Genomic DNA, 72,089 nt, shown 5'->3' with positions numbered 1-72,089 from the left:
TGTGAAACACGAGATAGTTCTTATCCCTCACTTATTTTTTATGAGCCTTTTTTTCTTTTTTGCTAGGAAAGGCAGAGCCTTTCTAATATTATTAAGAAGGTCTGATACAAAATTGAGCTAACATCAATTCTACAATGGTCGTGATTGAAAAAATTAGATGCTGATTACCTTAGATAACGAGGTAAAGGACTCTTTAGAGAGCCAATCAGCTGACCGATTGGCCTTTCTGCTATCATGTTTAACCTATATTGGACTCACTTCCCATGTTCCTGTGCCATATTAGTTGCTTGTTAAGATAAAGCTCAAGTTCAGAGAAACAGAACCAACCTTGTTAGCCATTATACTGACTATGAACCTATGCAACTATTCAAGCATAAAAAGAGGCTGATCTTTCGTTTAATCCTAAAGAGAGTAAAATAGATAAAAACCTTTCTTATACTGTTTGCTCTTTTTGTTTTACACACATGTTTCAAGTCAATCATTTATCCCATGTAAAGATTTGTGTGTGTGTGTGTGTGTGTGTGTGTGTGTGTGGTGACAGTGTGTGTGGGGGAGCAAAAGACACCAAGTAGGAACATCATCTAGTAAACAAGCAAATAATTAATTTCAAAGCTAACAAATATTGGATACTTATTAGAATGATATATAAAATGTTACAAGACAACGTATCAAATCGAAAATCCTTCCCCAGTTTTACATACATAATAAGAACTATATACTATACGAATCCGAAACTTCAGGCAACAAAAGATATCCTCCGAATCGCGAGAGAATATAAGGTAATATAGCTATAATCTTGTACAATGCCAACCAGAATCTTGTACAAGTTGAACGAGGAGGTGAGAAGCCCACCACCACATTGCCATCTTCTCAGGCTCGCTCACCCTGTAATAAGCCTTCTAACAGGCAAGGCGAATAAATAAAAAAACCAAGCAGGTGTTCATGAGGCAAGCTGAAAATTTCTTCTGATCCACCACTGTTCAAGTGGTAACAAAGAATCTTCTTAGCTTGCACTTGAAAGAAAACAGCATCAACGTCCGGGTGAAATCCCAAGATATTAAGATAGCTAACAAGTCGAGAGGATCGAGGTAGATACTCAACGTTATGCCTCTCCAGCATGGTTTTGATATGAATGCAATGCTTCAAGAACCATTCATGCGTGCTATGATCTTTGAGAATCCAAACTTTTATAATATCATCCTCATCTTCTAGTGCATAATGCAAATTACCCTCAGAGTACCCAATGGACTCTTGCTTAAGAGTCTCTAGAGGAAGACAAATCCACCGAGTGCGAATGCTTTCAATTCTTGCTGATCTTGGCAGCTTGATTCTACGACAAACATTCCCTCCCTCAAGATCGACTCCAAGAATAATTGCACCGTTGGGATCTAGAACATGTAAAATTCCATCAAAGACCACGCCATGCTGGATCCAGTAGTGGTTGCAGGGAATGTTATTGAGGGGAGGAATCGGTCTCTTGACCCACTCGCCTGTCTTGGATGAGAAGATCTCAAAACCATCTTTTAAAGTGTAATCTAGATCATTTCGAAGGATGTAGTAGTGGCGGGAGAGACGGGGATCGAAAGCCAAGGCTAGAGGCTGTGGTCCTCTACTTGATGAAGGGATGGCAGCCCATTCCCTAGTGGCGGGGTTGCAAACATGGTAGTAGTAGCAGGGATTCAAATACATGGCTTTCGGGGATTCGATATCCCACGAGCATCTGAGAAGCAGGCCATTGCAGCAATGAGTGATCTTTCGAGCTTTATGGGAAGGCAAGAAATCCAGAGCAGTGTCCATGGTATTTTCATCCGCTGAAGATAGGCTGATGTAGAAGGTCTGCACTTCTGATCTGTTAAACTTGTAATGCTCGGCCTCATGCAAGAAGATACCAGACGTGGTGGGTGGCAGCTTGGTCCGGTAGTAGGAATCGGAGGTGAGGGCAAGCCATGATTTCGAGATGCACTTGAAGCGAAGGATCGATTTGGCCGGCAACCGAGATAGGATCTCGACGAGGAGATCATTGGGCAATTTGGCTGCAACGCGACCCTCACTGCGACAGTCCATCTTCGGCGCTGGAGGGGAAATTGTTTAGCTTAAGACAGATACTAGAAAAAGAGTAGATATGCGACAGTTTTTTGGTAGGTTACAGTCTGGTTGGCAGACCAGGAGATGCATGGGTTGGAAGCTTACTGATCATTGAATAAGCTCACTTCAATAGCTATGTGCTATAGAGATGCATGCTTGAGAGGAACAATGTTTCACAGAAGATGTGCTAAAATATAATCTAGTTCTTGGTCCTTCAGTCTGCACACTGATTTATGATGGTTGTAATTCGAAACAATGGGACCAACTGATTTGTCCAGAACTGATTTATGGGCGCTGTAGTTCAAAAACATGGGGTGGTTTTTGGATTGCTTAATGAACAAGGATGTCTTGTCTGGGTGTGGGTGACTCGAACTTTGGCTAGAAATCAACTTGAGCATGCCATGTCATGCATGCTCGATCGAACTTTAGTAGTGCGTTTTCTTGATTACATATGCTGGATGCAGGTTTTTTTATATGGTTCGGTTGGATTTATGTGTTCTTGTGATGCGAGGCGCTGATGGTTTAGTCGCTATAAAGATTGGCCATCTAATTAAGGACCTGGCTTTGGTGGTTAGTGTCTATTAAAACACTAGCTCTGTTAGATGTGGATTTCACACTTCTATAGCCAATCAAATTGTATGTCAATTAAACTTCTAGATGTGCTATCTGAAAGAGCAAAGGCTGGAAAGCTGTTCTAAAAATCAGGTCGGATTAAAGCCGGGTAGTCATGATGCCCTTGTATTCGAAGCCTCTAATAACCTTGTGGGTATGAGAGCTTTTAATTAATTGGAATTTCTTGATTCAATTAGCGTTACCATATCCAAATAGGACATCATGATGTGAAACATATATGCAGTATAACCTGAACTAGACTGCTCATGAAGTCCGCTGTATTGTGATTGCTGGTTAGGATAAAGAGATCAAGTTTATAGAAACACAGCCAATTTTATTTTCTGCCTCATAGACCATGAGCATTCTTATGTCACCAAAGAGAGGCTGGTCTTTCATCTAATACCAAGAGAATAAAATACACAAAAATCTTTCTGTAAGCATATTTTGAATTAATCACCTATCCCACGTAGAGTTCTCAGTTTAGGAGAAAAAAAATGAAAAAGAAGAAGACACCAAATAGAAAGATCATCTAGCAGAAGACACCAAATAGAAAGATCATCTAGTAAACAAGCATACAATTAAATTCAAAGCTAACCAAAAGAATATTATATAAGACATCGAAAAAATGTCCTTCCCAAATTTTTTGAATACATAATAAGAAATATGCTACATGAATCCTAAACTTCAAGACACAATGGAAACCCTTGGAATTAATCACATGTGAACATAAGATAACATAGTTATAATCATAAGCCTTTTAACAGGCATGGCAAATAAACAAAAGATCCACTCATGTGTTCATGAGGCAAGCTGCAAATTTCTTCTGATCTATAATCATTAAGTGGTTCCAAAACAATCTTCTTGACATGCACTGGAGAGAAAATTACATCCATATAAGGATGAAGTGCCAAGATGCATGTCTGCATGACTAACATAACAAAAAGAACAAGGTACATACTGAATGCAATGTCTCTCCTTCATGGCTTCGATTTAAATGGCATTCTTCAAGAACCATTCGTCGTGTCCATCATAGTCCATCAAAATCCAAACTTGATGGCATCCTCGTCGATCATCGAGTATGACAATTAACCCACAGAGTTCCCAATGCACTCTGCCAGTGAAATCTCTGAAGGAGGAAAATCTTGCATATCATATTGATCCTGGACAAATATTGAAAGGATAAATATCAGTATTCTTGACCCAATTGCCTGTCAAAATGTTGTGTAGACGCCCAGATGCTGTACTTGGTGGAGGGACTGCTGCCCATTCTCTAGTGGTAAGATTGCAGATTTAGTTGTGGCTGTAGAGGATCGAAAACATGGCTTATGACTGATTCAATATCTCAAGAGCAGCAGATAAGAAAATCTTTGCAAGATTCAGTGATCTTCAAACTTCATGAGGTGGCAAAAAATCAAGGGCACGAGTCGGGCACGTTCCAAATGGCCGCACCTGCTGGAAAACTTTTCAGTCCAAGAATAGATAACAAGCAGTGGTACGATTTAGAGCCTCTCTACATGCAATTATAAACGGGTGCTGCGAGTAGTAAACTCGTCCTTGTTTTTGGGATTTCTGCTTTCATTTAGAAAGAGGAAGTTTCTGCTATTATGTAGAAAGTGATCTTATTAAACTTGTGAAAGCTCTTCAAATTCCTAGTTTTTTATGTTGAATGATGGATTGAGCTGTAATAATTTATGGTTCAGGAGCATGACAACTCTTGCGAGCGAAAGGTTAAACTGGTTGAATGCTTGATCTAAACTCATCGTAATCTGATGAATGGTTTACCGACTTTTGTGGGCTTCACTCTGCTTCCTTGTGTTGCAAAGTCTGTTTTCTGATTGTTAAAGGAGCAGATAAAATCAGTCTAGTATTTTGGTATTATAAGACTTTTAGTTTGGGAGACATGACTCGCCTTTTCTTACCAAATGGATTATGTCTCCTTATTTTGGTATTGCTATTGCTGAAATTTTCAGTTGATTAATCTTACATGCATGTGAATTGAATACTTTTCTTTGTCTCGTCCTGCTTTTGGATGATGTTATTTTTCTGCATTGGGGGTGGCAATAATATGCTCTACTCGGTCGCTCCTATGATAGGCAACATGTACATATTAGTCTTATCTGAAGGAGTTTATTGGATGGTTATTCTTTTAGTACTACTAGTAGATGGCTTGTTACCATGATCGAATTTTCATCACTGTTTCATCTTTTCCTGCCTCGTTGATGCATCGAAACTCAAAGCGACCGTCTTGTTTTCTTGTTGGACTTTCAATAAGCTTGTGTCTGAATTACATTTCCTATTCACATTACAATTGGACCTTTATTGCATTTTAAGGGATGTGCTAGAATTAGTAAGTTTTATATACCATGCTACCAGTAGCCCAAAGCAGATGCTATCAATTGAGAATGATATAGACTTTATACTGTTCTTCCAACACTTAATTTTCTTATAGTGGAATTTCGCCATACGAGTTTCTTTAATGCGAACAATTGTAACCAATAAGAGCTCCTACATTGTCTGCACCACAGGTGTGAGTCCTCCTCCGTTACACAAAGAACTCGAGGTTCAGGTCAGGTTGATCAAAGACAGCAAAGAAAATAGTGAAAACAGGCATCATCCAATGCATGAACCTGACCCATGAAGCTGATTCGATAGTCTTAGCGAATCAGGTTGCACATTAATTGAAAGTTTCTCTGTTCACTATGGTTGTTGGATCTGCTCCATGATCAATTTGCAAGCTTCCTCATGACCATTGCCCTTGTGAATAGTGTCCTCGCCCGAGCTAGGTGGCAAGATGCTAGTTGCTTGCCCAAGACCTTTTTTCATGAGCACTCCCCACATACCCTGTTATGCAGTGAATCACAGTCAGATATATATAGAGGAACAGATTATTCAAAAATGCAGTACTAGCTAGCTAGAGAGGGTGAGTCTTCGTGCAACAATAAAGTTGCTCCATTGTAATCTGAAGCACACTTGAAACATATAAATAGCCTCTTTGCAAATAAGGGTAAGGCTGCATATATTTGATGCTCCCCAAACCCTGTGATAGCAGGAAGTTGGTGCACTGTGCAGTCTTTTTTATGCAGTATGGAGTGGCATGTTCAAATAAATGGTCCTTAAGAGAGAGAGAGAGAGAGAGAGTAGAGCTCATGGATGCTGATTGGGGGCAACAACTGGTCTAGGACATACTCTAGAATAAATCTGTGTTCCAGATTGCTAAATGTAATTCACAAGCTGAACTTAATAAATAAAATATTATCCAAAAATTGGAACAAGCCTATGAATAGGAGAACAACATTATATCAGGTTCCAGCTGAACTGCCATGGATGTTGTCCCTCAGATCAAGGCACCCAACAGCTTATTCACTTTTCAAGGAATTTGAACATCCTAAAAGAGATAAAAGTTTACCTGCCTGGTGAACCAATTTGCGTATAAACATCTATCCGTCCAATTATGCAAACACCAGTTATTGCAGAATTAAATTGAATTAGAATTTGAACATCTAGAAGTGTGAAGTTGTTCAACTCACATTTTCAAAGAAATGCTATGGTTTAGAAGTGTTTACTATTGGAAGCTTATCAGTTTCGCATATACCTCACTCGCATGAAACTGGCCACTTAGGATCTTCGAATGAGCTTTTCATGTTGCTTTATATTTTTTTGATCAGCCAATAGGCTCTAGAAACTTGGATTAGCACACCGGATCTTTGAAGCAGAACTCTATCACGAACTATTACTCATGGTATTGTATATTACTAGAATGTTATACATAAATCCACGGTTTAAAAGCTTTATAGCACAAAGAGAGAAGGGGGGGGGAGCTTTTCTCTAAATATTTTTTTGACTCTTGGCTAATGTGCATCAAGATTGGATGGAGACCTATATATAGGAACTCCTCCATAAAACTCACAATAAATGAGTCATCCAATTAACTCAACCTGTTCAGCCAATTCATGGCTTTCAATTGCCAAATCTTGGGCTTTTCAATTACCAAGCGATGTGCCCCTCCACTTGCTCACCTATTGAGCTTTAAAACATGCAATACACAAGCTGAAATATGAAAAGTCAGACAGCCAAAAAGACATGGATGTGCCCACTTTGGGCGCCCTTATATTGGGCATTAAATCCCAGCGTCTAACAGGAATGATCATCCAAAGCATGCATCTTAGCTTGCCTGCTAGCATGTTGTAATTCTCTGATCATCTCCCACCTTTCAGCGTTTCACTCTATGCATAATTTTTCTATAATTGAGCAGAAGATTTTAAACTCAGCAGGAACAAGAAAGTGGATTATTCAAACCAATCAAACTTTGGACTTTTAGATTCTGAAAAGGGAGGGCTGGAGTTTAAAATGCTTAGCTTTTTCCTTCCTTAAAAGACTTCAGCAAGCTGAATCCTAATTGCAACAAGCATAACCTGCTATAATATACATGATTCCAACTCCATATCAATTCAGTTTCCATATTGTTCGCTGGACACACCAGCAATTATAAAACAGTAAAGGCAGAATTAAACTCGTTTAAATTAGCACAATAAAGGATCAAGTAGTTGCTGAAAAATCTGGAGTATATTCAGCAAAACAGGGGAAAAAACAGAGGAAGAGAGGCTGCCACACTATTCAGCTGTTTCTTTTCTCTATTTTTTTTCTACAGCACATTCATGCCTCTTCAAGTTTTTTTCATTTCCAAAACACAACTTGCTCTCCAAGTCTTGCAATCTTAGCCACTCATTCTAATCATACTTTGACTCTAGTTTAGTAACTATGGTAAACATTAAATAGAATTTAATTTGACAGCACATTAACCATAACATTCTCCCCTTAATGTGCTGGGCTTGAACTCCTAGTGCTTCTCTTAACTGCTGGAACTTCTCCTTTGGCAATGCTTTGGTGAAAATATCTGCCAATTGTTCCTCTGACCTGTAGAACTCCAGCTTCACTTTTTCTTCTTCAATGACATCTTCGATGAAATAATGCTTAATTGCAATATGCCTGGTTCTGCTGGGAAAGACATGATTCTTTGCCATTGCTAGGGCTGATTTGTGGTCACAGAATATTTCAGTAGCTTCCTCTCGCTTCTCACCAATGTCTTCTAAAATTCTTCTCAGCCAAATTGCTTGAGAAGTGGCGAGTGCAGCTGAAACATATTCAACTTCTGCTGATGATTGAGCAACTGATTGTTGCTTCTTTGAGGACTAAGAAAACACACCTGATCCAAGAGAAAATGCATAACTGGAGGTGCTCTTCATATCATCTACACAATCTCCCCAGTCACTATCACAAAAACCAATCAACTTCACTTCAGAACTAGAGTATTGAATTCCATAGCTCATGGTGCCTTGAATGTATCTAAGTACTCTTTTTGCTGCTGCATAGTGGATGTCACTTGGAGAATGCATGAATCTTGAAAGTATACTTGTTACAAACATAATGTCAAGCCTTGTAGGTGTAAGATAAAGCAAGTTTATAACAAGACTTCTATACAGAGTTGCATCCACCTTTTTCCTTCCATCTTCTTTCATCAGTTTTTCATTGACAACAAAGGGTGTAGCTGTTGGTTTATAGCCAAACATTCTGAACTTCTTCAGAATTTTTTTAGCATACATCTTCTATAAAATAAATACCCCTTCTTCATCTTGATAAACTTCAATACCCAAAAATGATGCAGCAGCCCCAAATCACTCATTTCATACTTCTTCATCATTTCTTTCTTAAACTTTTCAACCATTTCAGCATTGCTTCTAGTTAGCACCAAATCATCAACATAAAGAGCAAAAATAAGAATATTAGCCGTACCTTGATTTTTGACATACAAAGTAGGCTCACTTTTTCTTTTCTCAAAGCCTTGTTGATTGAAGTAGCTGTCAATTTCATTATACCATGCTCTAGGTACTTGTTTCAGCCCATAGAGTGCTTTCTTCAGCTTGTACACTTTTTCTTCCTGGCCTTCAATAACAAATCCTTGAGGTTGCTCAACATAAACGTTTTCTTTCAACTCCCCATTAAGAAAAGCTGATTTCACATCAAGTTGGTATAACAACCAACTTTTTTGTGTTGCCAAAGAAATAAGGCACTCATAGTGTCAAGACGAGCTACCGGAGCAAATGTTTCTTGAAGGTCAATATCGGGTTGCTGTGAATAGCCCTTTGCAAACAGCCTTGCTTTGTTTTTCTGGACATATCCATTTGTATTGAATTTCACCTTGTAAACCCACTTCACATCGATAACTTCTTTGTCTTCAGGGCAATCAGTAAGCTCCCATGTATTGTTTTACTCAATCACTTCAATTTCTTCTTCCATAGCTTTCTTCTAATTTTCTTCTTTAACTACCTCTTCAAAATTTTCTAGTTCCACAACACAAAAATTGCATCTTGCATATACATCACTCAAATTTCTCAATTTTACCGGAATTGAGCTTGGTGATGATAAACTTGAGCTTGGGACTGATGGTAAGCTTGGTGATGATGGTGGTGAAGATGAACTTGAAGGTTGAGAGTTTCCATCATTACTTTGATCTTCTTGAACTGCACTTTGCTGTGGAATAGTCACCGGAACAAGTTGCTCTTCAACTTTGCCTTGCTCCCAAATCCATTTAGCTTTCTCATCAAATATTACATCCCTGCTAATGACTATGTTATTGGTCTTCAAACTATACAGCCTATAGCCTTTTGACATTGAGCTGTAGCCAATAAGGATGCACTTCTCACTAGCCTCATCCAACTTGTATCTTTTCTCTTTTGGAATTTGAGCATAACAGAACAACCAAACACTTTAAAGTGTTTTACTAATGGTTTTCTGCCACTTTAAGCTTCAAATGGCGTTTGATCCCACACTGCCTTCGTAGGACACCTGTTTATTAAATAAACTATTGTACACACAGCTTCAGCCTAAAAATTCTTTGGTAAACTAGTTTCATGAATCATAGACTTGGCCATTTTCATTATAGTTTAGTTCTTCCTCCCGAATACTCCATTTTGCTGCAGAGTGTCGCCAAGTGTAAGCTGTCTTTCCATGCCTTCATCTTCACAGAATTTTTGAAATTCATTCGAAGTGCACTCCTTCCCTCTGTCACTTCGCAGAATTTTTATAGGACGGCCACTTTGCTTCTCAACAAGGCATTTAAACTTCTTAAAGATGTCAAATACTTCAGATTTTTTTCTCATGACGTAAACCCAAGTAATACGACTATAATCATCGATAAAGAGTATGAAATACCTGTTTTTAGAGTGAGAAGGAGTGTGCATAGGCCCACACACATTTGTATGCACCAGTTCTAGCACCTTTTTTGCTCTCCATGCCACTCCTTTTAGAAAAGATTGGCGATGATGCTCCCCCATGGCACAACCTTCACAAACTTCACTTTTCTCTTCAATCATAGGCAGTCTTTGCACCATATTTTTCTTGTACAACAGCTTGAGGTTTTGGAAATTCAAGTGGCCAAATCTTCTATGCCACAACCATGATTCATCAAGCATATTAGCTTTCAAAGCAACACCTCTAGTATAATTGAAAGTGAGTGGAAAACTTCTGTAAGACCCATTTTAACTTCAGCCACAACCAATTTTTCTCTTTCTTGGTCAAAAATTCTGCAACCATTGCCTTCAAAGTGCAGACTATAACCATGCTTCAAAAGCTTTCTAACACTCGGCAGATTTTGGTTTAACTCTGGAATAAATAGCACATCATGAATAACCTTTCTATCCTTCTTTGTTTGGACTCCAATGCTGCCTTTTCCCTTCACTTCTACTACTGTACCATTTCCTATCTTCACCTGGGAATTACATGAAACATCCATATTCAGAAAAATTCGTTTTTCTGGTGCCATATGATTGTTGTAGGCACTATCAAGAAACCACGCAGCATTCTTTTGTTCAGGTAGACTAAATTTTCTTCACTCTTTCCTTCTTCTTTTTCTTCTGTAAACTTTGCTTGCTGCTCATTTTTGAATCGACAATCGTTTTGCAAATGGCCAAACTTCTTGCGATTATAACATTGAGGCTTTCCTTTAAACCAGCAATCCTTCTCAAGATGGCTAGTTTTGTTGCACACATTACATCTTTGTGAAGAACCTTCTCCACCAAATCTTTTGTCAAAATTACTTCTGCCTCTATCTCTTCCTCTATAATTTCTGCCTCCTTTTCCTTGTCTACATCCTCTAAATGAGTCTCCCCTACTTTGATCATGAGCCGTTGATCTTTTTTTTTAAAAAAAAATTGATCTAATATTCAACTTAGATTAGAAAGCACTCTCTATTGACTTCTCGAAATGTCGTTCCATCCTTTGCTCATGAGATTTTAAAGAACCTAACAGCTCTTGAACACTCAATTTAGAGAAGTCTTTAGTTTCTTCAATAACAGCAACCATGGAGTCAAATTTTTCTGGTAGACTAATTAGTATCTTCTCCACAAGTTTACAATCAGACATTTCTTCATTATAAACTTTTATTTGGTTTACTAACTCCAACAATCTGGTTGAGTAATCTTTCACACTTTCATTTTCTTTCATTCTCATATTTTCAAAATCTCTTCTAAGAGATTGGAGTTTGATGGCTCTTACCTTTTTATCTCCTTGGAACTCTTCTTGCAGTGTCTCCCATGCTTCTTTTGCTGTCTTTGCTCCCATGATTCTTGGGCAAATAGCTTTTGAAACTCTCCTTTCTATTATTCCAAGATCTCTTGCATCTTTACTCTTGTTTTTCTTCAACTCCTTTTTTTGGGCTTCGGTTAGAGTTGAGAAAGATTCTGATATTTCATAACCAGATTCTACTATCACCCACAAATCTATGAAGACAAATAAGATTCTCATCTTTATACTCCAGAAATCATTGTTCTCACCTGAAAAAATAGGAACCTGTACACTGCTCCAATTTACGCTACTTATGCTGGCCATTTTTCTCCTTCAAAATTTTCTTTTTCTTCTTCAAATTTCTGCCTTAAACACCTCTTTCAACCAAGCTCTAATACCAAATATATTGGCTGGACACACCAGCACTTATAAAACAGTAAAGGCAGAATTAAACTCAAACAAACTAGCACAATAAAGGATCAAGTAGTTGCTGAAAAATCTGGGATATATTCAGCAAAATAGGGGAAAAAATAGGGGAAGAGAGGCAACCACTCTATTCAACTATTTTTTTTCTACAGCACTCTCATGCCTCTTTAAGTTCTTTTCATTTCCAAAATACAACTTGCTCTCCAGGTCTTTCAATCTTAGCCACTCATTCTAATCATACTTTGACTCTAGTTAACAAAAGTAACTATGGTAAACATTAAATACAATTTAATTTGACAGCACATTAACCATAACACATATTATTAGGGATATACCGCAAACAAATAAGATTCTTTAGCAGAGAAGCAGCCCATAGAATTTTATTAAAATTGTAGTCAATAACATAACTGCAAGAAAGTGCTACTATTCTATTGGATGAGTTAAAATCTTAAGTACTTAACCTTGTTTTTTTCACTTTAACTTATTTTCTGTAGTAGAAAATAAAAGGGATAAAGAAGAAAAATAGGAGAAGGAGGATGGTTCCTAAGTAATAAAAGAAAGAAGAACTCATCTTTTTTCTTGTTTGATTACCTTCCTTACGTAGACTCAAAATAGCTAGTCAGAAGGTCTTATTCGAGTTTCTTGATCTTATACACACTCCCCGTTAAACCTTAGCGTCCTCGTCAGGCTAATGGTTCAAATCAATTACAAGCACCACGATCGGCCCACAGTTAGCCCTAATAAATATATGCTATAATATCTTCTAGTTCACATAGATTATGGGCTAGGTTCACTCTTATACGATTTTGAAATAATTCAGGACTTCACCCAAAATGGCTAGTTAAAAAGGTTATATTTGAGTTTTTTGATCCTATATAAGTACTCAAGATCTACCGAGCAATAATCGATGCAGGACTAAACACACTCCAACATGAGTCTTCACAGATATAAAGTCAATACAATAGGCAAGCATTTTCTTGAAATAAAAAAGAAAAAAATGAATTAAGCTGAACGCAATCACTTCATCACTTCATTTAGAAAATGAAAGGAGGATATAAAGCACAAAGACAACTGCAGCCCACAAAGAATCTTTTTACAGTTCTTGTCAAAATCCTCTTCTCGTGTCCATCCCAACAATAAATAGACCCTCACGTTCCTAATAAACCATTCAGCAGGCACGGCGAGTAAACAAAGCATCCTTGAATGTACTTATGAGCCATGCTGCAAACCTCCTCCGATCTGCCACTGTTCAAGTGGTAAGAAATGATCTTCTCACGTTGCACCCGAAGAAAGACAACATCCACATCCGGATGAATTGCCAATATATCAAGATAGTCGAGACGGCGATAAGGAAAAGGTACGTACTCAATGCCATGTTTCTCCAGCAAAGGTTTGATGCTGATGCAATGCTTCAACGTCCATTCATCACGACCTTCATGGTCCTCAAGAATCCATACTTTTATGTCGTCATGATCTTCGAGTGCATAATGCAAGGAACCCCCGGAGTGTCCAATGCGATCCGATCCAAGTTTTCGACAAAACTTTCTAATACAACATGCCGGCATTTCGATTGTCCGCCCAACCTTTCCTTGCTCGAGATCGATTCCCACAATGGCGTGGGTCTCGAGGCTTATCACGTAGAAAATTCCATGGAAGAAAACGCCACGCTGGACTTGGCAGTCGGCAACACCAGGCCAGCGAGACTGGCTCCTGGTCCACTCACCATTCTTGGACGAAAAGATCTCGAACTCGAAACTATCGGTGTTGTAGCGGAGGATATGGTAGCGACGAGAGACGCGAGGATCGAAGGCCAAAGCTAGAGGACGGGATCCTCTCTTCGGCGTCGGGATGGCGGCCCACTCCCTGGTGGCAGGGTTGCAGACGTAGTAGTAGAAGCCATCATCCTCGGGGAAAGGAATCGCGGCGTCCCAGGAGCAGCAGAGAAGCAGGCCATTGCAGCAGTAGATCAGTTTCTGGGATTTGTGGGGGGGCAGGAAACTTAGGGTGGCATCGACGGCATTAGCATCGTGGGATGGTGAGAGGCTGATGTGATGGATTTTGACACCCTGGGTGAGATAGGGGGTGTCGTGGAAGAAGAGGCTGGAGACGGTGGCAGGGAGCTTCTTGGCGTTGGAGGGGTCGGAAGCGAGAGCGAGCCATGATTTGGAGATGCATTTGAATCGGAGGAAGGACTTGGCGGGCAGCATGGACAGGATCTCAATGACAAGATCGTTAGGCAGTCTGGTCGCAGGGCATTGCTTCTTGGGATGATCCATCTTATCTTTTAGTTTAACTCTCTCCCTCTCCCTTTTCCTCTCCTTGGCAAAGAAGAATGCGAGAAACCGGGGCATCGTAGGGAAAGGGAGGGGCCAGGGGTCACTCTTATATTTGGAGCGAAATTAAGGGGGATTTATGGTCCAACTAGGATGCATCCAATTCGCACATTGATTCACGGTACGGATAGCTGTAAAGTGGAAGGTGTGAATGGATCATGTCTTGCTTCGGTGCTAAGCATTTGGGCCACAACGTCTGAACTCTTAATGGATTCCCTTCTTAAGTCGCACCTGCACTCCGATAGCATGAAAAAATTTGGGTTGCTAAGAAGAAAATTCTGCTAAGGCTGTACCTAATTCTTCTTGAAACTTTGGGGTCGGTATAGCCTTTGGAAAGCATCCTTACTTACTAAAAGAAAAAGCAAATCAACTACCAAGGTATCAGTTTTGCTTTAATCCGTGATTGAAGGGTGTATAAGGTACTTTCTTTGCATATATCAAAACTAAAGATCGTTTTGTTGTTTAAATCTAGTACATGTACTTAGTAACTATATGTAATGAATGCACTGATGTTATTCTGGCTTTAGTAGACATCTCAGGTTGCTCGGCATAGAAGGCAATTATCTCAGCCTAAAGACTTGAGCTCACCAAAATTGCCTTAGGACATCTTTTGGTATATGGTGTGTCAGAAAGTGTAGCTTTTGATTCTCATCTATCTCTATTATAAGCTCGCAAAAGTTGTCTGACATGGATCTTCCATATATGGAGGCAGGAAAGCTTACCTTTTTTGATTCTCATCTATCTCAAGTTCTCTGCTACGGTGGCCTAACAAAAGAGTCAATTTCATTGCTTGGCAAAAGAAAATGTGCCTCTTTACTGGATATCACATTTGTTAATGAAAAGACTTTCACAAGGACTAAAAAAAAAGGATTGTTCATCTACTAGTGGCTTGCACGTTACATGCCATCTGGAGAATTTTCTTTTTTCTTCTTTCCGACATTGATCCCCTGCAGATGCACCCAACTGAATGACACAGCAGATGGGGAAGAGATAACAACACTCACAAGATTTATCACCCTAGGATTCTTGATATATGGGATATGATTGCTACTTGCAGAGTTCCTTTCACAGCTGCTAAATTTTCAGAGAAGCTAACCACCCAGCTGATGGTTAGCAGGTGAAGGGTTGAGGACTTGTAGATTGTGATTTGATTCTAGTTACACTCCCCCTCTACAGGCTGTAGGTTTCCTCATGGTTACTCTTGAGGTTCTCAGAGCCTCCACTTGTATTGAGAAAATGAAAGCAGCAGCTTAAATCACTGCAGGCTATCCAGATAAACCATTGGTTTTTAAAACATGGCAACGCTGCAATGTCCAGTTCAAGGAAGATACAGATTTAGCTCAGCATGAAGAAATTGATTAGGCTCAAGTAGAGATTTGATAGCTATGATTCCAGAAATACAAAAGCAGAATAAAAAGAAATCTACCAGTCAATGTACCACCCGCAACACATCATATGCGTACATATCAAATCTGGCATTTTTGTGAAAGATCGAATCTCACGACTCCCTCTTCCTCAGTTCCAGATTTCTAGGCTTCTACATTGCTTAGAAGCTCATAAGTACAGCTCAAGAACTTCTCTCAACGGATTGTAACATGAATTTCGAGGTTAGATGCATTTCGAAAATAATGGCACACTCCACGGTGAAGCTCCATTCTAGAAGTCAAAGACTAGCTATGCTTATCATTTAAAGGTGGCAGCAAACCAAACTGGTACAACAATATCTGAATTTGAATCAGACCCATCGACTAAGGTTCTTGCATATACGATCAAAAACAAAACTTCCATATAGCAAGAAATGTTTACCCAACAACTCTAATCTTAATAGACGACTTAAAACACTCCAAAGAAAGTTCAAACTGCAAAACTAAGCAGAGACAGAGAGAAGAGACGACTTTTTTTTTGAAGGAAAATGGAGGAAACGAAGTGCTTCCCCCAGTTAGATTAATATAAACAGAGGATACAAAGGTGCAGTAATGTTGAATTACAATACCTCAAAAACAACCAAGGAACAAAAAGCTACAGACCAACCAGGATATTACCTCCTCAACAGGAAACCAAGAAGATTCAGAATTGCTTGGCGTCTGTCTTTTAGCTTTCTTGAGCATAGGCTTTCCCATTGAATAAAACAGTGAAGCGCTTTCTGCAAGGTTGCATTGATGGAAGTTCTTTTATGAAGAAAGACTAGAATTTCTTTCCAACCAAATGTGCCAACAAATGGCCATGCCAAGCTGATCCCAACCCTTTCTAATGTTGCCTTTGATTCTTCTTCTCCTCCATGCTGCCCATAAATCTCTAATGTCCTTTGGTTAACCATAGAAGACTTAATAATAGAAGAAAGAGCTCGAGCAGTTCGAGCCAAGTATGGTTAAGCAAGCATCAGATTTTGCATGTCTTTTCTTAGAATACGCGATAAGGTTTGGCCATGGTGATCTTCAGGTGCAAGCATCTCGCCTGTTTTTGTATGCAACAAAGGTGGAAGTGGATTAATAGTCATGGCAAATATGAAGATAGCATTACAAGAAACAGTGAGCAAAATACTTCAAAACTAGCAACTGCTCGCATGTTCCAAAGCAATAATACATGAAATAGTCAGGGATATGTGTCCCGGTTTATGGAGGAGTTCTTGGCAGAGAGTAGATTAGAACATGCGGCTACCATACGCAAATTAGACAGTCAAAGAACTATAATGGCCACAAATACATAAAACATGGAAGACAAAAAAAATTACTGATAACGAATGAGTTTCAGCAAGATTCCTCCTGCAAAAACGTGGTCGATTCAAACAATTTAATACATACTGGTGACAAACATGGTAAAGCAAGCATCAAAAGACTCATTGTAGTGAGAACAAAAAAGCAAAAGAAACGGAGGTGTTCTAGACTGAACAGTCAGATACAGGGAAAATGTTGTAGTGTATTTAACTCCCTATTCTGATGCTGCAAGAACACCAGCCTTTTCCAAATATTTTCTTCTTCCTTTTTTTGGCCCCATTAAAAGAACAATCTAAACAATAGTACATCATAATAATAATGTACTGAAGCAATGCATGACTTAACATTTTTCACTACTCTGCATATTACAGAAAATTTTGGTTATCCATTTATGATGGGCGTAAGAATACTTACACCTTTAAAATGGGAAGGGTTGAGATCGTTCTTTTACCATGTAAAGAGGAAAAAGCTCCCAAATCTTTACAAGAGAAGGGTAGTAATTTTCTCACTATGTCAAAATTTGTAAAAGAAAGTGAAGAAAATGGGATTGTCTATTTGTTGGTTGCAAAAGAAAAAGAGAAGACAATAGGTGTTCCTAGTAAGCTAGAACCACTCTTGAAAGAATTTGGTGATGTTATGCCCGATGAGTTACCTAATGGGCTTCCTCCTCTACGGGACATTCAACATCAAATTGACTTGGTTCTCGGGTCAACTCTTCCTAACAAAGCCTATTACTGAATGAGTCCTAAAGAACATAAAGAGTTGAATTGTCAAGTTATGGATTTGTTGAAGAAAGGACATATTAGAGAAAGTGTGAGTCCTTGTGCGGTTCCGGCCTTGCTAACTCTAAAGAAGAACGGGTTCTGGAGGATGTATATTGATAGTCGCGCTATTAGTCGCATTACTATCAAATACTGATTTTCTATTCCTCAAATTGATGATATGTTTGATATGCTTGCGGGTGCTAAAGTGTTTTCAAAGATTGATCTTAGGAGCGGCTATGATCAAATTCGAATCAATCCGACTGATCAATGGAAGACTGCTTTCAAGACAAAAGAGGGCTTGTATGAATGACTGGTTATGCCATATGGTCTCACAAATGCACCAAGCACTTTCATGAGGGTAATGAATCAAGTCATTCGGCCTTTCATTGGTAAAACTGTTGTTATTTACTTTGATGATATTCTTGTGCATAGTCACAACAAAGGTGAGCACATAGAGCATTTGAAGGCTGTTCTAAACACTTTAAGAGGTAAAAAGCTTTATGTAAACCTCAAAAAGTGTTCTTTTATGACCTATAGCCTAGCCTCTCTAAGCTTTGTGTTGACTTCTAATGGTATTCAAGTAGATGGGGAGAAGATTAAGGCTGTGCAAGAATGGTCTACACCAAGAAGCCTGCAAGAGCTAAGAAGTTTCTATGGATTGGCTTCATTCTATCGTCGATTCATTAGGAATTTCAACATTATATCAGCCCCTATGACAGATTTCATGGAGAAAGGTGATTTCAAGTGGACAAGGAAAGCCGAAAAGAGCTTTCAACAAGTAAAAGAAAAGTTGTCCAGTGCTCCTATTCTTACTTTACTAAACTTTGAGAAGATTTTTGAAGTGGATTGTGATGCCTCTCATGTAGGCATTGGCGGGGTACTTAGCCATGAAAATCATCCCGTTGCTTTCTTTAGCGAGAAGCTTAATGAAGCCAAGAAAAAATATTCAACCTATTATGCAAATTCTATGCAATTGTTCAGGCTCTTCGAACTTGGCGTTCTTATTTGATTCAAAGGGAGTTCATTTTGAATTCTGATCATGAAGCACTCAAACATATCAATAGCCAAGGAACCTTGAATTGAAGACATGCAAAATGAGTTTCTTTCATACAAGAGTATACTTTTGTTTTGAAACACAAAGGTGGATAATAAGGTGGCGGATGCTCTTAGCAGATAGATGGCTCTTCTCAACTCTATGAGTGCGCAACTTAAGGGTTTTAATTCAATCAAAAATATGTATGGTGAAGATGAAGATTTTGGTGGCATTTGGAAGCTTTGCAAAGAAAGAGGCTATGAGGATTATTTCATCCAAAGTAATTATCTCTTTAAAGGACATTGTTTGTGCATTCCTATGTGTTCTCTAAGAGAATATTTTTGGCCTACAATCTATCAAGATGTGGTGCACTTTATGAAGAGGTGTCAAATATGCCAAACTTGCAAGGGCCAAGCTCAAAATACCAGTTGTTACACTGCACTTCCTATTCCTAAAGCTCCATGGGAAGATGTGAGCATGGATTTTGTTGTTGCTGATCGCTTCTCTAAGATGGCTCATTTTATCGCATATAAGAGACTATGGATGCTTCATATATTGCCAATCTCTATTTCAATGAAGCTATGAAGCATCATGGTGTTCCTAAGTCCATTGTTTCAAATAGGGATACCAAATTTCTCAGTCATTTTTGGAAGTGTTTATGGAAAAGAACTAGCAATAATTTGCTTTATAATAGTGCTTATCATCCTCAAACGGATGGATCAACCGAAGTGGTGAATAGGACTTTGAAAAATTTGCTTAGAGCTTTGTCGGCAAAAAGGCCTAGGCAATGGGACTTGGCTCTTCCACAAGCTGAATTTTCTTATAATTATGTGGTGAACTGTTCTATCAGAATGAGTTCTTTTGAAGTATTGTATGGAAGACTTTTCCAACATTATCTTGATCTTGCACCTACACCTAATCCATCTTTGCCTAATAAGAAGGTTGAAGATTTTGCTACTTCAATGGCAAGAGTTCGTGAAGAAGTAAGAAAATAGCTTGAAGAAAGCAATAAGAAGTATGAAAAAGTTACTAATCTTCATTGATAAGACAAAATTTTTAATGAGGGAGATCTTGTGCGGGTTTTCTTGAAAAAAGAGCGGTTTTCCTCGGATTCCTACAACAAGCTCAAAGAAAGGAAGATTGGCCTTTGTCGAATTCTCAAGAAGATCAATAATAATGCTTACAAGATTGAGCTCTCTCCCAACATCAACATCATTCCACTTTCAATGTTCGAGATTTGACACTTTACTATGGAGAGTCGAATGACAACTCAGGGTCGAGTTCTTTCTCACCTAGGGAGGATGATGTAGTGTAGAAGAAGCTACTTTTGGTCAAAAAGTCAAAGTCTTATCTCTTTAATTTTTATTAAGTTGTGTTTTAGCAAGTTGTGCTTAGTAAGTTGTGTTTACATTTATTTTGGGTTTGAAAATTGTAATGGCATTTAATTGGGTAATTGAGAGTTGGAGCATGATTAATGCTTAGACAAGTATAAATAGACTATGTGGTAGATAGTAAATAGCAGATTGTGATTACTAAATTATTTGATATATAAAATAACTTGAGCTTGTAGCTCGCTTTATCCATCCCCTTCTTTTGTTGTGAATGATAGTTCATCTATTTATACTTTTCGTTTAGCCTTTCTCTCTCCCCCTTTATCACAACTTCTTTCTTTTGACACTATTGGTTGTACTCATGCAAGAGCCGTATGAGCAGCCATTGTACCAAAAAAGAAAAAAAACCATTGTGATGTTTCAAAGCACTAAAAACTAACGCTTTCCTCTAGCGTTATAAGTTATGATCGCAAATGATTTTTTTTCATTGCATGTAGGTGAAACATGCCTCTTCATGGAGGCTTAGAACAATTAACTAACTCCAGAAAATTTATATTAGAATAGAGAATTAGAATGTGATTTCTAGCTTCTAAAGATATGATAGTGATGGTGCTATTACCACCAAAGATGGTGGGATTAGTACTCGTTGTGGAGGTGATACTTATGGTGGCGCCATCTTATTTTGAAGCGATGGCTATCGTTTTATTTGTGGCAGCAGCACCCTCTTATCTTGAGATAGTAGAAGTTGTCTCATCTTCATTTGGCAATTCTCAGTAAAAGTGGTGTTGTCTCATCTTAAGTTGGTGGTGTTGTCTTATCTTGATGTGGAGGTTGACCTTTTGATGGTGATGGATTATTATCACATCTTGAGGTGGAGGTGTTTTCTCATCTTTACATGGCGACTCTTTTTGGGATAATGGAGATGGTGCTATCTCATCTTGAGGTGTTGGTTCCGTCTTCTCAAGATGATGGTTGTCCTTCTAATGGTAGGGGTATTTCCGACTCATCCTAAAATCATAGTGGTACTGTATCACATCACGACCCATCAATTCAAGCCAGAATGGCAAATGGCCGCGCAGGCTTAGCCCATCTAATGTGCATGGCCTAGCTAGAAAATTTTTACTTTCAAGAACAAATTCTCTGCGCAATAACGAATAGGTAGCGGTAAGTTTAGAGCATCTATAAAATTCTATCATAAGGATTCCAACATTACTAATTCCATAATCAAAAGGTCAACATTACTAATTCTCTCTTTTGATTTAAGAGAGAAGGGTCAAATCATGCATTTACAAATAGAGAGATCTGAGAGAATGGACCAAAGAGAAGAGAGATGTACTTTTGCCGAACCAGATTCGGAAAGGACAACTGCGGTGGTGATGATGTACTTTTGGTGAGATGAAAGAGGAAATGAAGACGGAGAAGAGAAGGAGGAAGAAGAAGAGAAGAAGGAGAAGGGAGGAGGAAGAAAGGAGAGGAAAACGTAGGGAAAAGAAAAGGCTTAATTCTTCATTAGCCCTAATTACCATCAAAGTTTCCTTTAAATAGGGCCTCATAAGAACAATTGAAATAAACCCCTTACACAAGAATAATTCCCAATAAACCCCAAATACACAAATGAACCCTAAAATGCAAACAAGCCAATAAACAAAATAAAATAAATATGTACTAAGATGGTGGACTAGGCTCCGATGTCCCCATCAACTCCTTCCGGATGGGAAGAACTCGACCCCGTCGAGTACAGGTCTGGCCGGCTGTCGTACTGCTCCAGAAGGTCAGGGTCAATGTGCTGCAACTCGGCTCTTGAAATCCACGTCACATCCGATTCGGGTCGACCTTTCCACCGAATAAGGTAACGTTGGTAACTTCCTCTCCTGGTAGATATAACCTGCTCATCTAATATATGTTCTATGTGTTCTATGCATGCATGAAACTTTGGAGGTAGAGGCTCAATAGCTGGTGCTGGGTCAAGGTGATCAACAACAATGGGTGTATCAACAAAAGGATCAGAAAGAATGAATGTTGTTTTCTTGTATGGGACTAAATCTTCAATATTAAATGTCGCACTAATCCCATAGTCTTTAGGAAGATCTACAACATAAGCATTTGAGCTAATTTTCTTTAGGACTTTAAACGGTCTAGCACTACGAGATTGCAACTTTTTGAACGTCTCCGAAGGAAGTCGTTCAGGTCTAATTCTTACCATGACAGAATCGCCTACATTCAATTCTTTATAACGTCTGTGTAAATCAGCAAGAGATTTATATTTTAAGTTATTAAAGTGACTACAATTGTTGATTTCTTGATGCAATGAATGTGGATGTGATGCAATTGATTGTGCAGACTCAAAGACTCTATACTGATGAGACATGAAAAATAGGTCTATGGGTTGCCTAGGTTTGTAATCATGCACCACTTCGAATGGACTCATACCTGTGGACTTGTTAACCGAACTATTACATGCAAACTCAACTGTCGGTAACATTAAATTTCAGGTCCTAGCATATGCATTCGGTCTGAGCCTATGATGTGGAAGGTTGGGCAGAGATGCTCCGAGAACTAGATCAATTACACGTTGGATATCACGCATTGGAGAAAGTGCATCCAGAAGATCATCAGGGACTACAAAATGAAACTTCTCTAGAAGAAAAACTACTATAGGGGAATATTCAAGATTGGACTCCACATGGGTATCTTTAGCTACAAGTGCCAATTCAGGTGACTGGCTCTCAATATCTGTCACTACCTCTTCCACAGTAGTGATGTGAAGTGGCTTGGTTGTACTTAGATCAATAGTCTCCTTTTGAGAATTATTTTGGACAAAATCTAATTCTATAGGTTCGTCTTCAAAGTCTTCTTCATAGTCTTCTATATTTGGTTCATAGACTTCTTTGACATATTCGACCTCTTGGCTCCTAACTTCTAGTTCAGTAATCAGGTAGGTTCTAATGGAACATTGGGATGCTATGTGGTCGAATTGTTGACACCTTGAGCATTGGGTTTGGTGCCCAAGAAAATGGGCAAGGATTACAGGTGGTGCAATAGGGGTTGGCAGCGTAGGGGTCCTAGAATTTTGAATGAGCTCACGAATCTCTTGTTTGAATTTCTTGTATCCAGCCTGCATGGCAACGATCTATTCTAGAAGAGACCTCAAAATGTCGGAATTCATGGTAGCTACGGGGGTTTTAGGTTGATTGAGATAGTGCTCCATATCACTACAGGTTGGCTTGCAATGATGACACTGGGTGATGATGTGAAATGCAGTGTCACTAATGAAATCCTTATACCAGATTTGATACAGGACAACCTACTAATGCAATCTATTATGATTTTATATATCAGCAAGCTTTCACAAGAATAACTTAAAATTTAAATGTTGCTGATTTTTACTTCGATTATTCAGAATTAAGGATTAAGACTATTCAATTTAAGAAATTAGATTGCAATCAAGTAGTGCAGTTGTTCTGATCCTAAAGTAATCTGATCGAATAATGTTGAGAAACGTCCTGTTACTAGAGTGTGCTAATTTAATGTTAAGATTTAAAGGGTAATAGGACGGGTTCGGAAATGAAAGGTTTAATGTTCTGAATTTTGACAACAATATAAATTTTCAAGAATATGGCTATCATGCAAGAGAACTAGAACATAATTAAATGAACAAGCCCAAGAAAGTGAAAACCTATCACCTGTCGTGAAGCAGACGACCAGAGTATGACACAGCAAGTAGGCTCGGCAAATGACTTCAATCGGACCTGATTACAGCAACTTGGTGGGGAGACAATCAATGGCACGGGACCTGACTGACCGGTGGGCCTGCAGCTATGGGCCTGTAAAACAATGGGCTGATGGACCTTGAAGGCTTGGGGGAATTGGGCCCGAAGGCCTTGGTGGACTGCGGCTGAGACGGGGGGCTGATGGGACTCGGGTGAGGTTTTTTTTTATTTTTTTTGGTGGGATGTTGGGCCGAGGGAGTTGCAGTGGCCGAAGAAAAGAAAAAAAAAGGATGAGGGGAAAGAGGGGAGGCGGAAGATGATGGGGGTTCGGGATGGGGATGGCCGGCGGTGGAGCAGAGGCAGGGGGATGGATCTCGGCGCCGAGAAAGAAGCACAGAGGTGGAGCGGCTCGGTGGTTCGGTGGCGACGTGCTTGGAGGACACGAAGAAGCGCTGCGGGCGGTCTGCTTGGGGAAGGCAGCGTTCTGAGGGAAAGCTCGGCGGAGGGCCCGGCGGAGGCGGCGCTAAAGCGGTGGAGCGGCACTGTGGTCGGCCACAGAGAAGGAGGCGCACGGCTTGGCGGCGCTGCGGCGATGGAGGGGCAGCGGGGACGACTGGCCGGTGCAGCGGCGCTGCTCGTCGGGTGGACAGCGATTGGGCAGCTGCGGCTCGGTGATGACGCGACTCGGCAACGACGGCGGCGCGGTTCACGGCGTGGGTGGAGGTTAAAGATGAACAGTTACAGAGGTAAGTTTTTTTTTCCTTTTTTTTCTTTTTTTTTCTTTTTCTTTCTTTCTTTTTTTTAGACACGTGAGATCACGTGCGTTTTTGAAACCTTGGATCCGGTCGGATTCGGGTTGTCGGGCGTGAACCGCTCCGATAACCCGTTAGTTCCTCACGTGCAAGGCACGTGTGTTTTTTTTTTCCTTTTTTTTTGAACGGATCCGGTCTAACGGATGGCGGGTTAACAGGTTTAGATCTTACCCGCTAAGCTGGCCGTCTTCAATCTCCGACGGATTCGTTGGGGATGCGCAGGATTTCGTGGCGGTGGCTGCGAGGCGGAGCGGAGATCGCGGTGGCGACTCCGGGGCTCGCGGCGACGGGCGGCAGGGAACCCGCGGGGCAGTGATCTCCTCTGAATATCGGGCACGGTGGAGCTTTCGGGGGTTGCGGCGACGGCTCGGGTGCAGTCGACGGCTGTGCGGCGTGCGGCGGAGGGAGTCGTCAAATGGGAGCCGATTAGCCGAACCTTTCTGGGTTCGTGAGAGAGAGGGGAAGTGGCGGCAGGATGCGGTGGAGGAGGTCCTCGGAGATCGAGGGCGCACGGCGACGGTGCTCATTGCAGAGCGCGGTGGAAAGGGGGCGGCCGACGAGGGATGACGGGGCGCTCGGGAGTGGATGGAGACACGGGACGGCGGGATAGGGGTTCTTCCCTTCTTCCCTTCTCGTGCGGCCTCAGACAGGCGTTCGCTGTGGGAAGGCTCTGCCGAGTGATAGAGAGAGAGATGGCCCCATTTTTTTTTCCGATGAGCTGAACTGACGGAGAGAGGATGGGGGCCTGGATCGTGGCTTTGGCAGCAGGGGCAAAACCGAAGCTCTGATACCAAGTTGATGCCGAACCAGATCCGAGAAGGACAATTGCGGTGGTGATGATGTACTTTTGGTGAGATGAAAGAGGAAATGAAGACGGAGAAGAGAAGGAGGAAGAAGAAGAGAAGAAGGAGAAGGGAGGAGGAAGAAAGAAGAGGAAAACGTGGGGGAAAAAAAAGGCTTAATTCTTCATTAGCCCTAATTACCATCAAAGTTCCCTTTAAATAGGGCCTCATAAGAACAATTAAAATAAACCCCTTATACAAGAATAATTCCCAATAAACCCCAAATACACAAATGAACCCTAAAATGCAAACAAGCTAATAAACAAAATAAAATAAATATGTACTAAGATGGAGGACTAGGCTCCGATGTCCCCATCGGAGAGAAGGGGAGGAAGAAAAGAGAACAGAAGGTTTTTGAGTGGAAGAGGGAATAAGAAGGAGGGAAGTCAGGGGACGCATGGGGAGAGAATAAAAAAAAAAGAAAGAGATGGGGGAGGCTAGGGGATAAGATGAAAGAGGAGAGAAATTTGGCCGGGCATGAGAGGAAAGAGACAGAGATTTAAGTCCACATGGAGAGAGATCACACGGGGTGCGGAGAAATCATGCACGATCTCAACTTGGTTAGTATGTGCGGAACAAGAAGTAATGAGGAGAGGGGGAAAAAAAAAAGAGAGAGAGAGGAGCATGTGGCTGGCTGATTTATTGACCCGATAGGTAGGGGGAGAGAAAGGAAAGGGGAAACAAGGAAGAAGAAGGTTTCTGATAGGGGAAGGAAAGAAAGAAGGAAGGAAGGAAGGAAGAAATTCAAGGAATAGAGAGGCACACTTTCTTTGGTTTAGATGATTTTCGAGATAAGCAAGGAAAGAAAGAATGATAAGATTAGAAAGAGAAGGGCTCATGCTACAACCCAGGACCTCATTCAAAAGAATAGCTGAACATATATTATTTGAATATCTTGATCTTGTATATTTATCAAAATTCTATTTAATGCATAACCAAAGTGAAATTAAGTAGTTGTCCGGTCTACTCCGATACTATTTATAATTACTTAGGATCTTATCAAAAAAAAAAAAACTAGCAAAATATACTATTTAGGTTCCATAACCCTACGTAAACAAGATCTCTTTATTATATTACTAATGTGTTCAAAAAATTATGTACCACGAGAATCTACCAAGATTATTATAATTTAGCATTGAACTATTTTGCCTCGTATCTTCATTGTTTGCAAAGCTCGCGCACCATAAATAGCATGGATGGAGATCTCTAGCATCTCCAACCCTCCTATCTTCATTGTTTGTCAAGCTCGTGCACCATAAATGGCATGGATGGAGATCTCTGGCGTCTCCAACTCCTACGTCGCCACAACATCCTCCACCTCCGTATCTACATCACTGTGACCAACATCATTCGATGAGAAATAATTTTTTGCATCGATGTCTCGGTCCAAACTTCTCAATACAATTAAAATATAATTCTGTCTCTCTCCTCTCCTTTGAGTTTAGCTGGACGTAACTTCTTAATAGAAATAGGATTTGGACTAGGAGTGATGAATAATTTGCTTTCGTGCTTCAGGCTATAACTTCATTAGATCACCAAACAAGAATTCTTGAAAGACTATTTAAAGTCTTCCCGCACAATGATAGGAGTCGCCTCTTTCATCAGCTGGTGCCATGATTGTGCACAACTTCTAGACTGAAAGAAGCCCAAATGGCACCTTCTCATCCTCTGGTGATTGGCGGAAATCAGAGAACTGCTTGGCTGTGCAAATCTACCCTGTGGGGTCCTCGTTCCACTGCAGCATGGAAAGTCAAGCTTCAGGTGTTGGTGGAGCCTTCACAGTTGGTTCCTCCAATACCATGGGTTTGACCTCCGCTACTTCGGCCATAGTCATGAGAACTTCCTGCAGCTTCTTGTATTAGATTTTGTTGGATGTCGAATCTAGAATTCATGGCTGCAGACATTTCTTGCAACTCCTTAGGGATTCTTTCCTCCCCAGCAGACTGACTCCAAACGACCCAACCGTTGTTCTTCCATTCCTCGCTCTGATACCAAGTTGTTAACTTTGCAACAGACTTGACGGTAGTGGCTCTTTGCCTCTGCTCTTCCCTAGTTTGGATGAGAAAATAGACACGTTAAAGATGAGAATAAATGGGAAGTGTGGTACGTGGAATAGGTTTGCTTCGAGGGCCGGGAACCTTAACCTCCAAGTGGGAACACCAAAAAGTGGCGGTTGATGCGGGGGTTACATTTAAATAAAGATAAAAACCATCAACTTTCCGTAGAAATCAGCAACTGCTTGCTAAAAAATCTCCTAAAACTTGGAACAACTTCGAAGATTTCAAAGTGCTAACAAATCTGAACCACCCCTAACGTCTCTTAAGGGGACTTATTCAAAGACACCATCAATTTAGCATATGACATACCCTCTAGAGGCATGGTAAAACAGTTGTTACAAGGTGTTTTTGGTTGTTTTCAGAATTATAGTTGCTGGTAATCAAAGAAGACCAGATTTTTGTGGCCAAACAGCTATTCCATTTCCACATGATGCAGCAAACCCCTGAGGATGCTGCTTCTTTCATATATTGCAGTATGTTAAGCCTGTCCGATGGTGACATGTGGCGCTGCAAATCCATCCTAGTTGTGGGAGGATGACAATCGGTGTATTGGAGTACATAGAATGTTGTAAATATATGTGATGTATGCACAAGTCTTGAGCTATAGAGATCTTATAAGAACTTTGATTGTAAAAATGCGCATCTAAACAGGTGTTCTGAGGAGGCTATTAGAGCGACTTGCACAGCGCACCAGATTTGGCTGGCAAGAAATGCTCGTACTCTCGGCGATCGCAGGGTGTCACCGAAGTTTGCTGCGGAGTTTGCTCGTGTTCAGGCCTTTGAGTTTGTACCCACCACCTCTTCAGATAGACCTTTGACAGCTCGGGACACCTGGGCCCCCCCCTCTGCTTCGGCAGCCCACCAAATGGTGTTTTTCACCTGGGAGCCCCCACCTCCGAGTTTCCTCAAGGTCAATTTTGACGGGTCGGTGTTGGACGGCGGTGCGCGGGGTGGTGCGGGCTTTGTTATACGAGGCCCGCACTCCAGGGTAGTTGCAGCAGGTGGCTGCCAGCTGTTCGACACGTCGGTTCCGGAGGCAGAGCTTCGAGCAGCCTGGGCGGGCGTGCGCCATGCGAGGATGATCCTGCGAGCCAGGTCGATCATTTTGGAGGGCGACTCCACCACGGTCATCGGATGGATTCGGAGGGGGGCGACGGGTGATGGTACAGACCACCCTTTGATCCGCGACATAGGGAGCATGACGGGAGATGAGAGAGCCTTCCAAGCTCAACATGTATTTAGAGAAGCTAATGGGGCAGCCGACTGGGTGGCGGCCCATGCGGCTCATCACTCAGGGTATACCCTTTGGTCGGGGGAGGAGGAGCTGCCACATGCGCTCCGCGAGTTGCTTTATTTTGATTTTCTTGGATGTATTCGTACACGTATTGTATGAAATACCCGTTTTCAGCACAAAAAAAAAAAAAAAAAAAAAAAAAAAAAAAAAAAAAAACAGGTGTTCTGAGTAGTAAACTCGTGCATGTTATTGGGATTTCTGCTTTAACTTAGGAAGAGGTTGTTTCTGCTATTATTTAGGAAGCGATCTTAGTAAAGTTGTGAAAGCTTTTCAGATTCCTTCTTTACTATGTTGAATGATGGATGATCGAGCAGTAGCAAATTGTGGTTCAGGAGCATGACAGCTTTTGGGAGCCAACGGTTAAAATGGTTGAATGGTTGAGCTGAACTCATTGTGATCTGATTTGATGGATGGTTTACGGACATTTGTGTTGCAAAGTCTGCTTTCTGATTGTTTAATGGAGCTGATAAAAATCATAAAATTAGGAAATAGAATACTTAAGTAGCTCATAAGTAAATAATTAGTTCGATCTGGATGCAGCGGCACAGATAGGATCCCAATGACAAGATCATTAGTTATTAATTCCTTTTCTCTCCCTTCCCCTCTCCCTTCCCTCTCTCCTAACAAAAGAAGAACGGGAGAAGCGGAAGGGTGGCAATAAAAGGATCACTGTAAAGTTTAAAGATATGGATGGAGCATGTCTTGCTTCGGTGCTAAGCATTTGTGCCATGAACAGGCTTGATGATGTGCAGCCACACTTGACTGCCTTTCTTTTTTTCTTTTTTTTTTTTTTGGTACTACGGTAACTCACGTCAATCTGGCGTGAGTTCTACCATCAGAGTCCAAAGAAATAAGAGTACATAAAGATGGGGGAGCTAAGTGTGAGTTCTACGCTTGACCACTTGAATGATCGGTGCACTTGTTAGGTCACACCGAAATTCTGATAGCATTGAAACATTTGGTTGTTAAGAAGACAAATTTGCTAGGGAAGCACCTAATTTCCATGAAACTATGTTGGGGTCTGGATCATGGTCAATCTAGCCTTTTCAAAAGCATCCCTACTGATCAACTACCGGAAAAATAAAAAAAAAAAAAAAAAAAAAAAAAACGGAAGAAAGAATCTTGCCAATGTCGCCTAAAGACATCTTTTGATAGATGGTGTGTCAGAAAGCATACAATTCGATTCTCATCTAGCTCTACTTCACACTCAAAAATGTTGCCTGGCATGTATCTTCCAAGTATGAAGACAGGAAAGCTACCTTTTTTTGATTCTCATCTATCTCTAGTTCTCTGCTACAATGCCTATCAAAAGAGTCAATTTCATTGCTCATATACTACATTTGTTACCGAGGAGGCTTTCACAAGGGTTGCAACAAAATATTTATAAGATCAGGCGGAGGAGAGAAAAAAAAGGGGGATAATAACCGGTCAATATACCCCGCCCACAACACATCATACGCATACATATCAAACCTCGCATTTTTATGTGAAAGAGCAAGTCCCACATGACTCCCTCTACCTCACTTCCAGATATCTAGGCTTCTACATGGCTTAGAAGCTCATGAGCATAGCATAAAAAGCTTCTCTCAACAGATCGTAACTTCAAATTCCGAGGTTAGATGCATTTTAGAAAATAATGGCACACTCTAAGGTGAATCTCCATTCTGGAAGTCAGACTAGCTTAGCTTATCATTTAAAGATGGCAGCAAACCAAACTGGTACAACAATATCTGAATTTGAATCATACCCATCGACAAAGGTTCTCGCATATATGGTCAAAAACAAAACTTCCAGATAATAAGAAACGTTTATCCAACAACTCTCATCTTGATAGACGACTTAAACACTTCAAAGAAAGTTCAAACTGCAAAACTAAGCAGAGACACAGAGAAGAGAAGGCTTCATAATAAAAAGAAAAAGCTCGGGCAGTTCGACCCAAGTATTGTTAAGCAAGCACCAGATTTTGCATGTGTTTTCTTAGAACACGCGATAAGGTTTGCCCATGCTGCTCTTCAGGTACAAGCATCTCACCTGTTTTGTATGCAACAAAGGTAGAACTGGATTAATAGTCATGGTAAATACGAAGATAGCATTACAAGAAACAGCGAGCAAAATACTTCAAAATATAGCAACTGTTCACATGTTCCAAAGCAACAATACATGAAATAGTATAAAGGGATATGTGTCCCGGTTTATGGAGGAGTTCATTGGCAGGTAGTAGATTAGAACATGCGCCTCGTACGCAAATTAGACATTCAAAGAACTAAAATCGCCACAAATACATAAAACATGGAAGACAAAAGAAAGTACTGATATAAACAATAGTTGCAGCAAGACTCCTCATGGAAACGTTCGTTCCATTCACACAATTTAGTACATTCTGGTGACAAACATGGTAAAGTAAGCATCAAAAGACTCATTGCAGCAAAAACAAAAAAGCAAAAATGGAGGTGTTCTAGGCTGAACAGTCTGATACAGGGAAAACATTACAGTGTATTTAACTCACTATTCTGCATGCAGCAAGAACACAGTCTTTCCCAAATATTTTCTTTTCCTTTTTGCCCCATTAAAAGAACAATTTAAACAATAGTAAATCATTATAATGTACTGAATAATGCATAACTTATCATTTTTTACTACTCTGCATATTGCAGAAAATTTTGGTTATTGCTTCTCACGCACAATCAAGACATGTAGGTTGAATGCATATTTTGCTAAATTAGCAGAAAGAATAATTAAAAGATAGCTATTTTTGAGAGAAATTTACATACATTTTGCCAATTCTTCTTCAACAAAGACACCAGGAAGTTGACGCTAAGTTGCACATTTTGAAAAATCTGCTTCTCCTCCATTGCGCAATTCCCAACAGCAACTCCCATGCAAAGAACTTTCTTAAGTTGAAACTTCACCATTGCTTTGGTCTCATTGACTTTGGCCTCTAAAGATTCCTGATGTGTGACCAATGTAGGAAATTTACCTGCACTGCAAATCAATACATCAAGAATTGGTTGCAAGAAGTGGAAAAGAAGGCTAATAAATGCATTAACAGTAAAAGCTGATAATCAAGTAAACATCTCACAAGAGTCAACATGGCTAAGGGTAATGATAATAAAATATCCAAGCATATATAACAGCACTAATATTTGGTGCTTACTGTAAAAGATTAAGAACTAAACATTTTCTTCTAATTATCTTCTATTATTTAAAACTAGCAATTGATTGATAGGCAATTATAACACCTTGAAAATATTCAGGGGTATAATAACAGCTTGTAACATAGATAGCCAGCATATATACATATAAAGTAGACACAGTCGAAGGAAAAAAACAATTAAAACATGTTACATTCTTATGCTAATTAAGGCACTAAGAAATACTAGCAATTAGGTGGCAAACAGAACAACGAAGAGAATTTATGGGCTCCACATACTAACAGGAGCTGAAGCTCCTGGTGCAATTTTCGTACACGTTGCCAACTAAAGAATAAATAAGACTCGTTCATCGCTCTTCAAGTAATACAATACCATCTCCCCCATTTTTTTCTGTTTTTGCATCAGGAGACAAGTAATTTAAGCATAACAATCTTAGACCCTAGATCTTGCTGCCAGAGGAGAGAGGGAGCTCACAACACCCTGAAATTTGCCATCTCCAAGGAAGAGATATTAATTCAGATGCAGGAATGTACATTTCTAAAGTGTGCATCCATGCCAGTGGACATCCCAATGTTTTCTTCACCCATGTAGGAGAAAGAATTCAAACAGGTTATATTTTCCAATGCTAGTAATTTCATTCTAACAGAAACAGCTGGTATAGCGTGAGCAAGAGCTGAACATACCAGATATATTAAGAACGACATCAATTAAAAAAATAAAAAAAAAGGGAAGCATGAATGCACAGATTCATGATCAATAGGATGTGCACACTTTTTTACTATAAGGCCCTCCATATTACTACAAGCAAGGTCAGCGGAACCGGTAGCAGGCACCGTACCGGTTCTCCGCCAGCACGAGTCGGTAGGGACCGTGTCGGGCCTCTACCGATGGAGGAGAGGCATGCAGAGAGGAAGAGAGAGAAAGAGAGAGGGAGGCAGGCCAGAGGAGGGTTGCAGATGCCAGCGGAGGCTACGGGAAGCGAAGTCGCAGTCACTTCTTCTGTTTCAAACGAAATAAGGGTCAGGTCATAGCTTTAAAAAATTTTGGATTTTTAAGCGATTTGCCGACTTCACTTAAAAATCTGAATTTTTTTAAGGCCGCGGCCGAACCCCTGTTTAGTTCGAAATAGAAAAAACGGCTGCGGCCTCACTTCCCACAGCCTCGGCCGGCCTCCATCGACCTCCGACAGCCTCCGTCAGCCCTCCGCCGGCATCCCTCCCTCTCCCTCTCCCTCCCTCCCCCGCTCGCTCTCTCTTTCCTTCTCCTGCTCCGACAACGGATTTTGTTTTCCTTACCGATACCGTACCAGTGAGCCACCAATACGACTCGGGACGGCCGGAATCGTCAGGTTTGGGACGGTTCCGCCGACCCTGAATGCAAGGTTCTCAAGGAAAGTGGTGTATGCTTTTCTACTACAAGTATGTAGACACTTTAAGCTAATAGACATCAACATTTGAAACAATCAAAATTAGAGTGCCATAAATTAGACATCAGTTAGCATAACAACCAAAAAGCTAAGCCAACTACCAAAACCTCCACTAATGTAAGCAAGACACACCACTTTTGGGTTTCCAAGTGCTATTGCATCATGTCAAGTCCAACTATCCAAATGTTTCAGGAGTTCAAAAAATCTTAAAACTTGAAAAGTCAGTGTAGTATTAGCTTCCATATTGTCTATAGAGGACTATATTCAAATCAAACTTTAATCAATTTGAATTTTCGTTATATGCTAAGACCCTGTTTGGTATTGCTTTTAAAGGGCCAAAAGCACTTCTTGGAGGGTCAAAACCTCTTTTGGATGATTTTTAGGTGTTTGGTAAAATTGTTGAAATAACTTTCTAGCTCCTCCATAAGCAAAAAAAAACCTACTATGTAAAGTTTCAATTTGGAGCTTTTGGGTAAAAGCTCTACTTAAGATGCATCCAGAAGCAAATTTTTTAGGCAAAAACATGCCCAAGAGACCCTAGTTCAAGTCCCATGAAGAAAATTTTAAATAGTTAATTTAAAATATTTTTACTGATATATTCATTTATGTTAGTTTCCTTTTATTGCAATAATCACACAATTAAGGATTTTGAATTTATGATTATATGTAGGATCTACTCCCTCAATTGTTTAGAGATTGGTGAACTACAAAACAAAGATTGAATAACTATAAGATAGATGTTTTGTGTGGTTGTATTGTGACTCTTCTTATAAGTTGTTGACTTGTATATTAAGGATATTATACTTGTAAAATGGATACTAAGAAATGTTGGTGAATATTTATACTCTATTATTATTCTAGATATTACTGAGTAATCATGCATAAAAAATAATATTATTATTTATGGTATTATTCAGATCAAAATACTGAAAATAATTTATAAATTAACAATACTTTATAATAATGATTTTTATAGCACAGTATAATGACAATATAATATGCTATAATACAATAATACTATTGTATTATATTATTATCATTATTATTATACTAGAGTAATCAAAATATAATAATATTAAATTATAACAATATTATAATATAATATTGTTATTAAATTAAAATAATAATGTCATATGATAATAATATTATTATAACATAATAGTGTTATAAAAAATATTATTATATTATAACAAATATAAAAAATTATGTATTCTATTATTTAGATCAAAATATAAATAAATAATTTATAAATTAAAAGTTTTTGATAGTGCAAACAGATAAACAACTGAAAGCGCAATGCAATATCCTTTATTGTCATGTCCTAATACTCAAAGTATGTCCTCAATTTGGTTACCAAATAAAAGTTGAAATTCTACATCACTTCAAAAATGTAGTTAAGATACTGCAAATAACTTTTTATTAAAAGCTCTACTAACAAAAGCTCTAATATCGAAAGCTGTACAGACAAAATCTTACTACCTACAACAATGCAAAATGGGGACTAAATTCGGTTTACATAATGTCTATCGGTACTTTTACTAGCCTTGGTTGACAATGCACACAAAGGCAGTGAATGCCTGGAATGAATTGGGAAGACGACTGAACCAATATGAGCAGATCCTAAAGCGACTGACCAAAGCATGATGGCCTAAGCAACAATGAAATTCAATAGGAATATAATGCCAAGCTAAACATGACAGAACAAAGTGTGGTAGTCCAGCAGATTGAGCTAAAAGATTATATGCATGACAACAACACAACATAAAATCATCAGCTACACATAAATCTCTATCAAAAACACAAGCAGAAAGGACTGACATCTAAAATCGCTCTAATCAAAGGCAATGATATATAAAGCAGGAAACTCCACAAACAGCTTCTCAGAATTCATTAGATAAGATTTTGTAAGCTATGCTAGATCAGATACCTCAGCAACAACTATGGAAGGGTTTTTTTCTAAAAAAAATATATATATACAAATTTTACTAATTCACCTGCCATTACTTCATCAAGACCATACATTATCCTTGGTAAGACCATCCAGCATTATCACTTAAGAAAATAGCAACGAGGAACCACTTAATATTCAATGCAAGAAAGAGCAAGAAAAGTGCTTGCCTGCCTTGTTAAGACCAGGGCCTAAAAGTCGAGGAATCTGCTTAATAATAGCTTCAGATGCCAAAAATGCATGATATTTTTTTGCAAGCTTTTTGACCAACTTCTTATTCTTGTTCATCTTCTTTAGCCCTTCAACATCCATATAGTCCAGTCCAATTTTCTCAGCCTGCATATATTTACTTCCGATATGTAAATAATAATTAATGGATGTTTCAAGAAATTCCATTGTCCTGTTACTAGTAGAATTCAGGACAGGATCAGACTCATCTAAAAGCTTTCTCAGAGTCCAAATAGAGCAGTGCTAGATGAATTATCTAGGCTAGATAGCTAGAAAATAAGAGCTGTCCAATCCTTCCTGAACTAAATGGAGTACTACATGTTCAGTGACTGTGCAGACACTCACATAAAGATAATGTTAACTGAATCGAGCAACAAAACAGAGCCAGAGCTTATAAGTAATGCTCAAGAATAAAGTTCCATTATGTTAAAAAGAACATGTCTTCACAAGAAGAAATAAAGGTTCTCCCTTTACAAGGACAGATCAATGTACCTCTTCCACATGCTGAGCATCACCAAGCATGCAGACCTTCATCTTTGGACGTGGAATATGTGGCAACTTCACAGAACCGCTAAACCGCTTATCCTTTTGCGGATCATAATTTTTTAGCCCAATCTGCAGCTCAATGGTCTCAGTGAAGTTGCGCTTTTTCTCCCTAGCATCATTAACAATCTGAGAGATAGCCTCCCTCAACACGTCGCTCTGCAGCTTGCTACAGAAGAATAAAGATGATGCAACCAAAAACCATTACACATAGGTCATCTAGTTATCTCTTCTAACCTAAAATCAGAAAAGTAATACAAATTCAGAGCATACTTCTTTGTTAGTGATGATGATTTCAAATCCATACAAAAGCATAAATTAACACAAATTTTAAAGAGCATTTTAATAGTTATAGTCATTCAAATTATCATAGATAGGAATTCAAATGTAATAATGTTTCCTATTATGATGTCGATTGTGCAGCTTGTAATACGACCTAAAAGAAACCAAACTAGGCCACTAATGTTGTCAAAATACAAAGTCATCTATATAAACTAAATAGTCAAGTCACTCTTCCTTACAGCTATCCATACAATACTGGGAACATACAGTATCTGCTAAAAGTGATTTATATAAATGATAGTCACTAATTCAATAATAACATATGCTCCGCCTAGGACATGTCAGGAATAGAAATGACAAAGTCATTGTATTGTTATATCTACTCATAGCAAGAGAAATCCACCTCAGCCCCAACTAAAAAATTCCAATGCAGCAAGAGATCCATAGTACGCCCAGATAAACTGAACAAATCAAAAAAGTTCAATGAATCAGGAAACTAGTACAGCCCCATGACAAGTGAAGACCAAAAGAAAAGAAAAAAATGCTGCCAAAAAAGATGCCTTTTGACCATGTGTTTGATCAATAACCAAAATCAGAGATGCCAGAAGAGGGGTTCCAATAAAACTAGGAGGCCAACTCTTAATGAAGCAAGAGCGAATTGTTCTCGCAACAAAATTAATTTTCAAATAAAATGTAAGCGAACAAATATTATGACAAGAATTTTAATCCAAATGCGGACATACAAACACCAAAGCAACAGTATAAGATTATCGAACAAATTCCATTTTAAAAAAAAAACGACAAAAATAGTGAACGGCCCGTATCACAACACTGATAAGATCATAGGCAAGTTAGGTGGTCACAGATAAAATCAAATACCTCATAGTTCTTCTTTGTTGAACTCCTCCTCAAAGGGATAGTCCTATTAGCTTCTCCCCTTCCTTCGAAACAAAAGCAAATCGAATGATAACAAGCACCCATCAGATAAAAGCCCAGAAGAAGAGTTCCAAGAACTAATAACTAGGCAAAAGTAATCAAATTAGGGCCAGGAAAATGACAACTTTGATATCGAATTGACGCATAGATCTGGTACAGATCCATTAAAAATTAAGAAAAAATGCAGGATAGGAAAAGTGAAGCACGAATTAGGTTTCCAAACGCTTTTAGGAAAGGAACAAAAAGGGATTAAAAGCAGGAGAGGCGGAGGAGAAGAAATATACCTGGAAGCGAAGAAACCCTTGATCACAGAGAGCGCCTCGGTGGGGGGTGGTTCTATATACACCCCCCCTATTGCTAAGGACACCCCCCAAAAACCAAAAAAAAATACCCAAACTAACCTTTAGTGTAATTACCATATTGCCCTTGAAATTTTCTCAGTACACCCTCCCTTCCTCCTCCTCCGTTTCGTTTTGAAAAGAAAAAAAAAAAAACCCCTCAAACCCCCCTTAAACCCCTCGATCCATTTACATCGTTTAGGCGATCTTTGAAGGAGATTTAAGCCCCATTCGAAGCATGGACAAGCAACTAGTGATTTGGGACGAAGAATCGGCCGCAAAGGTACGTGTTCCACCTTGTTTCGAATTTTTTTTTTTCACGGTTCGTGCTCCGTTCGGCACTGGATCGCCGAACAAAAGGCTTCTGTTCGGCTGAACAGTGCCGAACAGAAGCCTTCTGTTCGGCAACCCTCAACCGAACAGAAGCCTTCTGTTCGGCTGCACAGTGCCGAACAGAAGGCTTCTGTCCGGCACTGTGCAGCCGAACAGAAGGGTTCTGTCCGGCACTGTGCAGCCGAACAGAAGCCTTCTGTTCGGCACTGTGCAGCCGAACAGAAGGCTTCTGGTGCCAAATCGCGTGCCGTGCTGAATTTTGTGCCGAACAGATCCTCTGATTCATTAATTCTTGGTGATAAATTATTTTATATGTAGAGCTATGCTACAACCGAATCGAGTATAATTGGATCAGAATTTGTACTGGATTACACAAGCGAATTTATAACTTACGAGGTATTATAATGTATTGTGCAATTTTGTATTAGTTTAGCGAGCTATTTTTACAACTGTGTACTTACATAAATTGTTTAATGTATAGATCTTCAAGAGTAGAGAGGACTTGTGTAATTGGTGTCGTGAAGCTGGGAGGCGAAATGGTTTTGTTGTTGTAATCAAATCATCCGATGCAGGTACCATTTCTAAGAAACCCAGAATTACGTTAGGTTGTGAGAGGGGTGGGACGTACCGAACCAAGCCAGCAAAGCGAATAAAGACTGCCTATGGGACAAAGAAGTGTGGATGCCCTTTTGCATTAAGAGGAAAGAAATTGGATACTGCGGATGATTGGATATTACTGGTCGTATGTGGAGTGCACAATCATCCCGCTGCAGAGAATCTGGAGGGGCACTCATATGCAGGGAGATTATCTGAGCAGGAGACGGAATTGTTAGTGGATATGTCGAAGAGTTTGGTTCGTCCAAAGGACATATTATCCACATTGAAGGAAAGAGATGCCCTCAATGTTACGACTATCAAGACTATCTACAATGTACGTCAACGGTTTAAGGTTGTAGAGAAAGCCGGGAGGTCTGAAATGCAACATCTATTAGGTAAATTATCAGAGGCTAAATATATTGAGTGGCATAGGAATTGTACTAATACGGATGTTGTGCATGACTTATTTTGGGCACACCCTGGCAGCATTGATTTGTTCCGTGCATTTCCCCGTGTGTTGATAATGGATTGCACGTACAAGACGAATAGGTATCGTCTTCCGCTCTTAGAGATTGTGGGGGTGACATCTACTGACATGACATTTTCAATTGCTTTTGTATACTTAAATTCTGAGCGGGAAGAAAGCTATACTTGGGCATTAGAGAGATTGCGCAGTGTCATAGCTGATGATGTTTTGCCTGAGTTGATTGTTACAGATAGAGACTTGGCTTTGATGAATGCAATTCATAGAGTATTTCCTACTGCTAGACATTTATTATGTAGATGGCATATTAGTAGGAATGTTTTGGCCAAGTGCAAAAAATTTTTCGAATTGAAGGAGAAATGGGATAAATTTATTATGAGTTGGAATGTACTAGTGCTGTCCTCCACGGAAGACGAGTATAATGATCGCTGGAGTGCACTGCAGAGAGAGTTCGGTACCTATCCAGATGCACTACAGTATGTGTCAGATACTTGGCTGAGCAAATACAAGGAAAGATTTATTGCGGCGTGGACGGATACATGCAGGCACTACGGAAATGTGACGATAAATAGGTATCACAAATAAAGACTCATTTAGTTTTAATTTGCCTCAATTGTTATATCTAACTTTCATTTGTTTACTAGGGTCGAGAGTGCACATGCAAAGCTCAAAAAGCAGCTTGGATCAAGCCAAGGAAGTTTCGAGTCATCTTGGACTAGAATACATGGATTGATTGAGTTGCAGCACAGCTCCGTTAAAGCCTCATTGGAGAAGAGTTTATTGGTAGTGCAGCACAACTTCAAGCCAGCTGAATTCAAAGAGTTGCGAGGTTTCATATCTATAAGTGCGTTAAATCATGTCCTCGCCCAATCGAAACGAGCCAATTCAGTTGGGTTTGATGATTCAAATTGTGGGTGCGCTATTCGACGCACACATGGTATACCATGTGCTCACCAGATTGCGCGGTACAGGGTGGAAGGTCGGCCCATTCCTCTCGACTGCATAGATCCTCATTGGAGGAAACTTGATATTGTGCCTACCCCCCCCCCCCCCCGTGCAGCCAATTCAGTTGAGTTGTGATGCAGAGTTAGATTTGATTGCGCTACGATTCAAGAAGTTAGATGGGGCTTCTCAATTGCAGATGATCAAGAAGTTACGAGAGATTGCAAGTCCAGATAGTACACCTCTTTTAGAGTCTGCAAAACGGAAGACCGGTTCACGTGGGCGCGCTTCAATGAAGGTTGATACGTCTACTCGACGTGACCCGTCTGCGTTTGAGTTGGTTCTATCTGGACAGGATAGTTATTCACCTGGTGTTGAGAAAGTTACCATCCGCAATCCATCTACTCAGATTCAAAAGAGGCGGCCCAAGCAAAAGGTAAGTACCAAATATTTATTTCCTTACAATAGGTATCACAACGTCTACGGGACGGTCCGTGCCGTGCCGGTATGTGATGTGCCGATACGGGACATGTCGGGACGTGCCGTGCCGAGATGTGCCGATACGGGACATGTCGGGACGTGCCGTGCCGAGATGTGCCAATACGGGATGTGCCGTGCCGAGATGTGCCGATACGGGATGTGCCGTGCCGAGATGTGCCGATACGGGACATGTCGGTACGTGCCGTGCCGAGATGTGCCGATACGGGACATGTCGGGACGTGCCGTGCCGTGCCGGTACGGGATGTGCTGAGACGGATAACTATTTGGATATTTCTGCCATTGTTACATATTTTCTATCATTTGATATTATTTGCAGGTTTTTCGTACTAGAGCCCAGTCACATACGCCCATTATCTATATTGATGCTATTCCTTCTGCCTTGAGACCATACATCCAGCATATCAAGGATGTAAAAGCTGATGGGAATTGCGGATTTAGGGCAATAGCTGACTTACTGGGATTTGGAGAAGATGACTGGGTGCGTGTTAGGAAGGATTTATTGCAAGAGTTGCAATGTCATTCGGACCACTATCGCACATTATATGGTGTGGAAGGGACGATTGCTGAGATCACTCATGCATTATCATATTATGATGATTGTCCACCATATGACAGATGGATGACTATGCCGGACATGGGTCATCTTATAGCATCCTGCTATAATGTTGTCCTATACCATCTCTCGTTGCAACAATGTCTGACCTTCCTACCTCTCCGTTCTGTGCCAGTACCTCTTCTATCCCGCAAAGATATCGCTATCGGATTCGTAAATGGAAATCATTTTGTTGAGGTACTACGTTCACAACACTTGCGAATATTTAATTTTGCCTATTTAATTTCGCTTATTTATAATTTTGTAGCTATTAATATTTTCTTATTTCTAATTTTGAAGGTGTTCTTATTGCCGGGACATCCCGTTCCGCCAGTAGCGACCAACTGGCGAAAATATCATCTTCCTTGTGCTACCGGATGGGAAAATTCATATGAAGCCCGGATTCAACAGTTTCAAAGAGAGCATCTCACCTAATGTTATAATTAGCGAGACAGTAGAGTTAGATTGATTGTTTATATATGTACAATTTTTGAAAGTTGTAAATTTTTTTGGGCTCTTAGAGTCATGTACTGTGAAACTCCATCATCAATATAAATCAAAAAATATCTGTCTTCGCATTGTTAGATTGATTGTTATGTGCACTGTTATATTTGTGTAAAATAGAACGGGCCAGGCTTTACAAAGATTACACGTAAATGTACCAAAAATATATATTTTTCATTAATATCAACAGTTTCAAATTACACAAAAAAAAAAAGTCGAAGCTACATAATCAAAATAAAGGCTCCATCATCAATCCCTATGACGCCGTCGTCGACGCGTGTACTGCTGTACGTCCGAATGAGAGGGTGCTGGATCCGAATGAGAGGGTGTTGTACTCGGGCCAGGCTCATCACCCAGAAGTAACTGATGCATCTGACAAATAGCATGAAATAGGTGCCCGGCACCTAGTGACGTAGCCTCTGAGGGACCCATCCGTACAATGTCGGTACTGATACCGAGTGCATCTGCAATACGCCGCCGGTGCATGTCAGCATCATCATGACCTCCCCTAGCTCCAGAATGAGTACTCGAGCGCAGATGAGGAGGCTGAACTGCAACGTGCGTGATACGGAGATACCACTCCATGTATCCCGGTACGCTGTCTGATGGCCGGGTAACTGGGTGGCTCCTGCTCGCCTGGCTCAGCACGTGGTCCTCCCACCGCTCCCAAAGCTGATCCATATAGGAGTAATGTATCCGGTACGAGCCTGCTGTGGAACCTCTGTTGGCTCGCGTAGGGGCTAGTGGCGCTCGAGGGATGGTCTGAATACGACCAAACTGTCTAAGAACCCTTTCTGGATGATAGGGTTCTACGATATCAAGGCACTTGATGGAGCCACTAAAAAATGCGATATCAACATATGGGCGATCTCCCCGAAGCCGATGATGGGGATCCCAAATAACCTGCAAAACAAAAGGTCCATTTCAGTTTTATACTATATCGCATATTAAAAGTACTGACAAACACAAGCAAATGGTAATATGATACGTACCTCATCGATGCTCAAAAGGTCCAATGACTCACGTAGAACCACTAAATGGTCCATCGTGGTACGGGATGGAGTACCGGGCATCCAGCGGTGCACGCGGGGACTGGCATCAGTATACTCAAGCGACGGGTGAGGACTGAGTGCTGGAAAATGCTCATAAATCCATGCCTGCAGAAGCGTCATATAACCACTGATCTGTCTCACTGATGACCTCGACGCAATCCCCAACTGCCGATACAAATATGCTAAGGCAGCTGTACCCCAGGCATATGTGCTCACCCTATCCAGATCCCGCAGTAAACACAGATACGCTATAGGCACCCTGGTCCCACTCTTATCAGCAAAGAGTGTGCAGCCTAACAAAAATAACAAATAGGCTCGTGCTGCACACTCTATCCTCTGCTGGCTGTCTCTATCAGATACAGAGTGAAACTGAGTCCTCAGCCACTCCATCCTCACAGACTGACCGCGCGATGACAGTACCTCCTGACGCGCGTCTCCAGCTGACACCCCCAACAACTCCACAAGTAGCTCCTCAGCATCCCGATCACTCATCCTCTCAGGAGAAACTGCTACTGAGGCACCTGCGACAGGAATCCCTAAAATGGCGGATACATCATCCAACGTGATAGTGATCTCGCCAAATGGTATATGGAAGGTGTTCGTCTCGGGCTGCCATCTCTCTACGAAGCCCGAAATCAGAATCTTATCGGTGAATCGATAAGAGCACTGTACTAACTCTATGAGGCCCGACTGCCTCAATAGTGCTTTGAACCTGGTATTTGGTTGGTTTGAAGACCACCACTTCCATTCACCAACCTTGGCAGTATGGTTCATGCACTTTAGTGGAGCCCGTTCCTGTAATATAAATGTATAATTACTACTACTTTATAAAACATCAATAAACAAAATATAATGCTATAACAAATAAACAATACCTGTTGCCTCCAGATGGAAGCTGCTATATGCGTCCTGAAACTGATCAAGACGGACTCATCCTCTGGACCTCCTGGACATGGTCCAATGGACTCATCGTCTTCGCCCCTAGCGGGCATATCATCATGCTCTGACTCAGGAGAGGGCGATGGCATATGAGCAGGCTCGGGAGAAGCAATCCTAGCACGACGTCTCCTAGCTGACGCCGTAGATCTAACTCTGGAGGGACCGGGATCCATGTCTGAAAATATAGAAATTCAATGTTAGGCTATATCAAAGAAAATAATTCAATTGCATACATAAATGATAAATGATAAAACAAGCCAAAAAAGAAACAAGTTACTTCTTGGAATCTACATAATTGGGTTTTGTGATAAATAATTCAATGTTACTTCAATTGCATACATAAATGATAATTCAAAAGTATACGACTCGTAAACTCAAGACATAACTCAATAATAGACTTTACCTAAAACTATGCCGCAGTTCTTAGTTTTTGTTTTTAGTTTTTGTTCGTTAACTAATGTTGTGGTTTTATTATTTGATAGAGCATTTGATATGAGATAATCATTCCAAGATCAAGAATGACATCGATGAAGGTAACAAGATCATCATATTTGGATGCACCATGTTAATGCTATATGATAATGATTCTAAATTATCCCTACTTCTCAAATTACTATCTAATCTAGTAATGAAAAACTTGTCCTTGATGTTGGGTATCCAATTCACCCTAAGGACGTGATCTAGGCTAAAATTTGGGAATAAAAATAATCCTTAGTCTAGCAACAGAAAAAAAAAAAAAAAAATTTGGATTCGGCCCCATGGGGACCAAGATACATTGGGTCGGCCCCATGGGGCCGAACCAATGTATTTTGGTCGGCCCCATGGGGCCGAACTGAAGGCACTGGTTCAAAGAACCAGTGCCGAACGATTTGGGGAGGCGGGGGGGGGGAGCTACCTCGAGGTGGTCGTGGAGGCGCCGGCGAGGTGCTCGTTGCTCGGAAGATGGCCAGGGAAGTGGTTCCAGGAGAAGCCGGCGAGGTGGTCGGAGATCGGGAGAATGCCGGCGACGAGAGGGAGAAGGGGGAACGGGGGGGTTTTGGGCGTTGGCGAGGTGCTTTGGGCGGAACAGTTCAAAGGGAGACGGAGGGGATTTGGCCGCCGGTGAGGTGCTTGAGGCGAGGTTTTTTGGGCGGAAGGGAGAAGCCGGCGGGTGTTTTGGAGGGGAAGAGCGGGGTGGGGGGGGTTTGGGGGGTGTAGAGAGCAATTTAGGTGAGGGGGTGGGGAGGGTGGGGGGTAATTTAGGAATTTTTAATTTTTTAGGGGTGTCCTTAGCAAATGGGGGGGTGTAGAGAGTATTTAATTTTTTTTTAATTTTTGGGGGGTGTCCTGAGCAATAGGGGGGGTGTATATAGAACCACCCCTCGGTGGGGGTTCTGGCGATATGCACCAAACCCTAGCTCTCCTTGCGGAATTACCTTATTGCTCACATATTTTTCCCTGAATACCCGATATATCCTAATCGGTCTTTTAAGTAATTCCCGCGCAAAAACTCCACGACTTTCGTATTTTTGGCCACATCTTCTACAGGATGCCTCTTTACGTGGAAACTGAAAGCCATTGGTTTGGAACTCCTTTTACTACCTCGTTTCATTTTTTCAAAAAAAATATACAATAGAAAAAAAAAATTGCAAAACACACTTGAAGAGTTGAGGTCATTCATCTGCCTGCATCTTCTCTCTTCGTCCGTCATGAAGCTTTCCTCCTTCTTATCGAGGTGTATATTAAGTTACCAAATAACTAATTTGCTAGATGTGTATTACTTGACCGTACTATATATTAATGAATATCATATCGATTGTCTAAAAATGTATATTGAATCGTTTCCAAATATATATCCAAAATGCTTATAATATATATCCAAAAGCTAATAAGCGTGTTTCACCTAGCCATGTACTATGAACACTGTATTCTAAAAGTTATATATCGATTTGCATGGAAGTATATATTGGATCATTGGATGACTAACATGCAAAATATGTATTGTCTAACCATGTACCCAAGAATATTATGTTATATAAACTGTGCATCAATTCACCTGAATATATATATTAGACCGTTGCTAGATATATATTAAAAAAACTTAAAATATATATTAGCAAGCTATCAAGTGTGCGTTAGCCTCACACTCTATATTACATAAATTCCAAGTTCTGCATCTAAAAAGAAATACAGAACTTTTATAATCCTTGAAATAACCTGCTAATTTCATTTGAATCAAAAATCCCATGAAAGGATAGAGAAAAATCTCATAGACAAACAAAGAAAAGCTTGATAAAAACAGAAGACAGGATGCGGCCAAGCAGACAACCTCAGCTCATCACGCACATATCATGATTTTCTTTTTCTTTTGTTTTTTTAAGTTACAAAATAGATAGACTCCATTAGTAAGAAAATTTCTCTCAATATAACTCTTTCATTTCCACATTAAGATTTTCGCTATAGAAGATATAGCAAAAAAAAAAAAAAAAAACCACTTCATATGATTTTGTCTTGTGCCCGCATGGGAAGATTTTTTAATTGATTAGAAATGCAATTTAGGGGGGGAGGGGGGATTGGGAAAATTACTTAAGCATCAGCCAATAGATTGGACATTTAATCATTTCTGACGTTCTTATCTTTAGAAAAGTTCAGTAAGAATATATTTAGCAAGCGTGTGCAGGCATGTGTCTGAGTTTCAGGGGTGGGTGCACCATCCTAAATTGAAGATTCCTACCACTAGAATAAGAAAAATAAACCGTATAGAAAGCCTAGGGCTTAGAATTACATAAATTTTCAGCACACAATCAATACAGAAACACTGTAAACAGACCAACATTGGACAAAATCTTGTTTATTTCTTAGTCTGAGGGAAATGACATCAGATTACAAAATGGTCTGCAACACATGTTAAACATATTCCATAATGAGCCTGTTTGATTCTTTCCAACTCAAATTGCAGCATATTTTTCATATGCTTCGAGCAACCTTTTCATACAAATCATGCGGCCAATTTCTGGTCATGTTGTTTGCTACGAAGTTTGCAATCTGCAAGGCCGAAGTAACAAGCATCAGGAATCATAGCAAGAAAAATGAAGGCATGCAAGCATGTGAATGCATGCACCAACATACACATATAACGCCCCAATTTTAATTCAATATATAAAATGAAAGCTCCAAAGTGCCCCACAGAAACCCCTGGACGCCATTGCACCTACTCCTATCTTAACTAAATGTGCACCAAACATTCAATTCTTACCTTGAGGGAGCGAAACAAAAGATATGCCCCTCCCTAAACTTTAAGTGTTAACATAAATGATCGAAATTTTTCTAACCAGATGGAAGATCCCAGCCTCCATGCCTTCTATCACGTGCATTGCACATGCCAGAACTAGCAAGTAGAAAGCAAAGGAGCAGCTTTTGACCTACCAATATTTCCAAAAAATATGGTTTCTGGTAAAACAAATATAGTCCAAGTTGCCTAAACTTTTTTGTAGTGATACATCTCAAAACCATTTCCATCCATGGTAGTGGGTATCCCTTCTCTCTAATCAACGTATCAGCTTTCAAACACTGCAATCAGCACTATAACTGCAGCATACAATTAAGAACAGCTATATGGCCCGACAGAAGAACATGCAAGAAGAAAATTTTAAATTAGAACAATAAATATAACTGCACAAAGGGTTACAGTTTTTATTTAATTTCAGGTCAAATCCTTCAACTGGAGGATTATATGGGTTTCAAGTATAAAGCCAAGTAGAACACTAATGAAGGGCCACAGTAGTTAGTACTTTCTTACGAGAGAGAGCAAAATCAGCCAACCAATAAAGAACCAAGGATAGCCAGACAATAAAGAACCAGGCCACTGTGATTTTCAGAAAACACAATTGTTTAATTAGAGAAAAAAAAACATAATCAAAATCCATCATTCTATGAGGTTTGGTTTTTGGAATCATATTTTCTCATCATCAAAAATTTACTATTTTAATTTGGCTGCTCTACTTCCCTTGTAATTAACAGTCTCTTGGGTCATACAAGAAATACATTTATGTTATGCAAACCTTGGTACAGGTAGGTAAAATGTTTTTTCTTGGAATCAATCATTTGTGTCCTTATCCTTGTTCACTCTAAACTTTTATTATTCAATATATGCTATCATTTAGAAAAACTAATATAAAAAATATAGATAGATGGCACACCTTAGACCTCAATGCACGGAGTGCTCCATCAGTGTCTGTAACATTGTCCAGACAACTTAGAGCAACTTTGAGGAGATCTGGTACACATGCTTGTACATGAAGAGATAAATTCCGGAAGACATCAAATGTAACATCTGGTGCGCGAGGATTTAATGGAAGAAAAGTGAGTTTAGTGATCTCTCTCAAAGCATCCACATGCTGGCCTGCTCTGGCTAACTTATGGACAAATAAAATAGCTTCAAGCTGCCTTAATACTGTTTGCTGTTCAGAAATAAGTTCCTTTTCATGAAGGCTGCAAAAACGAAAAAAATTAAGCAATCCAAAGTTAGACAATAGGTCTATTGAAATAAAGGCGAAGCCAGCATGGCACGAAATTTTAAGAATACAGATATTTGTATTGTCCTGAATTATATGGATCATATAAAGAAGAATATTTTAAGATTTTGCATAAAATATGGATCCTATAAAGAAGAATATCTTAAGATGATGGTTTCAATGGATCCAATCCAATCCTTATCTCACAGGCTCAAACATTGAGACCCTAAGCCAGCCATTTAGCATCCCCATGGTTACTAACTAGTGGAAATGAATTTTGCAGAAGTTATAAAGAAGAATATCTTAAGATGATGATTTTGATGGATCCAATTCAATCCTTATATCTCACAGGCTTAAACTTTAAGACCCTAAGCCAGCCATTTAGCATCCCCATGGTTACTAACTAGGGGAAATGAATTTTGCAGAAATTAATTACCAGAGACTTTTCAGAAGCACTCAATCAAGGGTGAGGCATATTGGATATCTAGAGAGAGAGATTCAGAGTTCAGTGATCAGCAAATATCCCATCTACTCAATGCCAGAATTACAAACCTCTCACCTTATAATTTGAAAGTTGAAGGTTGATGCAAAAGAGAGGGGCTAAGAGAATTAACTGCAACCAAAAAAGAATTAGGTTGAAGATCTTGATATTCGAGAAGGCTTATCATATGAAAATTTCAATTAGAATTAGCACAATTTATATAGATGCCATTGGAGTTACTCTCAATCTCCAGGCAGCATTTTTAGCCATGAGGAATTTTAAATTGCTTATCTATGGCCCGAACCTAGGTCAGTGATTTATGCCTTTGGATGAACCTCCATTGCCAAAAGGCTAATTTTTTTCCTCCAGCTACTGCAGAGGTTAATATATTTTATGTGGTCATATAGGGATCTTTGATCTAGTGAATGTTTCAATTCCTTTGCTTTACTTAATTTTTTGCATAACAGGTAACCAACCTTGGCATTTCATTTGGCTTATCCCCTCTGAAAATCAGGGCTTTATCCAGTTTAAACAGAGGATATCTTTCCAAGTTAAAGGTAGGGTGGGGCATGTCCCCCAGACACAGCTCAATCAAATTCGTAGGTACAAGATGAATAGGTATAGGAAGCGTGCTTGTGATTTTCTAAGGAGAAAACCTAAGAGAAAAATTGCAAATGTGACTTTGAGAAAATATCATACAACTCGCATTTTCATCTCTCAATCTCACAAATTATCTCTTTGGATTTCTAGGGCTACACTTCCAAGCAAGGTTCGTTGTACCAGCCCAAACCGAGCAGTACGGGGCATGCCGCATCGTAGCCATTCGGTACCGATACCTAGTACAGGTGACATACCGACGCTCGGTATGCCAAAAAAAAATCCATATCGTACCGTACCAACATTATGCTAGTGTGACACCGATACGAGGTCCGGTACCGAGACGGCGAACCTTACTTCCAAGTTTCAAATAGTAATAATAGCAGTTCTTAGAAGAATTAATTAGACACTTTTTGACAAAATAGTGCTACTTCTAATAATGACTCTTTGAATCTAGGTAGATAAATATGTATAGATTATGAAACCATCAAACATCAACTTGGTTTATGAAGTGCAATAGTACTTCATTAAATTTCTCCAAATACACTTTAGGTTCTTATGATTTTTTAAGATTGTTGCCTCCCACTGCCACATCTGAGTCTGCTACACTTCCTCATCCTATTTCATGAGACTCTAGTCCATGCATGAAAACTTGTTTCAAGCTCTATTAATAACAAATTTCTCATAGAGTTACATCACCAATATGATACTAACCAACCTATTTATGAAGCTTATGCTTCTCTGGAAAGAATAAATTCGTCAATGAAATATTCTCTGCATAAGGCACAACAATCATAATAATCATGCTGAACTCGTGAAACTTTTTCACATGTTACTATCACTTTTACATGGAAGAATTCCCCCTACCCCAAACAACCACTCCCAACGCAACAAAAAAAACAAATGAAATGAAAAGAGAATGGAAGAGATCAAATGCCACCCAAGCATCACTAGTACCTAAAGTTAAATAAGCTCCAATAAATATTTTAAGCGAGAGGCCAAGTTGCAAGTATTTGTCAAAATATAGGTCATTTATTATGCTAGTAATGTATGGGTAAAAGAGAACTTTAAGATCTCTAATGTCAAATTGTAATAATCACCTTATAGAGATATCATATGCAAACAGGTCGAGCATATATGACCATGAATAAAAACACATGTTATGCCAAAAACATGGTGGCCATCCTTGTTAGTAAAGCAATATGGGCATGATTGACTTCAAGCCCCATCAAGTTATGCAGACATCTTAAGATGCATTAAATAATTACCATATTAATGATCAGTAAGGCTGTCTTGAAAAAGTTTTCACCCATAAAATGATGACAATATCCAACATTATGTCCCGCATGGGAGTCTTTATGACCAAGATTAGCAAAAATCATAACTATAAGCCGAAGCTTTATCTAATTTCTCTAAGTGGAAGGTGGATCATATTTGGTGGTTATTGGAGAAAGGAAAATATTAGCAAAATATTGACTTCACAGGTTCTCTACCTATATTGGCTCCACCTTGCAGCTTCCTTCTAGACATTAACAATGTTGGCGGACAGATATAGTATAGAGAAAGGAGTTCTGCTAGCACTTGAATAGTACAGTTATTGTTTCAAAATGTACTTTTTTCTCATTGTATTTTTACGCAATACAATACTTCAGCACTTGTCTTAAGCCCAAAAGCAAAATGAACTGGGATAACCTTGTAACCGGAGCAGCTAAATCAACTAAACACGAGCAAAACTAATATATTCATAGGAAGGCAACATATTAAATTGGGAAGATATTACTTGAAATAAAACAGACACCTTTTGCTTCATAAACAGTAGTGATCAATGGAAAAATTGTAGGAAACATTGTCTGAAATTAGACATATCTAGCCGTGCATAAAGATTGGTCATGGCAGAAATAGTAGTATTAGGTATTCCCTCCCTAGCAGTTTTACTCCAAAATACAGATAAGAAATATAGCAGGAAATGTTGATGCAACAAATAGAAAATTTGGCAATTCATTCAAGCTAAATTTAAGGCAAAAGTTCCATAGTCATAGTCCAAGCACAAGAATGACCTGGCTTCAGGAGAATATTTGAATGTCTCCAGTATATCATTGCCGGAATGAATTAGACCAGCAGCTCGACTGTCACCATCTAGCCTACCACGCGACATTGCACAGATTGCATCTGAAAGACATTTATTGATCGTCTCTAATGCCATAGCAAAAGCTCCAACTCTCTTGTGGATTTCTACAGACTGCAAAGTTTCAAGTGGAGAACAAGCTAGATGATAAGAAAGTCAACGAACAACAATAGAAAAAATTTAAAACAACTTCCACGAAAGAGCCGAGCAAGAAAAATAGCACCATCAATATTGATAGAATCAAACTGGTAAGCACAATAGCCACATGCAGTCTCTAATGTTTTACATCGTAATCCATAAATGAGCATAATAGAGTAGCATGGGATGTTTAAACCATCATCATACAGGTTTATAAAAAGCCACCCTGGGAAATGCAAAAGTGTTGCAACATGTGTGTGTGTGTACAGAAGCATGGCTGCCTGCATGACCATATTAGTGCAGTCTTCATTAGCTAGAGAAACTTATGATAGAATACCAGAAGAGATATTGGGGGCACTGAAGAATGGTGCATTTAAACAGTCCATGGTCTCCATCAAAGGTCACTATTAAGCAAAGAGCTGTATGCTCTTGAGATAGACAAATTTGCAATAAAGTGTATAGCGGTGTGTCATATAACTTTTGCAGGTGATACAGTGTTGATCTATGTTGCGCAGCCTCAATACAGTCATCAGGTGCAAACACCTGTCTGCATATCAGATCCTTGGAATCTCTTTTTTTTTTTTCTTCCAGATGCAAACCCATTATTCATACAACTGCCCGTATCCATTGTGTGTCAACAGGTACTATAGAATAAGCCAAAAGATCCAGCTAACGTATTTATTGGTTATGGCACAAGGATACAATCAATGCGAAGTTGCAAACATGAGTAGTGCAGGATAGAAAAAAATAGACCATATGGAATTGCAGTATAGTAAAAATGAAAATGGAAATCAGGACTTACCCAAGTTCATGGCCAGGAGAAATCATGTGATTAATTTTGTTAAATCCAATATCCAAAAGAAAAGAGAAATAGGTTGTAAAGATGTAACTAGCAAAATTTGATATATATGGATAAGGTGGAGGTGCTTCTATGGTGGTCAATAACCATGCCATTGGTGAATTAAAGGAAATTTATGAAACGGCAATGCTCTCGCAATGTAGTAATGTGATAAGTTATATTGGTCAAGCCAAAAAGACTAACCTGATGGAGATGAGAAAGTTAAGGTAGATGTAAAACTGGGAAGGAGAACAAAAGGGATTAGAACAACAAAAATTTAAGAGTTGCATCAATTGAGAACAATATAATGGAGAATCAATGGATGATTCGTGCACATACACAAAAATTTAAATGGGACCTTGAAGAACAGGTGCTTAAATTTGCACTAGAGGGTCATGAAAGAGGAAAGAGAAGCCTAATTCAACATGGATGAAATTGGAGCAAACAGTTTTATGAAAGATTAAATGACACCGGAGTTAGCATGTAACAGGAATCACAAATTTATCCACCATTTTTTATTCCAATCGTATGTTCCTGCTAAATCTACATCACAACATAATCTTCCATGAACCCAGAAGAGAAGCAAGATAGTGTGGTGATGACAAGGTCAACAGTAAACTGACATAGATATGCATGAAACAGTAGATTTCAAACTTCAAAATGCACTTGAAAACCTCATATTTAGATTAATGAAGAATTATGAAGGATGTACTTTGTCATAGAGCCCAGCTTCTTGACAATGATGAGCAGCTTCAAGTAGAAACTGTTGTCGGCTTTTCCAATCCAAAATGTATTTACTAAGTGCCGCTTCTTCCCCAGCATCTCTTGGACCAAGCAAAAGAAAATACCTCCATCCTGTAACAGTATTTCAGTGAGCAGTTGCCTCAACATCAAACTTCTCTGTCTTTGCTGATCAGTATTTCCTCGTCCAATCCATGACATCTCCCCTCCACCCATTGCAGCAGCTGCTTGTGCATAGTATTCCAAAGCTAGTTCAAGATTACCATGACGTAAGTAGACGGAACCATGTTGGCGTATTATGCTGGCAACTTCAGCACAAGTATCCATAACTCCTATCTTATGGCTAGTTCCAACACCTTCAGAAAGAACTCCATGGTCTGCTAAAGCAATTGAAATATGTACAGCATCAATGTTATAACCGTCTTCCCCTACTTCCCTGGATAAGTATAGGACTGCTGGAAGTAATTGAATGCTCAAAAGTAGCACATAAGGATAAACCAGTGGGTCCTTCCCATTTTTGGTATAGTATGATGGTTCAAATTTATTCAAGTAACTTTGGAGATCATCCAAGCTATATGGTACCAAGCCTTCACTTAACACAACAGAAGAGGTTCCACCAGCGCAGTCCCGTACCGATGACAATTTAAACCACAAGAAATCCTCTATGGTATTAAAAAGTGTCGGTAGATCTCTAAACAATCTATCAATTTGACGGCGACAACCAGAAATTATAGCATAAAGTAGCAGCTTCTTCCTGTCATAACCAGGTCGACCTGCTCGATCACCCATTCTTAACATTTTTTCACATTCTTCAGAAGCAGCAGTGGCAGTCTCTTGTGATACCAGACCTCCACTTGTGATCCACTCTGCAAGCTGCCACCAAATATTGTTGGCTCAAGGAACTGAGAAACATTTGATCATGAACAGTGAAAAATTTGTACCTGAGGAGCAAACTGGCGTGCAGCACGAGATGATTGAGCAACATTTCTTGCTTCGTCATAATACCCGGTTCTTAAACAATAATATATCTGCATGGTCACAAGAAAGGATGTTCATCACAGGTGGTCACAAGAACTTATGCATGTGAGGAAAAGAGTGTTAGCAAAATTTGCTAATAACAATAATAATGGCTAAGAAGAATGATCAAAGAGAATCTAGTGAGATCTTGGAAATCATTAATGCAGCGGATAGAGCTTAAGTTCTCAAACAACTACACAAATTTTGCCTTTGACCTAATCTTACTGTATAGGGCTGTTGATGGAGAGAGCCATTTGAAAGCAACTTGTGCTTAGCTACATTCCTGGCTTAATAATAGCTCACCCAGTTAGCAAATGAGGGTAGCTTGAAGAGGGGGAGGGAGGGGGGTGGGTGGAAGAGGATGAGGCTGGGGGATGGAGTTATTTGGGAGGAAAAAAATTTTAGCTGGGGGTATTTTGGTAAAAAAAAAAACTTTCCGACAAAGCTGAAAACAGCATTTTCGGAAAGCTCCAAAATGGAGCTTCTCTCAAAAAGCTGTTTTCAGCTTTCTGAAAAAGCTAAAACAGCTTTTCAAAATTTTTACCAAACATCTTTTTTCTTCCAAAAATACTTTTGGACGGCCAGAAAGCACCAAAAGCTCCCCCAAACGAGGCCTACATCATCTGTAAGATCAACATCTAATAACTCTAATGAGACTAGCTCAAGGTAGACAAGCATGCACCCTGCGCACATATAGGCATGCATGCATGTGCACTCTCAGACGAACATATAAGCCCTTTAATGAGATGTTCATTGAACAGGTTGAGTCAGCTTAAAATCAATCAGCCTTCAAGACAAGCCTGAGCTCAAAGACCGAGGCTCAGGTGAATTACAACCCCACCTTGGCGAACAATCATCATAATAAGTATTTCTGCAAATAAAAGTCCTCACATGCTAAAAAAACATCTGATCCTATTTCACCAAAATCAAGAGAACTCAAAGACTATGAACTTGTATAAAATTTTTAAGCATACAATAAAAAAATCTGATACAAGACTCATTCTCACAAGAAGATGTATCCACAAGCATCAACTTATATAGTTATTCTGCATGTCGTACGCCTAACTGTTCCGTTGCATATCAAATATTTAAAATTAAATCAACTTGTAAAAAAAACAAATGCTTGAATAATATCTTATACATTAGTCGCTGTATGGAAACTAGTCAGTATTGTATTATTTTTCGATTAGTATTTATCATCTCAGGTACCGCCTTGCATTTTTAGCATTTCCCCTTTTTCATTTGCATTTTACTCTTCCAAGTTGGTTCATCCAATTCTTGATCAAAGCATGACAATTAGCAATCCACCCTATACTAGAATCAAACCCTTATCAGACTTGATTTTGATACATTATACTTGAATCCTTGATTCAATATGAACATGAAAATAGAACAGGTTAAACTAAAGCTGGCTCACAACCATGGAAACAGAGAGTACTACGCAAGTAAAAACCTGTTGCCAAGTTGTATCAATTGGGGGCTGCCTACGTGCATCACTTGCATCAAAATCTAGCACGCCATGATCCCTTAAGCGGACCTGTCAATAAACTAGACTTTATAACTTGCTTAAGTATGAAAGGAATCCTCAAAGGCACCAGCAAATGGAGAGCAAAATAAAACATGAGAACCAACAAACCCGGAGAAATGCTCGAACTTTTTGCAGATTGCCAACAGCCCCACCTAAAGCAGCCTACAACCACACATTGAGAATGGGCATGCATTGTCATAGTGTTAAAATTATATCAAATATTCAATTCACGATGACATCTAGAGAACAAGAAAAAGACAATGAAATGTGAACCTGCAGTATAGCATCAAGAAAGAAGAATTTATACAAAGTTTAGATATGTTCATGAGGCACTACCAAAAACAGCATATAGAAAGCAAATAAGCAATACTACAAGGGGTTTTTAAAGGGAGAAAACCCAATACTGAAAATGTATAATTAGCATGCTCAGCATTAAGCCCTAAGAAAAACTAATTGGCATCTTATGCTAGCTCTAGAAAAACCATTGGAAGAATATAATTTCAAGCAAATTATGTCGACGAGACCCTTAACATAAGAACAGTCACATAAGCAAAATGGAAGGTAAATACTATAGATACATGCAAAGGAACCTAAAAATCACCTCCAATGTGCATTCAGGCCCTACCAAATTGAATGGCAAGGATGTCAACTTGATTAGATGATCAGATCTGTGTGATGAGTCAAATGATTTAAACTAAAACCTAGCATATAAAAACAAGAAAAAAAAAGGGAAGGAACCAACTGGGAAGGACAAGTGGACTGAGCATTAGGCGGCCTTTGAGAAAATCAAACACTGGAGCAACAAGCACATCAATGGTACTCAAAAAACTAAAGGACATAAAGTTACAGCATGACTTGTCAAAGTTCGAAAGATGAAATGATAATAACGAACGGAGATAAGTGAATTGAACTTTAAACCAAAGAAACATTTTGTTCATATGGACAACAATGTAAACTAAACGAACTTGTTACGACTATCATAATAGAGATAAGTGGTTCTCAATTTTTAAGTGGCCCTCGGTTGAAAGAATTAAGAGATCCTTGACAATACAGACACTGTAAAAAAGACAAAAACCATGACTAGATCAGAATGTTACCTGTGCAGGATGGCTTTGGATTGTATCCAAGATATATTTCTCATGACCCCACTCAAGGTGGCGCCTTGCCCCTTTCACCAGTGACATTTTCCTGGACAAATTACTCTGACTGCTAGAATCCTCACCAACCAATGCCTGAATAATAAATTAAGTCAAGCAAATTGATGAGGCTTTTAATGATACAAACATGATCAAAAAAATCATGATAAGAACTACCAAGCATCCACCAATCTGTTCAGCATAAATTGTTCTTTATGATAGATGAAGCTCATAGGTGTTTGCGCTGATTACAGGAATAGTCCTTCCCTAATACCCCCAAACCCTCAAAACAATGATGAAGGCGGGAATTGATCCGAGGTCTATGATCACTGAAAAACTTTACCAGCAGGCCAGCTGGCACCCTTGAATGACTTATGGATTCACAAATGAAAAGAAGTACCATTACATGATAAACACAAAGGTTGTACCTGAATCAAGTGCCAGATTTTCTGCATGGTAACTGATTTTGTACCAGAAACGTCAAGGCCTAAACCTTCATAAGCTCCTCTGAATGCTGTAGCAGGCTAGCCAAGAAGAAAAAAAAAGATGATTATTGCCACTGCAGGATCGTGAACTAGAGAGAATAGTTTTGTCTATGATCTCTTTGGGTAACCAATAGACTTGTCACTAACACCATAAGTTAATGCAGCTAAGAGAGGGGCAGATTACACTCTGAAGCTGCCAACTGACAAGATGTCAAACAGTGATCCAGGAGACTGGTGTCACGGCCAACAAGGCAGCTATATGTCTGTCTCCAAGATAAGCAATAATAATCTACCAGCAAAATATAAAAGACTGAGACTTACTCTAAATGGCAATCCACGACCTCTTGCATCATTAAGATTCCTCACGATCTCAGCATAAACTGAAGCTTTCTTTTCAATTATAGACTTATTAGCCAGAGGCGCAATCTCCATGCTAACTGGACTGACAGTAACCTGAGGGCTGGAAGCATGGGATGACAACAGACCAGTATGGGAGAGACGACTGCTCAAAATACTCGTATTGGTCCTGGGTAATGTGGATAATCGGCTTAAACTTTGCAAAAAGTCCCTCTTTTCCTTTTGCCAGTCATCCTATAGCACACAATGGATATATCAGGGAAGAACAAGCTGAGCTGGTAAGAAAATTTGTATCCAGTAGTACTTTGTGATAATCAGTCTAACATGACTAAACAGGTAGCTGAAACTTCAAATAATTGTAGAACAGCTATGAATTTAAATGGTTATATAACATAGAAAGCAAAAAACTATTTTCCATTTGATAGCATATAAAATAATTCTTGCTATTGCAAGCTCCATCGTCCACATCAATACCAACAGCAATAATAATAACAATAACATTGTATTGAGAGTAATAGTAGTGGGGGTGGGGTGGTAACAATAATTAAAAAAAAATTCCAGAAGTAATATTACATGCAAAGCGCTGAAACATCTAAACTTACATGAATTGTGCGTCAAAATGAAGACAAGAAAAGACAAGTAAGCAGAAGTTTTCGATAACTGAATATTCTTTGCTATACAAGAATCCTAGGATTGTTCTTGCCATCACCTCTACAAATAAAAGCAGCTATCGCATCCTAATCATGCATCAGAGTTGGAAACACTACTACAAATACCAGCACTGAAACATCGAAACTTACATGAATTGTACATCAAAATGAAGACAAGAAAAGAAGAGTAAGCAGCAGTTTCCAATGACTGAATATTCTTTGCTATACAAAAATTCTAAGATTATTCTTTCCATCACCTCTACACGTAATTACAAATAAAAGCAGCTATTACATCCTAATCATGTATCAGTGTTGTAAACACAAAACTACAAATACCACTGTAGACAAGCAAAAAGCTAACAATTATTTATATCCATTACCTATGTTTACAACAATAAGCATGGGAAAGGATAGCAAATAATTGTCTTTAGCTATTGAACCATAAAGAAAATACGCAGGTTACTTGACACATCAACCATAAAGAAGATAAGCAGGTTATGCGAAGCATCAATCAGTAGGATAATAAATTTGATCAAAACTGCTTTATGCATACATATGCACAAAACAGAAGCATCATAATCAAACCAGAAATATTTAAGAAATGATACGTGACACATCTAACATAAGCGATGAGAACCAAAAACCTGTCTGAATGTCTAGCCAACCACTGGTCACCAATTGGCCATCATGTTCATAGTAATTGCTTTGTTTCACAACCCTTTAAGTTGCAGTTATTTATTTTTATAGGAGGTCTGCATAGACTTATGATGTGGGGAGTGTTGACATCTCTACAAGTAAATGACGTAAATGGAAAACCACTAAATAGGAGTAGATATCTAATTGCTGAAATTAGAATCCGAACGAAGCACCAAACTCTGCAGGATACATTCAAATTTGTGTTACCCGGACACTCAAGTCCAGGTGTCAGAATCCATTTTGGATACATATACGAATTGAATACACATCAGATACTTGGATGTTTACCAATTTTTTCTGCTAGAGCTTTCAAAAAGTGCGAAAGAGTTTCAATTCTTTCAATCAAGGCCCACAATCTCAATACCGGATACTATATCGGTACCTTATCGATACGGTATGGTACAGTACGAAAAACTTCTATGCCAAAATAGCTCTCTTACCCATTTTCTTAATTTTCATCTCTGCACACACCTTGATATGCCTCGATATAAGTAGGTACGCTCGATACGGGGCGGTACACCTTGGTAAGGGGGTACGGGGTTTGTACCAACTTGAAGAGGTATTTCATACCGGTTTTTTCCAATACGGTACAGTACGCCCCGTACCAGGTGGTACGACAGACCTTGCTTTCAATAGTTCTATAATAGTATTAAGCATGAGCTTTTGTTCTTTTTACAGAGTGGTCAAGAATGTGGAAATTAAAATGGCTTTAAAAAATATCACTGTTTTCTAAAATTCTCAAGGTAATTGTGATGTTTGGATAAGAAACATGCATGATAGAATACCATAAAATCATATCTGTTAATATTTTCTTTTACACAAAAAAAAAATATTTTTCCTAATATCTCTGTATCACATTTTTCCTCTTGCCGAGTCAAATACTTGGACACAAGTCCGATGTCATGTCTAGTCCATCCAACACTAACTGAAATAGAGCTCCGAGCATGTCATTGCAACCTGACATATTGACTGAATCTGTATCAAATTTTGATTTAAGTTCTGATACTGTTTATTGGCAGGATTTGGGAGTAAGTAAATAAATAATATGCTCACTCAAACTTCAGAGTGTATCAAATTCTTTTGTATTTTGGAGCAACCATTTTAGCACGTAATACGTTACATATAGTATAAATGTTGTAGAGATTATTGCAGCCGCACTGTAGTAATTATTGTGGCAGTACTGTACTAGTGAGTGTTGTATCAATGACATAGATAAGTAAAACTAAGAGGTACCAACTCTTACGCATAGCTCAAGATTCACAATCTCAATATTGGACCCCGTACTAGCGATATACGAATACAATGTTGGTATACCCGGTATGGGATCGGTTCGGCATACCGAGACTCGGTATGCCTCCTCGTACCGAGTCTCGATACGGTGCCAATACAGTACCATATGTCCAATAAGAGGCAGTATGTATTGGTGTGGCAAATCTTGTCTCAACCAATAAATTAGAAATTTTGTTGCTTTTGCCCCTCCTTTTTGGTACATAACAACAATCTTGCTTTTCTTTCAGTTCATAAGAGATCATAGTCCTCTAATCAAGTGATTCGCTGTTCTTGGCCCTTGCTCTAGTCCTTTGTAGGGTGTCTAATTGCTGGTCCATATAGGTGTAATCTCCTTGTATTCCCTTTTAACTCATGCAGCCTTTTGGCAGGTGCCATGGTTTGTTTCCATGACCACTCACCCCCATTACAAAGACAAGCACTACAAGAGCCCCCCATGGGCGTAAATTTCATTATGCAAAGAAACAGGATGTCTAATTAATTCTAAAGCTTAAATTTTGTAGCATTAGGTGTGACCTCTAAGGCATTTGATTCCATCTCCACTTGGTACTTTTATCTTGTCCAGCACCTACTTTAGTTGTCCTTGTCTACCCTTTTATCCCCATTGACTCAACATCTTAGTTAAGGGTCCAATAATTTTCAAGATGACCTCAACCTCCTTGAGAAAATAATTCTGCATCTATTATATGATTTCTTGTTCCCTGGCTCTGATGAAGATAAATATGCAAATCAACTCACTTCTCAGAAGTTGAGCTTTGTCCTATATTCGGACATGGAACAAGAAAGGTCTTCAAGGAAATGTACCCCATGGCCACGCATACAACATAGTTAAATAGTACTGCTTTCTTTCTCTGTTTTTGTTTCCAAAAAAAACAATAAAAAAATAAACTGGACTGAAAAACATATATGATGAAACACTTTTTGTCCTATATACAATCTTTAGAGAATTTGGTAGCAACGATTAATTGCTTTCTAAAAAGAGTGAAACTAAAAGCAAGGAATAGCATAACTTTTGTGCAAATGCTATCTTCAACACCATTTTCTATGTGGTATTTCACTAATTTGTAGAGAAACAAAAACAAAAGCAACAATGCCAAACAGGCCCTGAGCCTTCCATTTTGTTGTGTTGCTTCTAATATGCTTTTCTTTTTACACCACCAGAATAGTTGACTCAGTCGCCCTGTGATTTCACAGACGCAATAGAGGGAAGCTGATAGAAATATTGTCATTTATCAATCAACAACTTATAATTAAAATTTAGCATGCTTCTTTCTTAATGACTAACTACACCACTCTTGCATTCTAACCTCCTCAACAATCATATCTATCAACTCAGAGATATAAGGCATTCTTGAAGTGGCTAGAATGAAATGGATAACAACAGATATCACAAACCTAATTGCCATCTAGCTGTGTCCTGATTTTACCATTTCTTTTTAGAGAGTCAGTCTATCTAGTTTTGAGTTCTTGATAACTGAACATTTTCTGGTAATTGAATATATATATATATATATATATATATATATATATATATATATTTCTCTGATGAAATTTGCTCAAGGTCACACATAATCAGAAGCTAAATAGTGGGACCTTAGCTTGAAAGAATGGATTTTTAACCATTTCAATCAAAATTTATAAGAAAAAGTTTTTAACACATTCCAAATCAACATTATCAATGTTTGTTTGGGTTTGCTCATTCTTTTGTTACCCAAAAAGCCAATGCAAGTTTCAATATAAAAATTTTGCACTGGTGTTCATTTGTGCAGATAAACATATGCAAAGTTCAGTAAACCAACCAAGTTGAACAAAAGCAATCAAAATTATAATGTTTAGGGTCAAAATTGCTCAATGCTTTTACGCAAAAGTTTTCCATAGTTGCCCATGAAATTGTATGTGTTTTCCAGACATATGATTCAGGTGAATTTTTCAACAGTCAAAATCAAGACCTAGTTTTCAAACATTGGTCTCAACTTGAAGCATAGTAGAGATACAGAGTTAATCTAATTAGCAAGAATTAGGATATTAGGAAAGGAGCAATGTACTATACTCAATGCCCTTAAAGAGAAACCTGCAGTCCCAGAACCAGACCCAAAAAACATTGTTAAAACTAGTATTAGAAGACTATAACCCAAGAATACATAAAAATATCAGATATAAAAGATACAACCTCCTTTTTCCCCTTCCTCAGTTATACAGAACATTGACAGACAAACAGACTTAACTAAACAACCAAATCACCAAACCTATCAAAGTGATGACCTCAATATGCCCATAAGAAAGAAATCCCTTGTGCCACCATGTCCTAATAGACTTTGGGTTAAAGATATACCAAAGTCTGCTGTACCAACCCACCCATACCACATGTAACAACCATAACATAACGTACTGATAAGGTACTGGTAGGTACCGAGGTTTTGTTTGGCATATGAGCTGAACCGATCTGAACCAAGCAAAACCGTCTCATACCGCCTAGTTTCAAGCAATCTCGTGGCTAGAACTAAGAAAAAGTGTTGGAATCTTGTCTCAGTATGGAATGCATTCCCTACCAAACCGGTACAGTTCTTGGTACCGGCTTAGCAAATCTTGGACATAACCATGGTAGGTAATGCATTTTGTCTTCTAAAGTTCACCCACCATGAACAACTTTCTGATCTATTCTGATGGAGTGCTTCAATTTGGAACTGTAAAACATAAATCCAACTTTGGGAACTAAAAGATGCTCAATGAGATGTTTCGCACTCTTTTTGCATATCCCAAACAACCTACCATCCTTACTGCAAAATAATCCTAGTTTTTGTTTTGAATTTGTCTGGCAATGATCTAATTATGTGATAGACTGTCTGATACCAAAAACTAGCTCCATGGTCACCCAAGAAAAAAAAGGGAATTTAACCAATGAATCCTCCTGGTTCCATCTATTAGTGATTCTTGAAAATAGATAGTATGAAAGAGATCTTTTACATAAGTTGTCCTGATCATCTCCATTTATCATCTATAAGAGTATGTGCTTATTAAAAGTATTAATTGAGCTCATCTAACAGTTGCTCTTAAGATAAAATATATAAACATATAAAACAGCTTTCAAAGGAAATCCCAACTTCATTTAAAGGAATCCACAAAGACATAGTTACAAATTTACTAAAATTTCTACAAGTACTGGCTCAAAAAAGAAAAAATAATAAATACTTGTATGCAAAGCAACACAAATGATCAAATTTAGAAAAATATCGCCTATTCATGATGGTAACAAGTACAAGTGGAATAAAAATGCAACACGTTAAATGGGTACAAAATTAGTGTAGATAACCTGAAACAATTAAAACATGCTAACCTCCAAGACTTGCATCATGTAATCATTGAAGCTTCTCAAGTTGTCCTTTTGAGCTTCTTGGATGGATGAGACCATGGCCATTTCATGAACCTACTAGCACAACCCAGTTCAGCTAATCAAATTTATATGAAACATGTTGATTAAATTTGTACATTGTCCATAACAAATATTTTTTAGATTTTTCTGCAGGTATTATCCATCAAAAATGTTCATTAAATTATTTTGCCGATATTTCATGATGCTCACAGAATCAGCACGTGTAAAATAAAGAACAAAGAAAACAAAATACTACATTGACCCAGCTGCAATAGTTGAACAAGCTATATGCAGCAGAATAATCAACAAAGAAAGTACCAAATGAAACAAGATGTTGTTATACATAAATGCTTATAACATTATCATGAAAAGCCATATTCATCTCATCGAAAAAGTTATCCAAATAAAAGAATAATACAAAATTTTGAATAAGAACATCTTTCTATTATTTAAATTGCAAAACAATTGACCTCTTATTCTGCCATTTAAATCCAAAAGAACTGTTCAAAAGCTAAATGCAACTAAAAGCTTTAAGTAGTTTCCTAAACTGCAGGACCAGGACAATCTATGTTCACTAGCTTCAGATGCTGATCACTCTTTTCAGGGATATACCATCTACTTACTGACTGTTATTAGCTGCTCAAATTAATTTCCAAATCTCTAGTTTCATCCTAATTATCCATTTAGATGCAGTTAGTTTGCTTAGATAAAAATAATGATCAATGTCTATTTGTTGTGTCTGAGTTATCATTTTGTATTCTAGTAGCCTGCTAATGCATCACCTCATGAAAGTGACCTACCTATCTAGATATTTCAGAATTATATGTCATACATGAATTTTGTTTGTTCCATTATTCAATAACTAAAAACTTTATCCAGATATAAATATTCAAATGGAACACTTAAGACTAGCATTGAATATGTTTGTTTTCCTCTAGTGACCCAAAAAGATAAAGATAAATTACACCATTCACAGTACAATTGTCACTGGCATAGTGAAATAACCTAAAATTTCAAACTAAAAATGATTATTAGAAAAAAAAACCTGCTGCAAGTATTCCTCAACAGTTGTTGCTTCAGAAGGAAATACATCCTCAAAAGTTGTCTGCACAAATAAAAGTGAGAAATAGGATGTTAATGAAGAGATTCCATCAACCAGATGCTATGGTCATCATACTAAAGCATTACAGCATATAGAAGATTAAACAGATTTACAGAACATCCAAACAAGGCTGGTATGGCTAGTGTGCCTAGTTATTGTTCACACAAGTAATACAATTTGCAGTGGAAATATGTATAGACAGTTTCAGTCATCAGGTGTGCAGAAATCATCAATCTAAATGACTCATTGAGACCTTGCCTTTTGAAAGGTACAAAATCCAAAAGTCTAATCTAGCACCCCAGTACATAAATATAGTAAGAAATCTAGGGGGCTGTTTGTGTTTGGTATAATTGTTGTTTATGTGTTTTTATTTCTTTACAAATTAGTCAAATACTCCATAGAGATAGATATTGAAGCTAGCATCTTGCTTTTATTTTCATTCATCTTGAAGACAATAAATCTTTGCTACCAAAAGATCTAGAGACTTTAAAAAAAAACAACAGAGTTTGATCACACATGTTGTACTGTCCGGATCGTTTCTCTTCTTCAGTCTTTGAAAACAGAAATAGAAAACAAAAGCAATGCAGAAGGAGACCCTAAGCCTCCAAATGATTATTTGCTTTCTTTTGGCAGCAACTCCATTTATTAGCATCAACAGGTATTTTCCCCATTTGTACTATATGTAAAATTTTCTGATATATAAAAAATTGCATAAACGTAGCCCAAAAACGTCACCTTTAGTTCGAAAGACTTGAGATCTCGAGCAAGTTGTTCCGCATTTATCCCTTCACGAGCTAACAGCCTGTTCAAACAAATCTTCTCATGCTAAAGTTACATGCATAAATTAACATAAACATACTTAATACAAAAAGTTATTAAAAACACAGAAATGATGATCAGAATATTTGCAAAAAAGATCCAAATAACTGGGCCCTTAATATCATAGCAGTAGGATTCAAACAGGGGAAAAGAAAACAAAATCAATGGCATCACTAACAAAGCTGTACAAATTTACTCAAACACCTGCCCACAATTGATACAAGCTGCATAAATCTAACCTAAACTATAGTGACAGAGTCCATAGAAATTTTCGAGAACATAAGTCAAGAGAGAGATAGAGACCTGACTGCAGAGATGGATTGGGAGGGGGTTTCGGTTCGTAGGGTTTTGGTCTTGAGCTTCTTCGAGAGCGACTCCAACTGGTCCAGATTCCTCTGCGAATCCAAAGAAATCCATCAGGAAATCCCTTGATACGGAGAGACGCAGAGAGAGGGGGAGAAAGACCTGGAGAGGGGGAAACTGGACGGAGGAGTCGGCTTGCTCGAGGAGCTTGGTGGAGGAGTGGAGGAGATCCGTCCACCCGCTCATGTCCGCGTCGGTCGCCATTTTTGCCGTTCCTCCTCCTCGACCGGGTTCTCCTTCGAAACCCTACTGCGGGGTTTTGGTTCACGAACGGGCGCGGCCTGGAGGGGGGAATTTGAGCAATAGGAAAGCAGAGAAGAGAGAGGAGCGAGAGTGTACGTGAAACGCGAAGCGGCGCTCAATTTTAATTGGCGGTAATCGCACTCTTTAGCTCATTTTGGGCAAAAGGCAGGGTTTCTGCCTATAATAAACGGCTAAACGCCCATTTGGTTAATTTTTGGACAAAGGAGGTCAATTCATGACCTTGCAAATCCAACCAAAAAACATGTTTAGATCCAGACCAAGGACATTAGCAAAACCTTATTGCCGTGAATAAGTGCTAAATGGCATTATCCTCGTAGATTGACGTAACACTACCTCTACACCATTCTTGGGCCACAACTCTCCAATGACAGGCTGAAGAATAAATTTTAGCAACTTCCCAAAGTATTTTTGGTATAGCATTCTATTACATCATTCTTATGACATATTGCAGAAATGACATGAATGCATGGTATACTTATCAGATTTCATACATTGCAAGCACACGTCCTGTCCAACAAATTAGCTTTATAAGATTGTCACTTGTATGTCATTTCATACTTCATATCTCCATTATATATTGTCTCACACCACCCACTTTCAGCTTTATTCTTCTCAATTTTTTCTTAAATCCAAGAGCATTTTTTTTATATATCACTTCTCAATGTCCTCCCTCTTCCTTGTCATCCTAACCATTAGTGTTCTCCTTATATCTTCAAGCATCTCAATAATTGGCTTCTCCTTTGCCTTTATTATATATGAGTTGAATATTTTTGATATATTATTATTAATGACATTAAACCGTGGAAATAGATGAAAGAAGACCTTCACAAAGATTCTTAGGTTCACTCTTGTGAAGTCTCTCCATGTATCCTCTGATAGCTCTTTCAACTAATCTAGGACATCAAAGAATCTTATTTTGTTATACACTTTGCAACCCTAAAAAAGGAAGTTCTCTTCCTCTAATTTCCATAGAGGTGCCTTGAACAATATGTGTATTTGGCACGTTGCAGCAAATCATTAACTGCTTGTATCAAACCCTACATAGAAACATGTAATAAAAGTTAAAGTTTGAAAATAATAAAATTAGCAAGTAGCGAAAATGTAAACTTTTACCTCATGTTGGTCACGAACTATCCAACCAAGCCCATCTCTAAGCCCTAGATCCTCATCCAAAAGACGAATTAACTAAGATCAAGAGTCTTTGCATTCCACCTCAACCAAAGCTCATGCAATTAGGAACATTTGATTGTTGGCATCTCTACCAATGATAGTTAACATCTTACTCTTACAAAATCATTTTAGAATATGATTATGTAAGGGCACCCTTGTTGCTCCTTTTAAAGATGGAAGGATGGATAGAAATGATTTTCTTCTCTATTTATTATAGAAGGAATGAATGAAAGAATGGATGTTATTTATATAATATTTTTACTAAATTATCCTTTGATGAAAAAAGTGGGTATGGGTCAGTTGTCCTTTGTCAAAAAATTAATGAGGGATATTTATATGATATCTTTTATCAAAAATTTAAAGACTCAATTAAAAAAGACTAAGAAAGTTATTCAGGTTGGCATGGTTGAGCACGAAAAAAAAATGGAATGTCGTAACAGGTGATTCAATAACTTGCTAAGATGATTTTTGTTTTAATTATTTTGTTTTCTTTAGCAGGTGATTCAATTGGCAAACATTCCAATGATTTCAAAGAAACATTATCTGTTGAAGAAATGGATGAAGGCAAGGTGGTTATCCCATAAAAGAACATAAGTTAGGGTGAGATTGTGAATAGCTCATCAGCTCAATAAAAGATTGATTACTTGATGTAATAAAGATAACATGATTTTCTTGAGTTGTTTTTTTGCCATTCTTTTGTATTCTATTGGTAATTATCTCAAAGGTTTACACGGCGTCAAAATAAAATTAGAATTTTTTTTGCATGTAAACCCTCCTAAATTTGTGAAATTGCATGAATACCCTCGCAAAGTATTATTTGTATATATACCCTTATAAATGTTTTCTTTTGCACATCCACCCATTAAGGATATTTCAGTCATTTTTAATTTTAAACTGCTAATTTTTTGATGGCGTTAGATGGTGTGGGCACATATGCAAGAAAAATAGAAAATAAAGGGTATACACATAAAAAAAGTATTTTATAAGGGTGTACGTGCAAATATCAATTTTAGGAGGGTATTCATGCAAATTTTAATATTTAGGAGGAATGTATGCAAAAAGTCATATGGTTTAGGGACTTGCGGAAACAAATTTAACCATTATATGGTTGGAGAACTTCATTAGTATTCATTTGTTTGACTTATTTTGGATGTGATATGAGTAAATCTTTTGATTGGTGGCTGTCTTTTATTCTCTTTTACAATAATTGAGAAATGTTTGATTCATTGATGGCCAACATTAGTATTCTTATCAATAGAACTTTCTGACTATTGTCGAACAAAAAGAATATGTAGTCATTACCAGTTGCACACATTTCTAACAAATTATACCATAAAAGAATCAGGTATATGAGAGCGAACTATCCTTTCAGCTATAAAATTTTAAACAGTGAGAAATTGACACGTGCACATCTGGTTGAAGAATCTGATTGTTGTCATGTTCAACATATCCTTGAGACAAATACAAATGATGGGGTTATATTCTAGGCAGATATCACTTCTTTTCAAATGATTAAATCAGATTCAAAATCTAATTGGTGTTTATGAGGTGCATTGGTCTACTTATACTACATTCTATTTGTAATAATGCATGTGTTGGACCGTGTATGAAGGTTGGGTTCCTATGCTTCATCCAAAGATATTGCCATATATTTAATAAGAGAAATATAGCTGCACAGCCTAATATATAGATGCTGCTTTATTAATGGATTTAGGAATTGAACCATGAGTTTTAGTTATTATCACTTGACCAATACCAATCTTTTCCGAAACTAGTGATAATGCATCTGAATGGCTTTAAAAGCTCGAAATACACATTCTATCTACATTAAGTATAATGCTTAGGTGGAACTCCCCTTGATTGCACTTGAAAGTTTAAAAGCTCAAAATACACATTTTATCCACATTAAGTAGAATCTTTAGATGGAACTCTCTGCAATTGCACCAGAAAGTCTAACTTTGCAATAGGCTAAAGTTAAAGAAACTGTGGACAGAGAAAAAAAAAAGTATATTGAAGACCATGAATAAAAGGATTTGTTGTTTCTATCAACATGATAGAGATCTTTGCAGGCAAAAGGGATAGAACTAAATAGAGATGTTGCCTATATAATGGTTTTAGCATTTTTCATCTTTAGTTTTGTGTTGGACCTAGGTTAGACGTAAATGATGAAAAATATAGCTCCCTCACTTGTGCCCATCCTATTATTTGATGCCCCTTGATGTTTGTTCGTCCCTTCCCCTTTGGAATTTTTTGCATTGGATATTATCTGGCTTATCATTAGGAATTTATGATATAACTTGTCACACCTTATCCCATTTGCACGAGTGGGATATGACAGACAACCGCACACCTTGTAAGGTTTGATCTATAGGATATGCAAGGCCTACCTAAGATACTCATATTTATCTGGAGGATCTATCTCCTGAGCCAAATATGTCTCCAAGATTGGATGTACCTATCCTCTTGACTTGCAAGAGTGACAATGCCCAAGTTAGAGAGAGAAATAGAAAGAGAGAGGGAGATAGAGAAAAAGAATATGAGATGGAGATAGAGAGAGTGGAAGAGATATAGAGATACAGATGAAGACCGAGAGGGGAGAGGGGAAACTAAGAGAAAGAGAGTGGAATAAGAGGGATGAAGCTAACAAGTGAGAGAGAGAGAGAGCTGGGAAAGGGGAAGGAGAGAATGAGAGGAGAGATTGTGAGCTTCGTGCTGGGCTCAGGTGGCTGCTGGCGGGCTAGCGAGATAGCTGAGGTGGCAACACTGAGGAAAGAAGACGTAAAGGAGGAGCATGGGCTCCTATCCCTCAAAATAGAGCACCTCATGGATGGCGCTCGGTTGCCTAGTTCGGATTGATGAGAGGAGATTGGCTATCGGCGGAGCAAGATCCTTGAGTGTAGAGAGCAGTGATGAGATTTGGTGGCAGTCCTAGCCACCCAAACAAAGGAGCAGAGGGATAGGAAGAGAAACATGAGGGGTATTTGGCCATCTTCTAATGCCATTCGAGCAGGGGTGATGAGGCCGTATTCTAACAAAACGGTGGAGGGTCGACAAGGCAATGAAGGGTCCTTGCACAACTATAGATAATAGTGGTTTGGCTATAAATATGGATAATAAGAGTTCAACATATCACTCGATCAGTCATGAATCCTATAGTTAGAAAATTGGGGAGAAGGGATGGGGACATGTTCTTCAGATGCTAGGTATGTGGAGACCTCCAGCAATGGAATAGGGCCAATGGGCGGAGATAGAAGAGAATGTACGGAAGAATATGAAGGAGTTGGGCCTCACATATAGTTGGTGCATGAGTAAAGAGATTAGAAGAGACCACTTGGAAGGGGAGGATTACATGTGCACTTTGGCTATCATGATTGACATGATATGGAGAGGAAAAAAAAATAAAAGAAAGAAAACATGTGGCTTAGTGGTTGGTTGGCAATAGAGCTGATCATGGGCTAGCCTTGGGTATAAAAAATGTCAAATTTAAATAGGCTTAGCCTAAAGCCTGGCTAAAAATGAATATAGTTTAGGCCCTAGGCCTAGCTCATAATCAACTCTAGTTGGTAGCGTAAGCAAGGAAAGATGAAGAGTTGGAAGAAGGAGGGTGCTACTTGATTTGCTCGATTGGCAAGAAAAGAAGAGATGGAAACAAAAATGAAAATGGAAGGGTCCTGGCATATCTCTTGACCAGGCTAGCAGGTAAGGAAGAAAAAGAAGGAGACTAGCATGGTGACAAGCCAAACATAGACTAAGAGAAGATGGAAAGTGAGAAAGAAGGAAAGCGAATAATCAAAACAGGAGAGGATTTTAGGTTGGTGGTATAAAAGAAAAGGAGGTGAGGGAGAAAAATGGGAGAGAAAAAAAAAAGAAGTTAGAAAGGAGAATATGGGGAGGAAAGGAGCATTTCACCTAACCCCCTTAATAAAAATTTGGTCCTCAAAATTTAAGATGCACTTAGGCCTTCAAAAAGATGTGGAAAATCTTATTACTCGCTTAGTAGGAGCTTAAGATCTTCCACTTCGAATCTTATGCCTCACTTTTCTTCGAGCATATGATCAAAATTAGTGCATGATTGAGATCTATTTATATGTAGAAAACTAGCTAATTGAAGCCTTTTATTGTATGTAAGATGAAGACATAGGTTAGCCGGATTAGCATTAATAAAGTGATTGAATAAGAACTTAAGATTGAAATCATAATTCAGAACTGAATACAGGTTCAATCAATATTGGACTGGGATTAATAATAGAATGAGATGGAATTCATGCTACGATAAGATAGATTACTAATTAGTTAAATGTGAAAGAAAGCTTGGAAATGAAATTGTTTTGATCCATACATGATGGTAGAGCTTTGATAGCACTATAAGATCATGACCAATCTTGATTGAAGTCGAATAATTGGGCGGCTACCTAGGTGATTACGAGGAGAAATATTTAATGAACTTAGAAAGGTATCTATTGTAAGGAACATGATTAGCATTAGAATCATAGGAGAGTGGAAGGCGATAAGGTAATGTTTTCTGAAATAAGTTAAGCTATTTACCAACAAAAACTAGAATTTAAAATTTGAGTCATAACCAACAAAGGAGAAAATTGGGATGATAGCAAAAATAACGTATGAATAAATCAGATAGTTGACAAATTAGATCAGGTTCATGGAAGGGGATCAAGAGCAGAATCATGATTAAAGCTTCAAATCAAATACCAATTTAATTGGTACTCCAATTAGTATTTGGTAAGACTTTAGATAGAATCATGTTCATTATGAACTGAGATAAGTTCAACATCATAATTAGGACAACAATATAAAAATATATCAAGTATCTAACCAATATAATATCAAGGTAAATACCTCCATTCCCACCCAAGCATGGATTGCAATCCTCATGATCTTATGGTCTAATTGTAAAACTTTCTTGATGAATCCAGCCTCACTTTGCCAAAGCCGAAATGTGATCCGTACCAAGAAAACCCTATCAACCCGAATCCGGTACAAAGTCCAAGCAAGATCGTGCCGGGCCAGAGCTCGTAACAGTAACCAGGTTACCCCGCTCCCGGCTT

At 38.8% G+C, this 72,089-nt stretch overlaps 5 protein-coding genes across 5 annotated transcripts in view; 1 reads left to right on the top strand and 4 right to left on the bottom strand.

The window, feature by feature from the left end:
• Positions 1–563: 563 nt before the first annotated feature.
• LOC103699199 (F-box protein At5g49610-like) lies at positions 564–2,527 on the bottom strand. The gene has a single exon (XM_039124624.1). The coding sequence runs from the start codon at positions 2,062–2,064 to the stop codon at positions 871–873; it is 1,194 nt and encodes a 397-aa protein (XP_038980552.1). The 5' UTR covers positions 2,065–2,527; the 3' UTR covers positions 564–870.
• Positions 2,528–12,684: 10,157 nt separating this feature from the next.
• LOC103700194 (F-box protein At5g07610-like) lies at positions 12,685–14,114 on the bottom strand. The gene has a single exon (XM_008782159.4). It carries the CDS (start codon positions 14,031–14,033, stop codon positions 12,831–12,833), a length of 1,203 nt encoding a protein of 400 aa, XP_008780381.4. The 5' UTR covers positions 14,034–14,114; the 3' UTR covers positions 12,685–12,830.
• A 16,134-nt stretch (positions 14,115–30,248) lies between these two features.
• Positions 30,249–37,440, bottom strand: LOC103699891 (60S ribosomal protein L10a-like). The gene is made up of 6 exons (XM_008781885.4): positions 37,372–37,440; positions 37,031–37,092; positions 35,819–36,038; positions 35,269–35,434; positions 31,344–31,549; positions 30,249–30,603 (listed from the first exon to the last, which is right to left on the bottom strand). Exons 2-6 carry the CDS (start codon positions 37,033–37,035, stop codon positions 30,550–30,552), a joined length of 651 nt encoding a protein of 216 aa, XP_008780107.1. The 5' UTR covers positions 37,036–37,092; positions 37,372–37,440; the 3' UTR covers positions 30,249–30,549.
• An 8,659-nt stretch (positions 37,441–46,099) lies between these two features.
• On the bottom strand, positions 46,100–65,936 carry LOC103699895 (nuclear pore complex protein NUP93A-like). The gene is given in 16 exon segments (XM_008781891.3): positions 46,100–46,393; positions 47,548–47,839; positions 50,998–51,179; positions 52,754–52,878; positions 52,881–53,655; positions 53,724–53,810; positions 55,253–55,336; positions 55,436–55,489; positions 56,425–56,559; positions 56,892–56,987; positions 57,270–57,539; positions 63,273–63,362; positions 64,354–64,413; positions 65,146–65,212; positions 65,533–65,624; positions 65,695–65,936. Coding segments are annotated over 16 exon segments (2,589 nt in total). The 5' UTR covers positions 65,797–65,936; the 3' UTR covers positions 46,100–46,315.
• Positions 65,937–72,064: 6,128 nt separating this feature from the next.
• The window catches only part of LOC103699901, a 16,581-nt gene continuing 16,556 nt past the window's right edge, over positions 72,065–72,089 (top strand). Inside the window, exon 1 of the mRNA XM_008781896.4 lies at positions 72,065–72,089. This exon is cut by the window's right edge and continues 241 nt beyond it. The gene's annotated coding sequence lies outside the window, so the exon portion shown is untranslated.

Source organism: Phoenix dactylifera, chromosome 3 (genome assembly GCF_009389715.1).
Source record: "Phoenix dactylifera cultivar Barhee BC4 chromosome 3, palm_55x_up_171113_PBpolish2nd_filt_p, whole genome shotgun sequence".
Classification (NCBI taxonomy): Eukaryota; Viridiplantae; Streptophyta; class Magnoliopsida; order Arecales; family Arecaceae; genus Phoenix; species Phoenix dactylifera.
The sequence above is the reverse complement of the archived record's forward strand: the minus strand, read 5'-3'. Positions and strand labels throughout refer to the sequence as shown.

What these genes read in the sequence shown, in the direction of transcription:
- LOC103699199 (XM_039124624.1), bottom strand. Translation starts at nt 2,064, where the DNA reads ATGGACTGTCGCAGTGAGGGTCGCGTTGCAGCCAAATTGCCCAATGAT.
- LOC103700194 (XM_008782159.4), bottom strand. Translation starts at nt 14,033, where the DNA reads ATGCCCCGGTTTCTCGCATTCTTCTTTGCCAAGGAGAGGAAAAGGGAG.
- LOC103699891 (XM_008781885.4), bottom strand. An exon ending in ATGCTCAGCATGTGGAAGAG is followed by an intron (nt 35,435 to 35,818) that starts GTACATTGATCT and finishes AAATATATGCAG; the next exon opens with GCTGAGAAAATTGGACTGGA. An exon ending in TGAAGAAGAATTGGCAAAAT is followed by an intron (nt 30,604 to 31,343) that starts GTATGTAAATTT and finishes CATACAAAACAG; the next exon opens with GTGAGATGCTTGTACCTGAA.